The following is a 50,580-nucleotide window of genomic DNA, read 5'->3' as shown; positions in this document are numbered from 1 at the left end:
TGTTAAATCTAAATCTAACTGTTAAATCTAAATGTTAAATCTAAATCTAAATGTTAAATCTAAATGTTAAATCTAAATCTAAATGTTAAATCTAAATGTTGAATCTAAATGTTAAATCTAAATCTAAATGTTGAATCTAAATATTAAATCTAAATGTTAAATCTAAATCTAAATGTTAAATCTAAATGTTGAATCTAAATCTAAATGTTAAATCTAAATGGTAAATCTAAATGTTGAATCTAAATCTAAATGTTAAATCTAAATCTATATGTTAAATCCAAATTTTATGTTAAATCTAAAAATTAAATCTAAATCTAAATCTAAATGTTGAATCTAAATATTAAAAATAAATCTAAATTTAAATGTTAAATTTAAATCTAAATGTTAAATCTAAATCTAAATGTTAAATCTAAATCTAAATGTTAAATCTAAATCCAAATTTTAAATCTAAATCTATATGTAAAATCTAAATGCTGAATCTAAATGTTAAATCTGAATCTAAATTATAAATCTAAATGTTAAATCTAAATGTTAAATCTAAATATTAAATCTAAATGCTGAATCTAAATGTTAAATCTAAATGTTAAATATAAACATTAAATATAAATCTAAATGTTAAATCTAAATATTAAATCTAAATATAAATCTAAATGTTAAATCTATATATTAAATCTAAATCTAAATGCTGAATCAAAATGTTAAATCTAAATCTAAATGCTGAATCAAAATGTTAAATCTAAATCTAAATGTTGAATCTAAATGTTAAATCTAAATCTATATATTGAATCTAAATATTAAATCTAAATTCTAAATCTAAATGTTAATCTAAATGTTGAATCTAAATCTAAATGTTAAATCTAAATATTAAATCTAAATATAAATCTAAATGTTAAATCTAAATATTAAATCTAAATCTAAATGCTGAATCAAAATGTTAAATATAAATCTAAATGTTGAATCTAAATGTTAAATCTAAATCTAAATGTTGAATCTAAATGTTAAATCTAAATCTATATATTGAATCTAAATATTAAATCTAAATTCTAAATCTAAATGTTAATCTAAATGTTGAATCTAAATCTAAATGTTAAATCTAAATGTTGAATCTAAATCTAAATGTTAAATCTTAATGTTGAATCTAAATGTTAAAACTAAATCTAAATGTTGAATCTAAATATTAAATCTAAATTCTAAATCTAAATGTTAAATCTAAATCTAAATGTTACATCTAAATCGAAGTTTAAATCTAAATGTTGAATCTAAATCTAAATGTTAAATCTAAATGCTAAATATAAATGTTGAATCTAAATATTAAATCTAAATTCTAAAACTAAATGTTAAATCTAAATCTAAATGTTAAATCTAAATCTAAATGTTAAAAATGAATCTAAATCTAAATGTTACATCTAAATGTTAAATCCAAATTTTATGTTAAATCTAAAAATTAAATCTAAATCTAAATGTTAAATCTGAATCTAAATGTTAAATCTGAATCTAAATGTTAAATCTAAATCTAAATGTTAAATCTAAATATTAAATCTAAATGTTAAATCTAAATCTAAATGTTGAATCTAAATGTTAAATCTAAATGTTAAATCTATATATATTCAATCTAAATCTAAATGTTGAATCTAAATGTTAAATCTAAATGTTGAATCTAAATCTAAATGTTAAATCTAAATGCTAAATCTAAATGTTGAATCTAAATCTAAATGTTGAATCTAAATATAAATGTTAAATCCAAATTTAATTTTATGTTAAATCTAAAAATTAAATCTAAATCTAAATGTTGAATCTAAATGTTAAATCTAAATCTAAATGTTAAATCTAAATATTAAAAATAAATCTAAATTTAAATGTTAAATCTAAATCTAAATGTTAAATCTAAATGTTAAATCTAAATCTAAATGTTGAATCTAAATGTTAAATCTAAATCTAAATGTTAAATCTAAATCTAAATGTTAAATCTAAATCCAAATTTTAAATCTAAATCTATATGTTAAATCTAAATGCTGAATCTAAATGTTAAATCTAAATCTAAATTTTAAATCTAAATATTAAATCTAAATCTATATGTTAAATCTAAATGCTGAATCTAAATGTTAAATCTAAATGTTAAATCTAAATATTAAATCTAAATGTTAAATCTAAATCTAAATGTTAAATCTACATTTTAAATCTAAATGTTAAATCTAAATGTTAAATCTAAATGCTAAATATAAATGTTGAATCTAAATCTAAATGTTAAATCTAAATGTTGAATCTAAATCTAAATGTTAAATCTAAATGTTAAATCCAAATTTTATGTTAAATCTAAAAATTAAATCTAAATGGTAAATCTAAATATTAAAAATAAATATAAATCTAAATATTAAAAATAAATATAAATCTAAATGTTGAATCTAAATGTTAAATCTAAATATTAAATCTAAATTTAAATGTTGAATCTAAATGTTAAATCTAAATATTAAATCTAAATCTAAAGGTTAAATCTAAATATTAAATCTAAATTTAAATGTTGAATCTAAATGTTAAATCTAAATCTAAATGTTGAATCTAAATGTTGAATCTAAATGTTAAATCTAAATCTAAATGTTGAATCTAAATGTTAAATTTAAATGTTAAATCTAAATCTAAATGTTGAATCTAAATGTTAAATCTAAATGTTAAATCTATATATATTCAATCTAAATCTAAATGTTGAATCTAAATGTTAAATCTAAATCTAAATGTTGAATCTAAATATTAAATCTAAATTCTAAATCTAAATGTTAAATCTAAATGTTACATCTAAATCTAAATGTTAAATCTAAATGTTGAATCTAAATCTAAATGTTAAATCTAAATGCTAAATATAAATGTTGAATCTAAATATTAAATCTAAATTCTAAAACTAAATGTTAAATCTAAATCTAAATGTTAAATCTAAATGTTAAAAATGAATCTAAATCTAAATGTTAAATCTAAATGTTAAATCCAAATTTTATGTTAAATCTAAAAATTAAATCTAAATGTTGAATCTAAATCTAAATGTTAAATCTAAATCTAAATGTTAAATCTAAATCTAAATGTTAAATCTAAATGTTAAATCTAAATCTAAATGTTAAATCTAAATGTTAAATCTAAATCTAACTGTTAAATCTAAATGTTAAATCTAAATCTAAATGTTAAATCTAAATGTTAAATCTGAATATATATAGATTTAACATTTAGATTTAATATTTAGATTCAACATTTAGATTTAGATTGAATATATATAGATTTAACATTTAGATTTAACATTTAGATTCAACATTTAATCTAAATCTAAATGTTGAATCTAAATGTTAAATCTAAATCTAAATGTTGAATCTAAATGTTAAATCTAAATCTAACTGTTAAATCTAAATGTTAAATCTACATCTAAATGTTAAATCTAAATGTTAAATCTAAATCTAAATGTTGAATCTAAATGTTAAATCTAAATGTTAAATCTATATATATTCAATCTAAATCTAAATGTTGAATCTAAATGTTAAATCTAAATCTAAATGTTGAATCTAAATATTAAATCTAAATGTTAAATCTAAATCTAAATGTTAAATCTAAATGTTGAATCTAAATCTAAATGTTAAATCTAAATGGTAAATCTAAATGTTGAATCTAAATCTAAATGTTAAATCTAAATATATATGTTAAATCCAAATTTTATGTTAAATCTAAAAATTAAATCTAAATCTAAATCTAAATGTTGAATCTAAATATTAAAAATAAATCTAAATTTAAATGTTAAATTTAAATCTAAATGTTAAATCTAAATCTAAATGTTGAATCTAAATGTTAAATCAAAATCTAAATGTTAAATCTAAATCTAAATGTTAAATCTAAATGTTAAATCTAAATCCAAATTTTAAATCTAAATCTATATGTAAAATCTAAATGCTGAATCTAAATGTTAAATCTGAATCTAAATTATAAATCTAAATGTTAAATCTAAATATTAAATCTAAATCTATATGTTAAATCTAAATGCTGAATCTAAATGTTAAATCTAAATGTTAAATCTAAATATTAAATCTAAATCTAAATGTTAAATCTAAATATTAAATCTAAATATAAATCTAAATGTTAAATCTAAATATTAAATCTAAATCTAAATGCTGAATCAAAATGTTAAATCTAAATCTAAATGCTGAATCAAAATGTTAAATCTAAATCTAAATGTTGAATCTAAATGTTAAATCTAAATCTATATATTGAATCTAAATATTAAATCTAAATTCTAAATCTAAATGTTAATCTAAATGTTCAATCTAAATCTAAATGTTAAATCTAAATATTAAATCTAAATATAAATCTAAATGTTAAATCTAAATATTAAATCTAAATCTAAATGCTGAATCAAAATGTTAAATCTAAATCTAAATGTTAAATCTAAATGTTGAATCTAAATCTAAATGTTAAATCTAAATGTTAAATCCAAATTTTATGTTAAATCTAAAAACTAAATCTAAATCTAAATCTAAATGTTAAATCTAAATTTAAAATCTACATATTAAAAATAAATCTAAATCTAAATGTTAAATCTAAATGTTACATCTAAATATTGAAAATAAATCTAAATCTAAATGTTAAATCTAAATGTTAAATCTAAATCTAAATGTTAAATCTAAATGTTAAATCTAAATCTAAATGTTAAATCTAAATGTTGAATCTAAATGTTAAATCTAAATCTAAATGTTGAATCTAAATATTAAATCTAAATGTTAAATCTAAATCTAAATGTTAAATCTAAATGTTGAATCTAAATCTAAATGTTAAATCTAAATGGTAAATCTAAATGTTGAATCTAAATCTAAATGTTAAATCTAAATCTATATGTTAAATCCAAATTTTATGTTAAATCTAAAAATTAAATCTAAATCTAAATGTTGAATCTAAATATTAAAAATAAATCTAAATTTAAATGTTAAATTTAAATCTAAATGTTGAATATAAATGTTAAATCTAAATCTAAATGTTAAATCTAAATCTAAATGTTAAATCTAAATCCAAATATTAAATCTAAATCTATATGTTAAATCTAAATGCTGAATCTAAATGTTAAATCTAAATGTTAAATCTAAATATTAAATCTAAATGTTAAATCTAAATCTAAATGTTAAATCTACATTTTAAATCTAAATGTTAAATCTAAATGTTAAATCTAAATGTTAAATCTAAATGCTAAATATAAATGTTGAATCTAAATCTAAATGTTAAATCTAAATGTTGAATCTAAATCTAAATGTTAAATCTAAATGTTAAATCCAAATTTTATGTTAAATCTAAAAATTAAATCTAAATGGTAAATCTAAATATTAAAAATAAATATAAATCTAAATATTAAAAATAAATATAAATCTAAATGTTGAATCTAAATGTTAAATCTAAATATTAAATCTAAATTTAAATGTTGAATCTAAATGTTAAATCTAAATATTAAATCTAAATCTAAAGGTTAAATCTAAATATTAAATCTAAATTTAAATGTTGAATCTAAATGTTAAATCTAAATCTAAATGTTGAATCTAAATGTTGAATCTAAATGTTAAATCTAAATCTAAATGTTGAATCTAAATGTTAAATTTAAATGTTAAATCTAAATCTAAATGTTGAATCTAAATGTTAAATCTAAATGTTAAATCTATATATATTCAATCTAAATCTAAATGTTGAATCTAAATGTTAAATCTAAATCTAAATGTTGAATCTAAATATTAAATCTAAATTCTAAATCTAAATGTTAAATCTAAATGTTACATCTAAATCTAAATGTTAAATCTAAATGTTGAATCTAAATCTAAATGTTAAATCTAAATGCTAAATATAAATGTTGAATCTAAATATTAAATCTAAATTCTAAAACTAAATGTTAAATCTAAATCTAAATGTTAAATCTAAATGTTAAAAATGAATCTAAATCTAAATGTTAAATCTAAATGTTAAATCCAAATTTTATGTTAAATCTAAAAATTAAATCTAAATGTTGAATCTAAATCTAAATGTTAAATCTAAATCTAAATGTTAAATCTAAATCTAAATGTTAAATCTAAATGTTAAATCTAAATCTAAATGTTAAATCTAAATGTTAAATCTAAATCTAACTGTTAAATCTAAATGTTAAATCTAAATCTAAATGTTAAATCTAAATGTTAAATCTGAATATATATAGATTTAACATTTAGATTTAACATTTAGATTCAACATTTAGATTTAGATTGAATATATATAGATTTAACATTTAGATTTAACATTTAGATTCAACATTTAATCTAAATCTAAATGTTGAATCTAAATGTTAAATCTAAATCTAAATGTTGAATCTAAATGTTAAATCTAAATCTAACTGTTAAATCTAAATGTTAAATCTACATCTAAATGTTAAATCTAAATGTTAAATCTAAATCTAAATGTTGAATCTAAATGTTAAATCTAAATGTTAAATCTATATATATTCAATCTAAATCTAAATGTTGAATCTAAATGTTAAATCTAAATCTAAATGTTGAATCTAAATATTAAATCTAAATGTTAAATCTAAATCTAAATGTTAAATCTAAATGTTGAATCTAAATCTAAATGTTAAATCTAAATGGTAAATCTAAATGTTGAATCTAAATCTAAATGTTAAATCTAAATATATATGTTAAATCCAAATTTTATGTTAAATCTAAAAATTAAATCTAAATCTAAATCTAAATGTTGAATCTAAATATTAAAAATAAATCTAAATTTAAATGTTAAATTTAAATCTAAATGTTAAATCTAAATCTAAATGTTGAATCTAAATGTTAAATCAAAATCTAAATGTTAAATCTAAATCTAAATGTTAAATCTAAATGTTAAATCTAAATCCAAATTTTAAATCTAAATCTATATGTAAAATCTAAATGCTGAATCTAAATGTTAAATCTGAATCTAAATTATAAATCTAAATGTTAAATCTAAATATTAAATCTAAATCTATATGTTAAATCTAAATGCTGAATCTAAATGTTAAATCTAAATGTTAAATCTAAATATTAAATCTAAATCTAAATGTTAAATCTAAATATTAAATCTAAATATAAATCTAAATGTTAAATCTAAATATTAAATCTAAATCTAAATGCTGAATCAAAATGTTAAATCTAAATCTAAATGCTGAATCAAAATGTTAAATCTAAATCTAAATGTTGAATCTAAATGTTAAATCTAAATCTATATATTGAATCTAAATATTAAATCTAAATTCTAAATCTAAATGTTAATCTAAATGTTCAATCTAAATCTAAATGTTAAATCTAAATATTAAATCTAAATATAAATCTAAATATTAAATCTAAATATAAATCTAAATGTTAAATCTAAATATTAAATCTAAATCTAAATGCTGAATCAAAATGTTAAATCTAAATCTAAATGTTAAATCTAAATGTTGAATCTAAATCTAAATGTTAAATCTAAATGTTAAATCCAAATTTTATGTTAAATCTAAAAACTAAATCTAAATCTAAATCTAAATGTTAAATCTAAATTTAAAATCTACATATTAAAAATAAATCTAAATCTAAATGTTAAATCTAAATGTTACATCTAAATATTGAAAATAAATCTAAATCTAAATGTTAAATCTAAATCTAAATGTTAAATCTAAATGTTAAATCTAAATCTAAATGTTAAATCTAAATGTTAAATCTAAATCTAAATGTTAAATCTAAATCTAAATGTTGAATCTAAAACTAAATGCTAAATCTAAATGTTGAATCTAAATCTAAATGTTAAATCTAAATCTAAATGTTGAATCTAAATCTAAATGCTAAATCTAAATGTTGAATCTAAATCTAAATGTTAAATCTAAATCTAAATGTTAAATCCAAATTTTATGTTAAATCTAAAAATTAAATCTAAATCTAAATGTTAAATCTAAATTTTAAATCTAAATATTAAAAATAAATCTAAATGTAAATGTTAAATCTAAATCTAAATGTTAAATCTAAATCTAAATGTTAAATCTAAATGTTAAATCTAAATCTAAATCTAAATATTAAATCTAAATGCTAAATCTAAATGTTAAATCTAGATCTAAATGTTGAATCTAAATATAAATGTTGAATCTAAATGTTAAATCTAAATATAAATGTTAAATCTAAATGTTAAATCTAAATGTTAAATCTAAATCTAAATGTTGAATCTAAATGTTAAATCTAAATCTAATTGTTAAATCTAAATATTACATCTAAATCTAAATGTTAAATCTAAATATTAAATCTAAATCTAAATGTTAAATCTAAATGTTAAATCTAAATCTAACTGTTAAATCTAAATGTTAAATCTAAATCTAAATGTTAAATCTAAATGTTAAATCTAAATGTTAAATCTAAATCTAAATGTTAAATCTAAATGTTGAATCTAAATGTTAAATCTAAATCTAAATGTTGAATCTAAATATTAAATCTAAATGTTAAATCTAAATCTAAATGTTAAATCTAAATGTTGAATCTAAATCTAAATGTTAAATCTAAATGGTAAATCTAAATGTTGAATCTAAATCTAAATGTTAAATCTAAATCTATATGTTAAATCCAAATTTTATGTTAAATCTAAAAATTAAATCTAAATCTAAATGTTGAATCTAAATATTAAAAATAAATCTAAATTTAAATGTTAAATTTAAATCTAAATGTTGAATCTAAATGTTAAATCTAAATCTAAATGTTAAATCTAAATCTAAATGTTAAATCTAAATGTTAAATCTAAATCCAAATTTTAAATCTATATCTATATGTAAAATCTAAATGCTGAATCTAAATGTTAAATCTGAATCTAAATTATAAATCTAAATGTTAAATCTAAATGTTAAATCTAAATATTAAATCTAAATGCTGAATCTAAATGTTAAATCTAAATGTTAAATATAAATATTAAAAATAAATCTAAATTTAAATGTTAAATCTAAATCTAAATGTTAAATCTAAATCTAAATGTTAAATCTAAATGTTAAATATAAATATAAATATTAAATCTAAATGCTAAATCTAAATGTTAAATCTAGATCTAAATGTTGAATCTAAATATAAATGTTGAATCTAAATGTTAAATATAAATATAAATGTTAAATCTAAATGTTAAATCTAAATGTTAAATCTAAATCTAAATGTTGAATCTAAATGTTAAATCTAAATCTAATTGTTAAATCTAAATATTACATCTAAATCTAAATGTTAAATCTAAATATTAAATCTAAATCTAAATGTTAAATCTAAATGTTAAATCTAAATCTAACTGTTAAATCTAAATGTTAAATCTAAATCTAAATGTTAAATCTAAATGTTAAATCTAAATGTTAAATATTTAGATTCAACATTTAGATTTAGATTTAACATTTAGATTCAACATTTAGATTAAATCTAAATGTTAAATCTAAATCTAAATGTTAAATCTAAATGTTGAATCTAAATCTAAATGTTAAATCTAAATGGTAAATCTAAATGTTGAATCTAAATTTAAATGTTAAATCTAAATCTATATGTTAAATCCAAATTTTATGTTAAATCTAAAAATTAAATCTAAATCTAAATCTAAATGTTGAATCTAAATATTAAAAATAAATCTAAATTTAAATGTTAAATTTAAATCTAAATGTTAAATCTAAATCTAAATGTTGAATCTAAATGTTAAATCTAAATCTAAATGTTAAATCTAAATGTTAAATCTAAATCCAAATTTTAAATCTAAATCTATATGTAAAATCTAAATGCTGAATCTAAATGTTAAATCTGAATCTAAATTATAAATCTAAATGTTAAATCTAAATGTTAAATCTAAATATTAAATCTAAATGCTGAATCTAAATGTTAAATCTAAATGTTAAATATAAACATTAAATATAAATCTAAATGTTAAATCTAAATATTAAATCTAAATATAAATCAAAATGTTAAATCTAAATATTAAATCTAAATCTAAATGCTGAATCAAAATGTTAAATCTAAATCTAAATGCTGAATCAAAATGTTAAATCTAAATCTAAATGTTGAATCTAAATGTTAAATCTAAATCTATATATTGAATCTAAATATTAAATCTAAATTCTAAATCTAAATGTTAATCTAAATGTTGAATCTAAATCTAAATGTTAAATCTAAATATTAAATCTAAATATAAATCTAAATGTTAAATCTAAATATTAAATCTAAATCTAAATGCTGAATCAAAATGTTAAATATAAATCTAAATGTTGAATCTAAATGTTAAATCTAAATCTAAATGTTGAATCTAAATGTTAAATCTAAATCTATATATTGAATCTAAATATTAAATCTAAATTCTAAATCTAAATGTTAATCTAAATGTTGAATCTAAATGTTGAATCTAAATCTAAATGTTAAATCTAAATGTTAAATCCAAATTTTATGTTAAATCTAAAAACTAAATCTAAATCTAAATGTTAAATCTAAATGTAAAATCTACATATTAAAAATAAATCTAAATCTAAATGTTAAATCTAAATATAAATGTTACATCTAAATATTGAAAATAAATCTAAATCTAAATGTTAAATCTAAATCTAAATGTTAAATCTAAATGTTAAATCTAAATCTAAATGTTAAATCTAAATCTAAATGTTAAATCTAAATCTAAATGTTGAATCTAAATCTAAATGCTAAATCTAAATGTTGAATCTAAATCTAAATGTTAAATCTAAATCTAAATGTTAAATCCAAATTTTATGTTAAATCTAAAAATTAAATCTAAATCTAAATGTTGAATCTAAATGTTAAATCTAAATCTAAATTTTAAATCTAAATATTAAAAATAAATCTAAATTTAAATGTTAAATCTAAATCTAAATGTTAAATCTAAATCTAAATGTTAAATCTAAATGTTAAATCTAAATCTAAATGTTAAATCTAAATGCTAAATCTAAATGTTAAATCTAGATCTAAATGTTGAATCTAAATATAAATGTTGAATCTAAATGTTAAATCTAAATATAAATGTTAAATCTAAATGTTAAATCTAAATGTTAAATCTAAATCTAAATGTTGAATCTAAATGTTAAATCTAAATCTAATTGTTAAATCTAAATATTACATCTAAATCAAAAATGTTAAATCTAAATATTAAATCTAAATCTAAATGTTGAATCTAAATGTTAAATCTAAATATTAAATCTAAATCTAAATATAAATGTTTGGAACTAATGCCGAAACATATACACCACACAAAAAAAACAAAAAAAACAAACAGCCAGCTAGGTTACATGAGTATGAAAGTATACCGAGCTTTTATTTTGGCACTTCCGGTTAGCAGAATTTTGAATTTGCATATTATTTAAATATTTAGTTTCACCCAACATATTTAGATTCAACATTTAATAATAATAATAATAATTCATTACATTTATATAGCGCCTTTCTGGACACTCAAAGCGCTTTACATAGAAGGGGGGAATCTCCTCAACCACCACCAATGTGCAGCATCCACCTGGATGATGCGACGGCAGCCATATTGCGCCAGAACGCCCACCACACACCAGATTTAGATTTAGATTTAGATTCAACATTTCGATTTAGATGTAATGATGTAAATGTGACAAAATGTTGTTGTTATTTTCTTTACAAACGGCGCCCCATAGTACTGATCATTCTTTCCGAAGCGAAGCAGTTCTTGTTGCACAGATGCACATGTACTTTCTTGCCAACTTGGAAATGAAAGAAAACCTGGATTGGTTGTCTCGCTGCCACATTAGAGGTTCTGCAGAGTTATCGAGTGCCTCTTTCTGTTGGTACCATGACAGTTCAGCATCAGCTTGCTCTCTTTTTGGTAAGCCATGTGTAGAAGGTTGAGCTCTTCTTTTCTGCAGCAGATCACAGTCTCTTCTTTTGTGGAGGAGGTGCAGAAGGTGTTGTAGACACATCATAATTATCTGTCTGACACTGTACAAAGTACCGTGTGCAGTCTTATAAGCCTTAAAAGTTACTTTTGATAGTTTAATCTTATGTTGGTGTATATATACTGTAACGACCTGTGTCTTTAATGAGGTTTATCCCCATCAGTGGACGATTACTCCGCCCTTCTATCTGATTACATCGGTGTCACCTGTTGCCAACTTCCCTTTTCACCTTTAAGAGAAGCTAGACTGATGGCAGATGGCGGCCGACTTTACTAGATTACTTTTGTTTATCTTTCTTTTGCATGCATCACAACCTACAGCACATTACATTTTCATTCATTCATCTAGCATGACATTACTGACAACTGACTACTACATTACACAGTTCTGTATCGGTTTCCTTTAGGTTAATAAACCAATTACTTGAAAACTTTCGTTTTTTCGTGTGTCCCAATTTTGTTGTGTCCCGTGGCTCAAAAGGGACGCAACAAAATTGGGACACACGAAAAAGCGAAAGTTTTCAAGTATTTTATTAGTTGTTGGTTTAAACATGGATGAGGTAATGGCTGTTATGATATTTTCTTTTCAATGACATTCCTTGTTTTATTGCTGGATTTATGGAAAAAACATCAACCAATATTGCATATCCATAATTATTATAATGGATATAATTAAAGAATACTATTACTTACACATAACGTAAATTAGTAAAATTAATTAATTAAAATAACGTAAAAAAAATTTTTTTACGATTACGATTTTTACGCCCATTTTGAATTTTACTCAAATACAAATACAAATACTTTTCCTCCCTCAACAAATACAAATACAGATACAAATAGCGGCTGCTTTGCACACCCCTAATATATATATATACACACACACAAGAACAACATGCAGTTTATTAGACATTTATAAATTCTTTTGCACTGATTAAGCAGAGTGGATTTATAAATGTCTAATAAACTGCATGTTGTTCTTGTAGTGTCTGACACAGAGAGGAGAAAATATGCTCAAGTCAGCAGGAGCAATCTAAATACAATTAAAGATTTGTGCTAAATTGTGCGGTAATCATACTTGGGTGTATCTGCACTTTTTCAGAAAGACCAACACTGGGAAGTGTAATGTGTATATACTACAGTAATGGTATTGTCACGGGGTGACGATCAAGTGGAACTGCCCCGCTCTAGTTTTGTTCCTAGAGGTAGCGAGTTCGATGGAACACCGGAACAGTTCCGGTTTCTTCCGGTGTAAACAACCCGACGGAGCTTGCTGATTAGGGAAACGAGTGACAGCTGGGCGAGAAGCAGAGATTGAGCCATGAGGGGGATTATAAAAGGATCCGGTTGATGGGCAGATGGGCGTGCTCTTTTTGTGAAACGTGACAGCGAAGTCTGCGCTTTGTGCTGGAGGTTGGGGCAAGAGGACTTTTGGACGAACTCAGGTTGGAGGCAATACGTTGCGGTTGAGCTACTGGTTGTATCGGACGATCAGAGGACAGATCGGGAAAGAACTCCCTACTAGGAAGAAAATGCTATGATGTGGTAAAACCGTCCGGTGAGTCCTGTTCCGAACTGTTTAATGCCAGTGGAGACTCTAACGCCAGCCATATACACCGGTTGGATGCACAGTTTGCCAGCGGAGCGGAGCGAGTCGACTGGGGGCTACGATAAGAGACCTTATTCACTGTGAGTTGATGTGAGTTGCAGTGCTTATTGTGAAAGTGAACACGTGTGATCATTTGAAGTGACTGAATCATGCACTAGTGTGGAAATTGAAGTTTTACGTCTGCCTGTTCTCAGTCGTCTCTTCGTAGGCTCTGAAGGCCGAACTGGAATGTGCTAACTGTTGTGTATTGAGTATACGCTGTGTAGGAATGCAACTTCGTCCTGTCCAAGTGGAAGAGGATTTATGAGAAACTGCTCACTGCCGTTGAATGCTGACAGCGCTGTACTGCGGTAAGAAGATTCAGCTGTTGGATGTTTAGTCTGTTATTCATCACGTCTGCTCTGTGAATGTAGAAAACTGCCTGTTGCTATGGAATGCTGTTGTTGCTGCCCTGTGGAGTGAAAGCCCAGCTGTTGAGGACCGAAACCCGTATACACTTCTTGGGTTCTGTGAACATAGAGACATTGTCTTCTGCCCGCGAACACTGCCATCGTTGCTCTGCGAGCACCTGTCCTCGGCCATCGAATGCTGTCATCGCTGCTCTGTGGTAAGAAGATTCAGTTGCTGGATGTTCAGTTTGTTATTCATCATGTTTGCTTTGTGAACATAGGGAAACTGCCCGTGGCTATTAAATGCTGTTATTGCTGTCCTGTGGAGAGAAAGCCCAGCTGTTGACGATCGGAACCTGTATACACTCCTGGGGTTCTGTGAATACCGAGAGACTGTCCTCTGCCCTTGAATACTGCCCTCGTTGCTTTGGGAGGAATTGTTCTCTGCCATCGAATGCTGTTGGCGCTGTTCTGTGGTGAGAGGATTCGGATGCTGGATGTTCAGTCTGTTGTTCGTCACATTTGTTTTGTGAACCCAGAGAAAACTGCCCGTTGCTATTAAATGCTGTTGTTGCCGTCCTGTGGAGAGGGAGCCCAATTGTGGACGACTGAAGCTGATACACACTTTGGGGCTGTGTGAACACAGGGAGTCTGCTCGCTGCCCTCGAGATTCCGCCCCCGCTGTCCGGTGGTAAGAAGATACAGTGGCTGAATGTTAAGTCTTCGATTCACTATCACCATTCTGTGCACATAGAGAACCTATCACCCCCAGCCGAAGAGGAGCTGCTGTGCAGACCCCCGCCCGCGCCTGAGCCACTACTGCCCTTTCACTACTCACCTCCAGCCGAAGAGGAGTTGCTGTGCAAACCCCCGCCAGTGCCTGAGCCATTACTTACCTTTCATTGCTTACCTTCCATTACTTAACTCCAGCCGAAGAGGAGTTGCTGTGCAAACCCCCGCCAGTGCCTGAGCCATTACTTACCTTTCATTGCTTACCTTCCATTACTTACCTCCAGCCGAAGAGGAACTGCTGTGCAGACCCCCGTCCGTGCCTGAGCCATTACTTACCTTTCATGCTTACCTTCCATTACTTACCTCCAGCCGAAGAGGAGCTGCTGTGCAGACCCCCGTCTGTGCCTGAGCCATTACTTACCTTTCATGCTTGCCTTCCATTACTTACCTCCAGCCGAAGAGGAGCTGCTGTGCAGACCCCCGCCAGTGCCTGAGCCATTACTTACCTTCCACTACTCACCTCCAGCCGAAGAGGAGTTGATGTGCAAACCTCCGCCAGTGCCTGAGCCATTACTTACCTTTCATTGCTTACCTTCCACTACTCACCTCCAGCCGAAGAGGAGCTGCTGTGCAGACCCCCGCCAGTGCCTGAGCCATTATTTACCTTCCACTACTCACCTCCAGCCGAAGAGGAGTTGCTGTGCAAACCCCCGCCAGTGCCTGAGCCATTACTTACCTTTCATTGCTTACCTTCCATTACTTGCCTCCAGCCGAAGAGGAACCACTGTGCGAAGCTCCAACAGCGATAGCTTCATCACGTACTTCTGGTCGAGAGGGACTGAAGAGTGAACTACCCACGCCACCTGCTGGATAGAAAAGGAGATTTGACTTGTTTTAAGTAAATAAAAATAAACGTTTTGATCATTACTTTGTCTGTCTCTTGGTGTCTCTGGGTAACTCCTCGAGGTGGTACGTTGCTGAAGGGGAGGGAAGTCCACCCCGACCTGTGACAGTATTTTAAGTGACAATTTACAGGAGATCTGGAGACATCAGCATAATAAATGAGGTGAAAACAGGAACTATTGTCATGAAATAAAGAGTGTTTTCAGCAGATCTGTTAATATTGATGAGCCTCAGACTATCAACACTCATTCAACAAGCCATTCAGGATCATCAGCAGATCATCTCACTTTATTCTGAGTGTTTGCTGTTAGAAACACATTATTTGAGTCAGGATACATGATAAAAGCCAGTAAAACTGCTATATTGAAAGACAATGCTGTTATTTTTCACAATATAACATGGATAAAACATCAATAATAAAACAAAATAACTTGTAATTTATAATTATATAAAATAATAATTTATATAAAATATAAATGAATAACCTCTCTTTATTACATTAAGGTTATGAACCGCAAAATTTAAAGCTTTAAAAATTTAAAATTTAAAATAAAAATAAATAAATAAACCTTCTCTTTAATCCTCCCTTGTTTGGCTTATGCTACTCTGAGCACTGCCAGAACTTTGTATTTTGAGCACTTCTTGCGTTATTTTTGCCTCTTCACGATGACTCGCTTGCTTTAGTCCTCAGTTGTAAGTCGCTTTGGATAAAAGTGTCTGCTAAATGACTAAATGTAAATGTAAATGTAAAGCACCTTCTCTTAAAGGTAGGTCAGAATTGTCTAAAAAAACTTTTATACGAATTTGTTTAAACTGTCTTTATATACCAATACATAATTACATAAGCACTGTGAAATAGAGAGTATAAAAAACTGAGTGACTAGTGTATTTAATCTTCAATAAACACAGCTCATTAATTCCATTCACTCCCACCTAAACACGGGAGCGCGACTGCGCGCACGTGGGCAGAGCCAGTAATAGCGGCGGTAGTCATGGCGACGGAGAGTGACAGTCGCGCAAGCCAATCACTTATTTCGTCCCGGTAGGAATTAATGAGCTGTGTTTTTTGAAGATTAAATACACTAGAGTCACTCAGTTTTTATACTCTCTTTTTCAAAGTACTTACATTTTAATTATGTATTGGTATATAAAGACAGTTTAAGCCAATTTGAAAAAAAGTTCTTTAGACAATTCTTACCTACCCTACCTTTAAGTGTTGAGCACCTGCAACAGAAAATCTCTGGAGCCGCCACTGGTTGGGTGTAATGCAATACTAACTTAATGAATTACTGTAATTTAATTACTTTTTGTTTTAAAAGTAAAATAAGGAATCACTCTTAAAAAAATGGTAAAGTAATCTTATTACACTGTTGAAGATGTAATTAGCAGCTTTTAGTAGAATAAAGTAAAAATTACGAGTAAATGCGCTAGTCGAACTGCCTCATGGATCTAATAGCAGCTTTTTTATCTGGGGTTTCAACAAAAGGATATTCTACAGGTGCTAATCTACTAACATGGCTTTACTATTTGTCTTAAAACGCTACAGAATATACCGAGCTGGACTTTACAGGACAGAACACTTTTCATACTGGATGGAGGTGATCCTCCTCTGCTTATTCTGAGTATTTTGTGCTTCACTTGAAAAAGTTCCTTTCACCTTTAGTAACTGGAGTCACTTCAGTTCTAAAATAATAATAATGGGAGCCTACTAGGAAAGCTGAAGCTGCGTGGCCCTGATTGGCTGCGGAGGTGTCCCGTGCGCGCGTGACCCCGTGCGCTGGTGGCCGATGACGTCAGCGCTCGCTCGCGCAGTCTACTCTCTTCCCTCATTGAGTTTCAGCGTCGAGTCCTCTGAGGCGAGGAGAGCAGTTCACGGTATTTCTCATCTTTACACAACCAGCAAACACACTTTAAACAGTTTGATTAAGCGACAGACTCATTTCTGTATTGTTTTCATCGATCACGGCGATACTTGAGCGTCTTTTCTGGCGTCTTCTCACTGAAATAAACATGTAGTGCAGCAGCAGCGAGCATGAGGAGAACATGTGGAGTTCATTCAGTCCTGAGCGAGTGTGTGTTCGTTTGTGTGATTGTTTCCATGTTTGGACTGAAAACTGTTCCTGAATGTCAAGTCAAGAGGTAAAGTTTGAGATCTGTGAGGGGAATTGATGGGAAACGATCTCAAGTGTTATACTGATATAAGTTACTTTACATTGAGCCTATATAATGAGCAGTGTTGGGGAAGCTACTCTGAAACTGTAGTTTGACAAGCTACTCGTAAGTTAAAGTAGTTAAACTACAGTCAAGCTACCCTTTTGGAAAAGTAGTTAGCTACACTACAAGTTACTATCAAAAAGTAGCTAGCTACATTGAAACTACTTTTGATTTTTTTTAACAACGTATATTATAAATAACTGAAAGTGTCTGAGGAATGTTTTAAGTAAAATATTTAGTGTTTAAAACAATGCAATACAATTATGATTTCAAAGAGTATTGTGTACACACGACACTCAAATATCTCTGTTTGTTAAAAGTGAAAAATTGCAACAAATATGAACTTGGACAAATAAGGCCATGGGTAATTAACATTAGTTGTTTCTCCATCCTCCAAATCTGCCGCCACGTCTTGCTCCATCATGGATAATATGTTAAAAAAAATCGGGGAGTCGGCCCGATTTTCTCCAGCGTATAGGCTATCCCCTATTGCCAAATCATACACAACCACGTCACAGGCTAGATCGATGGGGGCTGTAGTGGCAGCAACCACACAGCGTGCGCATTATACACTGTCACACACACACACACACTCTCTCTCTCTCCCTCTCTCTCTCTCTCTCTCTCTCCCTCTCGTTTTTTATGTTGAACGGAATGGCTACTGTTATCTGCTTTTCAACAAATCATTTGCACACACATTTCTGTAACTTTTCTATCTGAAGCTATTGCCTGCAGCATTGAAAGCTCCGGTCTCTGTGTTTAGCGCGAATGCTCACGTGATTGCCGCCGGCCCGGGATAAAAGTTGTGCAGGACAGTCGTGCAGTGTACCAGCTGCTTTGACGCGATTATCAGTTTAACTGACTCGTAATGTGTGCACGACCTCCCGAGTGTCCGAACTCGCACCGTGTACGCCCGCCTTAGCCGCAAGATGCGTGATTAAACAACAGGTGGCGGTAATGGCTAAACATTAGTTTGTAATCTAACAAGAAGAAGAATATCCTGGCATCGCGCTGATTCGCGCAGGCTCGACAAAACTCAATGTAGCTTTTGCTCGCGCTACACCGCTACTTGCTGCAAAAAGTAGTTAGCTACTGGAAAAGCTACACTGTTTAAAAAGCAACTGAGTTACTGCCAAGCTACTGAAAAATGTAGTTAAGCTAGTAGCGTCGCTACTTGTAGTTAACTACTCCCCAACACTGATAATGAGCAACGTGAGACATATAAATCAACTCTTAAATGTTAATATTAATAAATGAATAGCGTTTTACTCTTGGAACAATATTGCTTTGTGATGCTATTTATTTTAAAACGTTTTATGATCGTTATCAGTTTCAGCGCCCATAAAATTTTAATGATTTAAGTACTTTGTGATTGTTATAAAATCTAACTATATTTACATTCAAATGTAGCCTACATATTATGCTGCTGTGATTATTTATCTGTAGTGGTTTATGAAGATAAATATCATATTAGTGATTGATGTTTTATCAATGTCATATTTTTTCTTTTTTTTTTAAGTAGAGCAGTTTTACAGGCTTTTATCATGTATCCTGACTCAAATAATGTGTTTCTAACAGCAAACACTCAGAATAAAGTGAGATGATCTGCTGATGATCCTGAATGGCTTGTTGAATGAGTGATAGTCTGAGGCTCATCAATATTAATAGATCTGCTGAAAACACTCTTTATTTCATGACAATAGTTCCTGTTTTCACCTCATTTATTATGCAGATGTCTTCAGATCTCCTGTAAATTGTCACTTAAAGCTAATTTCATTGGTGTCAGCAGACTGAGGGGATTTGTTGGTTACTACCCAAAGTATATTTCTGTTTATGCTTTCAACTGTTTTTCTTACTATTATATACATTATTATATTTTGTTGTCCATGAGCAAAAAACAAACAAACTCAGTAACTTATATATTTTAGATTTGGAAAGATCAGCTCCTCCCACATCAATCACATCATCAGTGAAGCTCCTCCCTCTGTAATTCATCATCAGTGAAGCTCCTCCCACTGCAATTCCCCAATAAATGCTGTAAATCCCCATCAGCTACAAGTGAAGACGAGCATGAAAGCATCAGGAAGAGCTGAAATCTGCAGAGACTGAGTTTATTAAAGAGGACAGTGAGAACACGAGTGATCCAGAACCCTGCAGAATGAAACACACTGAAGATCCTGAAGAACAAAGAGGTTGGTGTTTATTCTTCATTCGTTCATGATGCTGGAGAACATTCATGTTAGAAACATTCAAGCACTTCATCACATTTAGATAAACAGTTCAACTATGACATGGTACAGAATGTTCTGGGTTTTCTTCAACAAATGGTCAGTAAAGGGAGATTTGAGACATTTTTATATTGATTGTCAATATCAGATCAAGGCTAAATACTATTTAACATTTGTTTGAACATAACACAATAGCGTCTCTACTGTAGGCCAACCTAATATTTATCCAAAGGAATCGATATTGAATCAAGATCAGAATCAAATCACAAGTGAAATTTGTGTCAAGCAATAATAAAAACAGTAGCATACAGTCAGCGTACCATGCAAACATTGTGTTGTCACTAAACTTAATACAATTCTGTTTAGTCAGCATCTGACAATCACAATACACTTATAATTGTGATGCACGTTTTTTTTTTTTTTTTTTTTTTACATCCCCACCAATCCCAATCCGCCCATTTTATGTTACGTTATGTTATGTTACATTTTCACTGTTTACAAAGGTTGCTTGTTGTTTCTGATTGCACTTTATATAATTAAATAAAACTAAAACTGGTTTTGAACAATTTATTTGTCATCTGCAGATTGATTTTAAATAGGGGGGGGAAAAATCTATTTAAATCGTAAATCGGATTTTTTGTGAAAAAAGGTAGGTTCGACTCACTGGAGTATAGGAAATTTATAACAGAAACTGAAAAAAGAAAGCAACTCAGACTCAAATGTAAATGTTAACTACTAAGAAATTAAATGTATTGTTATTACGGAAAAAAATGAATTGAATCTTTTGACAAATAAAATGATATAAATAAACAGCAATAATAAACAGTAGTTCAGTTCACAATTGACACCTCAGTTTAATTTGGACATTTAGATTTCAAAAATCAAGATTTAAAACCAGATTTCACAATTCAAAAAACAGTGTCCAGATTAACAAAAGAAAAACAACTTCGGGAATCAGATTCAATGTTCAGCTGTCACTGAATATTTTTAGTTCAGTTCCGGTTCAATAGGAAAAATCCAACGATTGATCCAGGGAAAATCCAGAAGAGCAAAAAAAACAATATAGCACAGTTCAGGGTGAGTATATTTTGTCCTACCAGCTCAGCAAAACAATAGATGTTTTAATTTTCCAGGTACGCTCAAGTAGATGGTTGGCTCGCCATGTCCAAACCACAGACAGAACATCCACAGCAGGGACAGATCAGGACTCAATAGGCAACGATCTCGATGAATTCAGAAACAGAAGAAAAACCTGGCCTTGCAGAAACAAGGCCAAAAATAATCATTATTCAGCTGTTCACTAAACTTTAGATTAAATAAATTGTCTCGTTTATCACACAATTTCCTATGCACTTAACATACATGCTAATCAACCATATGTTCACTTTTAGTACATTGAAACCTATGTGCAAAGCTAGCGTCCCATGTAACATATGTTATTTATGAAGACAACTACTTAAACAAATATACATCATAATATGAACCGTTAAACATTATTTACACAGTTATCATGAAAATATAGATTAAATCACCGTCTTTAGATGCATGTCACATTACATTTCTGTGATAACAAATGATAACTTTCCATATTTCAAAACCACTTGATATACAGGTCCTTCTAAAAAAATTAGCATATTGTGATAAAGTTCATTATTGTCCATAATGTAATGATACAAATTAAACTTTCATATATTTTAGATTCATTACACACCAACTGAAATATTTCAGGTCTTTTATTGTTTTAATACTGATGATTTTGGCATACAGCTCATGAAAACCCTAAATTCCTATCTCAAAAAAATTGCATATTTCATCCGACCAATAAAAGAAAAGGGTTTTTCATACAAAAAAAGTCAACCTTCAAATAATGATGTTCAGTTATGCACTCAATACTTGGTCACAGGCCCGGATTGGCTAATCGGGAGCACCGGGAGAATTCCCGGTGGGCCGGTCTGTTTTATTGGCTAGGAGGGCCGGTGTTGTCATGGCACTGGGTTGAATGTTTTCCCTTTATAGGCTCCAGTCACAGCGCAGCCCCACTATTTTTTTATTATTATTTTCTCGCAGCCCCACAAAAAATAAAGTCAGTTGTTAGAGATGTGCGAACAAAAAAAATAGAGATGTATAAACATGGATAATAGGCGCAAAGGCGGCGCTGAAAAGGCCAGAATAATAAAAAATCTCTAGAAACTCAAGCGGCCAAATAGGCTAGCCTACGAGTCAGAGCCGTAGCCTACCCACCATTGAGTTCTCCGATTTTTCTGAGTGTATAACGTTGTGAAATAATTGCCTAATATTAACTCTAATTTAGAGCCGCAATGATTCGCATATCGCGACGATAACCGACCTCATCATCTGAGCTGCTTCAGCACTCAAACACCGCTCGTCGGCAATGGCAAAATGTTTGAGATGACCGATCAAAGCAAGTGGGATTTATGTTGACAGAAGCGTGAGCGAATCCCAACGCGACGCTTCACGAGATAAGATGCAAGTGGCTAAACTAAACAGCTGTTTTACAATAGAAATTTTAAACAACTGACATAAATAATCAGTTTGCAAAGACTGTCAATCAAAGCTCAGCTTCGGGAAGGGGAGATTTACAGGTAGCCTAAAGATAAAAAGACTGAGAGAAGAATGAGAGAAGGAGATGGAGATGGGAGAGGAGAGCAGGTAGAGGAATAGCCTATTGCATACTGTGCCCAGAATGAGAATAACTATTAAAATTAATTCCTATTTAACACAGATATAGCCTACATAGCCTATGTTCTTTGACAATGACAGTGGAATCATAATATGCCCCCGAACCCCCTAGCCAGATCACTTTTGGGACCTTTGTATTTATAAAACCCTGTGTACGGCTATTGCACTGAATAGAAAATTATATTTTTGAAAAATACAATGAATTACAAGGCTGTACAAAACAGTGCACTATTGCAGACTTATATACTGAGGGTTTAATTACATTATTTTAATATAGTCAGTCGGGAACTAAAGTGGGCCGGTCTAAAGGCATGAAACTCCAGGGCTGAAAATGAGTCCCACTCCGGCCCTGCTTGGTCAGTAATCCTTTAGCAGAAATGACTGCTTCAATGCGGCGTGGCATGGAGGCGATCAGCCGGTGGCACTGCTGAGGTGTTCTGGAGGCCCAGGATGCTTCGATAGCGGCCTTAAGCTCATCCAGAGTGTTGGGTCTTGCGTCTCTCAACTTTCTCTTCATAATATCCCACAGATACTCTATGGGGTTCAGGTCAGGAGAGTTGGCAGGCCAATTGAGCACAGTAATACCATGGTCAGTAAACCATTTACCAGTGGTTTTGGCACTGTGAGCAGGTGCCAGGTCGTGCTGAAAAATGAAATCTTCATCTCCATAAAGCTTTTCAGCAGATGGAAGCATGAAGTGCTCAAATCTCCTGATAGCTCCTGCATTGACCCTGCCCTTGATTAAAACACAGGGGACCAACACCAGCAGCTGACATGGCACCCCAGACCATCACTGACTGTGGGTACTTGACACTGGACTTCAGGCATTTGGGCATTTCCTTCTCCCCAGTCTTCCTCCAGACTCTGGCACCTTGATTTCCGAATGACATGCACAATTTGCTTTCATCCGAAAAAAGTACTTTGGACCACTGAGCAACAGTCCAGTGCTGCTTCTCTTCGCTGTTTCTGGTTCAAAAGTGGCTTGACCTGGGGAATGCGGCACCTGTAGCCCATGTCCTGCACACGCCTGTGCACGGTGGCTCTGGATGCTTCTACTCCACTGCTTCCGCAGGTCCCCCAAGCTCTGGAATCGGTCCTTCTCCACAATCTTCCTCAGGGTCCGGTCACCTCTTCTCGTTGTGCAGCGTTTTTTGCCACACTTTTTCCTTCCCACAGACTCCCCACTGAGGTGCCTTGATACAACACTCTGGGAACAGCCTATTCGTTCAGAAATTTCTTTCGGTCTTACCCTCTTGCTTGAGGGTGTCAATGATGGCCTTCTGGAGAGCAGTCAGGTCGGCAGTCTTACCCATGATTGCGGTTTTGAGTAATGAACCGGGCTGGGAGTTTTTAAAAGCCTCAGGAATCTTTTGCAGGTGTTTAGAGTTAATTAGTTGATTCAGATGATTAGGTTAATAGCTCGTGTAGAGAACCTTTTCATGATATGCTAATTTTGATAGGAATTGATAGGAATTTTGGGTTTTCATGAGCTGTATGCCAAAATCATCAGTATTAAAACAAAAGACCTGAAATATTTCAGTTGGTGTGCAATGAATCTAAAATGTATGAAAGTTTAATTTTTATCATTACATTATGGACAATAATGAGCTTTATCACAATGTGCTAATTTTTTGAGAAGGACCTGTATAGCCTATAATAGCAAAAATGGTACTCACCAAGGAAAAAGTAAGTGAAAGAGAAAAATAAAATAGTTTTCTGTTGGTTTGGCCTTAATCTAGATGGTTTCAGTCTTCTTTTAATGTGCGTTTCTAACTTTTCCCATTCGTCTCGATCTCTTCTTCTGTCGGCTTCCACTACATTTAAAGTGTGACTTCTAAGGATAATTTTCACTAAAATCTATTTTTAGATTATTTCGATTGTCTTTCAGGAGTTATGAACACGATGCACTGTCTAGCGGCAATCTGCGCCTTTTTCTCATTAGTCACACTCTCTGCTGCTCTCGTTTGGTTTCTTCGCGCTGTAAAAACGAACTCACTTCCCGGAGGCGGGACTAACCTCCAACCTCATCCAATCAAATCTTTCTTTGGCCAATTTCTTTTTCTAGATTTACTTTTGTAATATAATATAAAACTTAAATTACTTTATATGTGTTCTTTTGTTATTAATACTAAACAGATATTAATAGTCAAGTCAAGAATATTTGTATAGCGCTTTTCACAATACAGATGGTATCAAAGCAGCTTCACAGTATTAATTAAAATAATAATAAAACGTCCATGTTTGGTAATGCTAATCAATAGTATTATTCATTGATTAATTAAATTGAATATCCCCAATAATGAAAATAAAATAATTATAATTACTTTTAATTTAGTCAGTGACCTGGGTTACATACAGTTTGTGTAAAATGGACTGAGATTATTTTATTGTCTTCCCATCATGGGTCAGAAAGAGCCCAGATGATGTCACTTCCTGAGTGTCACAGTTTTAAGAAATGCTCTGTTTTTGAAAAGAGGAAAATCATGTCAGGAGTAACCGTGTTGAGTGAAACATGTAGGACTAACATGTTCATTTAAAACTAGTTAAAGCCACAGCCACTCTACACTTTGAGCATGTGAAGTTTTCTACAGACACTGCAATGATCGTGAAATGACGTCACATTCTGTGGCAGCTTTTTCACAAACATAAATTGAACGTATAATAATAATAATAAAAATAAACAATGCCACTTGAATGCTTAATGCTTGTTATTTCTCACAGGGTTGTTCACTTGAGCTTGTGTTTCTGGTGTCCCACTTTCACATGCGCATGAATGGAAGTCTATGAAGGAAAAGTCTAGTGTGAACGGCCATTAATAATTAAAACGTTTTTAGTAAAATAAATATCAATCTCAAAGTTGCTGTCAAAACATGGCAGTATGGTATATTTTAATGTTAATATGTTAGATAATTGTGTCATTAATCAAATATATTTAATAGTTCTTGCTAAAGAAACATGGGATCTGTGCCTATAATGTTTTAAAAATAATAATTGGAAGATACATTTCCCTCATTCATGGAAAGTTTCAAGGACATATAATCAAATTATAAAAAGGCATCAAATGATCATAGTTTATTATAACAGTTGTCTACTTTCTACCATTACATCAGGGCTCACTTTCATGTCCTTTCACATTATATTTCTCTCTTTGAAGATAATTATTTTGATGTACTAAAAATTAAATGTAAACATTTTTCTTTGATTTTAGACCTGATGGAAGTGGAGGAGGAGAGTGAAGAACTGAGAGAAGTGAAGGAGGAGAGTGAAGAACTGAGAGAAGTGAAGGAGGAGAGTGAAGAACTGAGAGAAGTGGAGGAGGAGAGTGAAGAACTGAGAGAAGTGAAGGAGGAGAGTGAAGAACTGAGAGAAGTGGAGGAGGAGAGTGAAGAACTGAGAGAAGTGAAGGAGGAGAGTGAAGAACTGAGAGAAGTGGAGGAGGAGAGTGAAGAACTGAGAGAAGTGAAGGAGGAGAGTGAAGAACTGAGAGAAGTGAAGGAGGAGAGTGAAGAACTGAGTGAAGTGAAGAAGGAGAGTGAAGAACTGAGAGAAATGGAGGAGAAGAGTGAAGAACTGAGTGAAGTGAAGGAGGAGAGTGAAGAACTGAGAGAAGTGAAGGAGGAGAGTGAAGAACTGAGAGAAGTGAAGGAGGAGAGTGAAGAACTGAGTGAAGTGAAGGAGGAGAGTGAAGAACTGAGAGAAGTGAAGGAGGAGAGTGAAGAACTGAGTGAAGTGGAGGAGGAACATCATGTCCAACCTGGAGAAAAACCTTTGAGTCGCTCAAAGACTAAACAGACTAAAAATAAATGTTTAAAGAAAAGAAGAGCCAAGAAATCTTTCACCTGCACTCAGTGTGGAAACAGTTTCACAACCAAACGATGTCTTAATCTTCACATGAGGATCCACACCGGAGAGAAGCCGTTCACATGTGATCAATGCGGGAAGAGTTTCAGTCGATCATCAAACCTTAATCTTCACATGAGGATGCACACCGGAGAAAAGCCGTTCTCATGTGATCAGTGTGGGAAGAGTTTCAGTCGATCATCATCCCTTAATCTTCACATCAGGATCCACACTGGAGAGAAGCCGCACACGTGTGATCAGTGTGGAAACAATTTCTCAAGCAAACAAAGACTTAATATTCACACGAGGATCCACACTGGAGAGAAACCGTTCACATGTGATCAGTGCGGGAAGAGATTCAGTCAATTATCACACATTAATGTTCACATGAGGATCCACACCGGAGAGACGCCGTTCTCATGTGATCAATGCGGCAAAACATTTCTCTGTGCATCAGCCCTGAAGACACACCTGACCGTTCATACGAAGGAGAAGCCGCATTCATGTTCTGTGTGTGGAAAGAGTTTTTCACTGCTGCCATATTTACATACACATGAGAAAACTCACACTGGTGTGAGAGAGTACATGTGCTTTGAGTGTGAGAAGACTTTTACTACAGCGGCCATTTTAAAACAGCACCAGAGAATTCACACTGGAGAAAAACCTTACAAGTGTTCACACTGTGACAAGAGATTCAGTCAGTCATCATCTCTGAAATCACATGAGATGATCCACACTGGAGAGAAACCTTACAAGTGTTCACACTGTGACAAGAGATTCAGTCACTCATCATCCCTGAAAGCACATGAGAGGATCCACACTGGAGAGAAACCTTACAAGTGTTCACGCTGTGACAAGAGATTCAGTCAATCATCATCTCTGAAATCACATGAGAGGATCCACACTGGAGGAAAATCGTACAAGTGTTCACACTGTGACAAGAGATTCAGTCAGTTATCATCTCTGAAAAGACATGAGAGGATTCACACTGGAGGAAAATCGTACAAGTGTTCACACTGTGACAAGAGATTCAGTCAGTCATCACATCTGAAAAGACATGAGAGGATCCACACTGGAGAGAAGCCGCACACGTGTGATCAGTGCGGGAAGAGATTCTCTATTAAAAGGAACCTGAAGCGACACATGAAGATCCATACAGTGGAGAAACCACATACGAACTACAACCTGGTTAAGAACTACAGGAAACTATGATCTCTGTAATTGCAAACAAAGGTTTCTGTAACAAATATTAAGTTCTTAATGATGCATCAAATACTTGTGTCATGCAATAAAATGCAAATTGATTATTTAAAAATAATACAATGTGATTTTCTAGATTTTTGATTCTAAAAAATTTGATTTTTGATTTTAGATTCCGTCTCTCACGGTTGAAGTGTACCTATGATAAAAATTACAGACCTCTACATGCTATGTAAGTAGGAAAGCCTGCAAAATCCCCACTGTATTTGCTTGAATGTAAACCGGAGATTGTGATCAATAAACCACAGCTTTTTGTTATGACTGCATCTCCGTGCATGCTTTATGGACCTCTGTATCGGGAGAGACTCCTCCGCTAACCTCAAAGGGCTAAATACATTTTTAAAGAAGATAAGCCTCAACAATTATTGAAGAAAACTCACACTAGAGATCGATCGATGTTCAGCTCAAGTCCCATCCGCGAAAGTTCCTCAACTTTGAAAAAGTAATACCTCGCCAACAGGGACTTTCAGACAGGGAAATATTTACCCGGAACTTCATTTAGACCCTGTTTCCTGCGGTGTAAACACATCGAGTACCAGCCCAAAGTTCCTAGTTCCTGGGGAAAGTTCCTGCGGTGGAAAGGGTCAGATTGAATGTTTGAGTAAACGCATGTAAACAAACAGACAAACAGAGGTTTGGATTGTGCGTTTAAATGCTAAAAGAGCTGCTAGTATTTGTGGCCTGTATTAAATGATGGTTGAGGAGATTGAGACAGCCGCTGTGGCCGAAAAGCTTTTAAATTCACGTATTGCAACGCTTAGAGGCAAATTAGGAGTATGCACAAGGAAAATAAAGGAAATTAAAGTTCCGCTTGCTGAAGGTGGAAACGTTGAAGAGGTAGATTATTGCATTATTCACGACTTCAAATGTGTACATAAAGCAGTGCAAGAGCTCTTAGCCGAAGAAGAAAAGGAAAATTATCATGTAGATTGGTTTGAACCTAGAAGTATAAATTTCGATTACTTTATTAAAGAAGTTGAAATATACACTCACCTAAAGGATTATTAGGAACACCTGTTCAATTTCTCATTAATGCGATTACCTAATCAACCAATCACATGGCAGTTGCTTCAATGCATTTAGGGGTGTGGTCCTGGTCAAGACAAACTCCTGAACTCCAAACTGAATGTCAGAATGGGAAAGATGGTGATTTAAGCAATTTTGAGCGTGGCATGGTTGTTGGTGCCAGACGGGTCGGTCTGAGTATTCTGAGTATCTGCTCAGTTACTGGGATTTTCATGCACAACCATTTCTAGGGTTTACAAAGAATGGTGTGAAAAGGGAAAAACTTCCAGTATGCGGCAGTCCTGTGGGCGGAAATGCCTTGTTGATGCTAGAGGTCAGAGGAGAATGGGCCGACTGATTCAGGCTGATAGAAGAGCAACTTTGACTGAAATAACCACTCGTTACAACCGAGGTATGCAGCAAAGCATTTGTGAAGCCACAACACGCACAACCTTGAGGCGAATGGGCTACAACAGCAGAAGACCCCACCGGCTACCACTCATCTCCACTACAAATAGGAAAAAGAGGCTACATTCAGATGGTAGAGTCAGAATTTGGCGTAAACAGAAAGAGAACATGGATCCATCATGCCTTGTTACCACTGTGCAGGCTGGTGTTGTAATGGTGTGGGGGATGTTTTCTTGGCACACTTTAGGCCCCTTAGTGTCAATTGGGCATCGTTTAAATGCCACGGCCTACCTGAGCATTGTTTCTGACCATGTCAATCCCTTTATGACCACCATATACCCATCCTCTGATGGCTACTTCCAGCAGGATAATGCACCATGTCACAAAGCTCGAATCATTTCAAATTGGTTTCTTGAACATGACAATGAGTTCACTGTACTAAAATGGCCCCCACAGTCACCAGATCTCAACCCAATAGAGCATCTTTGGGATGTGGTGGAACGGCAGCTTCGTCCTCTGGATGTGCATCCCACAAATCTCCATCAACTGCAAGATGCTATCCTATCAATATGGGCCAACATTTCTAAAGAATGCTTTCAGCACCTTGTTGAATCAATGCCACGTAGAATTAAGGCAGTTCTGAAGGCGATAGGGGGTCAAACACAGTATTAGTATGGTGTTCCTAATAATCCTTTAGGTGAGTGTAGAAAAAATAACAACAAAGTCAGCCAATAGCAGTGGAATCAAAAGACAGTATTTCAAACATTTCTAGTGTGTCTGTAAAGTCTACATCATCTAAGGCAGGGATGGGCAAGTCTGGTCCTGGAGGGCCACTGTCCTGCAGTTTAGCTTTAGCCCTGATTAAAACTCACCTGCCTGTATCTATCTAGTAATCCTAAAAACATTGATTGCCTTGTTCAGGTGTGTTTAATTAGGGTTGGAGCTAAACTTGAATGCCTTTATTGTCATTGTACTTTAAAATACAACGAAATTAGGATCGCTCTCCATTGGGCGTGTACAATAAATACATACAATAAATAAACCTTATATATAAAACAGAATAAAAACAGAATAAAAAAAATAGAATTAAAACCGTAATCGCAGTGCAAAAGTTGACAGTGAGTGACTGAGTTTGTCTAACAACATTTGTTCATGGAAACAATTGCATTTGGAAAGAAGCTATTTTTAAATCTGGTGGTTCTTGTTTGTATAGACCTATAACGCCTACCCGAAGGCATCAATTGAAACAGATATTGACCTGGATGAGTATTGTCCTTGATGATGTTCTTAGTTCTTGAGAGAGTACGACTGAGTGCAATGTCTGACAGGGAGGGGAGGGGGCAGCCAATTATGTTTTCTGCTATCTTGATAATTCTCTGCAGAGCCTTTTTTTCCGCAGAAGAACATCCAACAAACCACACCGAAATGCAATATGAAAGAATGCTGTTATATGAAGAAGCAATATGAAGAAGAGTCGCTGCTGTGCCTTTTTTACAACTGTTGTGGTGTTAGTTGTCCATGAGAAGTGATCTGTAATATGGATACCCAGGAATTTAAAAGAGTGAACTCTCTCCACGCATTCGCCATTTATGAGGAGGGGTTGATGGTGTGTGTTACATTTTCTATAGTCTATTATAAGTTCTTTTGTTTTTAGAATGTTTAGAATGAGGTTATTGGCAGAGCACCACTCAGAAAGATTCTGTACTTCTTGCCTGTAGGCGGACTCATCCCCGCCCGTTATAAGTCCTACCACAGTAGTGTCGTCTGCAAACTTTATGATGGAATTGGTGGGAAACGTTGGTAGACAGTCAAAGGTATACAATGAATATAGGAGAGGGCTCAGCACACAGCCCTGTGGTGAGCCGGTGCTAAGCGTAATGGTGGAGGAGATATGGGGACCAATTCGGACAGTCTGTGGACGATTTGACAAAAAGTCTTTTATCCAGCTGCAGATAGGTGGTGAAAGGCTGAGAGTCAAAAGTTTATTTATCAGGATGTCTGGGATAATTGTGTTAAAGGCGGAGCTGTAATCCACGAAGAGCATCCTGACATAGCAGTTTCTCTGTTCGAGATGGCTCAGGGCAGTATGGAGAGTAATGGATAAAGCATCATCAGTGGATCTATTAGACTTGTATGCAAACTGATGATTATCCAAAGAGGAAGGTAGACTGGCTTGCACATGTCTGAGTACCAGTCTCTCAAAGCACTTCATTATGAGAGGGGTGAGGGCCACGGGTCTGTAGTCTGCCATGCTGTTTGGTGCTGATTTCTTGGGAATAGGGATGATAGTTGCTGATTTCAAAGAGGAGGGAACAATGGCCTGGGCGAGAGATAAGTTAAAAATGGTGGTAAAAACAGCAGAGAGTTCATTACAACATGCCCTGAGTACCTTCCCAGGTACCCCATCAGGGCCAGCCGCCTTCCTGGGGTTCACTGCTTTAAGAACCTGTCTCACTTCATGCTGTTGGACCGCGAGAACAGGCATGTCAGTGACCACAGACGGGGTTGAATTGAGAGAGCGCTTGATCTCAAAGCGGGCAAAAAAGTTGTTAAGTTCTTCTGCCAGTTGGGCGCCATTTGTTGTTATTACTGTTTTATTTCTGCCCTGATAGTTAGTGAGATGTTGTAACCCCTGCCACACTCGTCTCGGGTCATTATCCGAGACATAGTTCTCAATTTTCTCTTTGTAGGCCCGTTTAGCGGTCCTAATTCCCCTCTTCAGATCAGTCCTAGCAATGGAATACAGGGCTATATCCCCTAACCTGAAGGCCCAGTCCCGTGCTTTGAGGAGTTTGTATACTTCTGAAGTCATCCATGGCTTCTGGTTAGAAAATACCCTAATGCGTTTATTTACAGTCACATTGTCAATGCAGGTTTTTATATAAAAAAGCACTGTTTCTGTGTACTCATGAAGATCCCCTTGTTCAAAAAGGGACCATTCAGTGCTTGAGAAGCAGTCTTGGAGTTGTGACAGCGCCCCCTCTGGCCATGTTGTAATGATTTTAATACATGGCTTTGTTGTCCTTCTAAGAGAGATGTAAACAGGGAGGAGGAACAGAGAGAGGTGATCTGAGAGCCCCAGGTGAGGGAGGGGCACTGCCCTATAGGCATGCTTTAGGTTACAGTAAACGTGGTCAAGAGTGTTATTTCCCCTGGTGGCGCAATTCACATATTGAGTGAATTTGGGGAGCACTGACTTTAAGCATGCCTGATTAAAATCACCCGCAATCACATGGACTCCGTCCGGGTAAGATTTCTGCAGATTACTGATGGTTTGGTAAAGGTGAGCCAAAGACGAGCTAACATTTGCATCCGGTGGAATATAGACGGCTGTCACAGTTACCACAGTTAGCTCTCTCGGTAGGTAGAAGGGTCTGCATAACACTGACAGAGACTCCAGATCACGAGAACAGTGACTGTCTATAACGCGGCTCTGCTCGCACCAGTTATCATTCACATATACACACAGCCCCCCTCCTCTTTTCTTACCGGTATCTTTGGATCTGTCCTGTCTGTGTAGCGTCCTGTCATTCAACTCGACGGCAGTATCGGGGATCAGAGTGGTAAGCCAGGTTTCGGTGATTATCATTACGTTGCTGTTCCGTATTGAATTATTTGCGGCTAAAAGTAGCTCCAGATCGCCGATCTTATGAACAACAGACCTGGCATTTGAGAGGAAGAGGCTGGGGATCGATGGTCTGTGTGGGTCTTTCCGTAATCTGACACTAAGACCCGCTCTGCAGCCACGCTTCTGTTTCCTCTCCCGCCGGCGTCTGCGTCGTTTTCCTGGAATAACAATCCACGGAGAGCCCGGCTCTCTGGCTATGGAATCGGGAATGCTGAAAGTCTGATGGAAAGATGACATAATTTCCCCAGTGTGGGCAACGCCAATATTTATTAAGTCCTGACGACTGTAGGAGTTTGTTGACTGATACATATCTATCCGTAGCAGCGACCAAATAAATAAAATTAAACACCAACTTGGAGAGCAAGGAGCCGCTGCACTCGCGTGCGCCGCCATTACCATTATGTAAATGTTTTACATCCGGTAAACTCTGCAGGACAGTGGCCCTCCAGGACCGAAGTTGCCCATCCCTGATCTAAGGCCTCTTCTGCAGCTAAAATAGCTGCCACTGAAAAGGCTGCTTTAGAAGCATGTGCCAAAACTCTGCCTGATATACAAGCGTTGCAGATGGAAGAAGCCATTATAAAATCAAAGATTGAAAGAGCAGAGCTGCAAACACAAATGGCAGCAGCAGATGCAAAGATCAAAGTGCTGACAAATAATGCTGAGTCACAAGGTGATGTTATGAATGACTATTATGATGCAAACATGGAAGATAATGTTGAACCCACCTTTACTGATACCTCTGCAATAGAATTCGCTCCTGTGACAACAATACCTAAAACTCCACTCCAGAGAGCAGTTTGTCACGTGCAAAGAAGCTCTCGAGTAGCAGCAGCCACAAGTCCATCAAGTCCACAGTCGGAGGTCAGTAATGGCTCTGACAAAGGCTTAAGCTTAATGGTTCAAAGGCAAAAGGAAATGACTGATCTTATGATTATGCAGCAAAATCTTTCTCTGTTGCCTAAGAGAGAAGTACCTGTTTTTGATGGAGATCCACTGCCCTATCAGTCTTTCTTTCATGATTTTAAATATCTGATTGAAGACAAGACTAGCAGCAGTCAGGATAGACTCTACTTTCTTGAACAGTTCACTGCTGGCCAAGCCAGAGATCTTGTTCGTAGCTGTCTGCACATGGACGCTTCCAGAGGATATACTGAAGCTCAGCAACTTTTAAAGTGACATTTCGGCAATTAAATTATTGCAAATGCTTACGTAGAAAAGGCATTGAATTGGACAGCCATAAAAGCTGATGATGGAAAATCTCTTCATGCCTAGGCTCTATACCTTAGGGAATGTTGCAATGTAATGCAAGATCTAGAATACAGGTGCTGGTCATAATTAGAATATCATGAAAAAGTTTATTTAATTCAGTAATTCCATTCAAAAAGTGAAACTTGTATTATATTCATTCATTCATTACACACAGACGATGCTACATTTCAAATGTTTATTTATTTTAATTTTGATGATTTTAACTGACAACTAATGAAAATCCCAAATTCAGTATCTCAGAAAATGAGAATATTACTTAAGACCAATAAAAATAAAAAAAGGATTTTTAGAAATGCTGGCCAACTGAAAAGTATGAGTATGTACAGCACTCAATACTTAGTTGGGGCTCCTTTTGCCTGAATTACTGCAGCAATGCGGCGTGGCATGGGGTAGATCGGTCTGTGGCACTGCTCAGGTGTTAGAAGAGCCCAGGTTGCTCTGATAGTGGCCTTCAGCTCTTCTGCATTGTTGGGTCTGGCGTATCGCATCTTCCTCTTCACAATACCCCATAGATTTTCTATAGGGTTAACCCCCTGGGGTCGGCAATCACGCCGGCGTGATCTGCTCGCTTTTTTTCTTATCAGTGCAAAAGAGATTAAAAATACTCTGTTGGTTTTGATCTTACATTTAAGTGTTTTACATCATTCGATCCAGTTAAGTTTCTATTTTTTTGTGTATACTCACAATAAAAACAAAGTGTTGTGTCTTTCGCCAAATAAAGAAAAATAAACATGATGCGAGTTCTGCCTTCTCTCTATCAGGGAAGTCCATTCTGAAACGCGTCCGAAAATGAACTAACTCAGCGAATACTTGTCACTCAGGAACGAGAGATTTGTCTTTATGAAGCTAGAATTCTCTTCTTTTAAATAAAGTAATTTTTATAAAAAAAACACTTAGTTTATGTAATCCGTTTGAAACCAAGGAGAGGCACAGTTTTTCGTTCTCCCTTCATAATTTTTAATGAGCTGAGGCCGCTATTCACATGGTAATAGTTTAGGTGATCTATATTCACATGGTAATAGTTTAGGTGATCTACGCATCGCACACGCCCTCCGATCAATGCCATGAAAACGCAGTTTCTTCGTCAGATTAACGGATGGTTCATCGCGTTTTGAGGATGGCACGCTTCTCCGGTAAAGTGGTCCTCCAGATGATTATGGACAGCGAGGAAGAAATCACCTTTTCCTCAGAGAAAGATCGCATCAGACGGAACGGCTGCATTCTCAAGAGTGAATTGATCCCACAGAAGATACAAGTTCGAGTAAGTTGTTTAGTGTTATATAATTCTTTTTCTGATTATATAGAACTCATATGAATTTTCAGACTATATTTTGCTTAGTTTTGGTTAGCTTTTGACATCTTACAGGAAAGATTGCCTTACAATATCCCCAACATTCGTATATGGTCATGCAAACTGTTTCAATGTGATATTACTCTCTAAACATATTTGTATTATATTTCACTCCGTTTTGATTAGCTTATGACACTGATTATCATGCAAAAAATACTGACTTTTGCGTAATGTAGCTTATTTGCGAATGCTTAGGTGTAAATATGATTTCGTGCAAATAGATTTCAGCCTCCGGTAAAATGTGATAGGCCTACTGTCTAAATACTAGACATTATATTTTTATATATAAATGTTCGGTTTTGGTTAGCCTATGACGCTTATCTTGCTAAAATATTGCCACAGATGATTGTGAATACAGGTGTAAATGTTTGAAATGCTCTAAATGCATGCGGTCTATATGGCCATCAACACTCGTGGTGACGCGATCTATGGCCCATAAATAGATATTTCTCCGTCCTATGGCCCATTAACAGATATATAGACTATATGCATTGTGCGTCCATACCCATTAATTGCCCATCTTTGGATAATGTATGCTAACAGTTGTTTTTATTTTTTTAGGAATGTGTCTGCATCACGATCTCCTTCTCCAGCAGAGGGACACGCAGGTGTCGTTCAGTTCTCAATCGAGAATGTTAGTAAGTGCACAGACGTAATATTTTACTGATGAAATGTAATTGTGTTTACATCGTCATAATATACAAGTAGGGCCTACCTATTCTTGTGTGAAATTACAAAAACTGTTGTCTTTTTTTTAATCCATGGCCATTAGTGATTGATGATGATAATAATACAGTTTCTTTGATTGTGTTATCAACAGATGTGACAATGAACATGTCCAAGCACCGGTCCCGAAGAGAGCAGAGGCAAACAAGCAACAGGTCCAAGTCCACCCTGTCATGGTAAACCGAGACTGATGTTGATATGGTTGCACAGACTGCGTGATTCCTGCCCGCACGGGAAACTGGACTGCAACTGAGCTCTGTTGACTCACATACGCCCATGAGTCTGTTTGTAACAGTATACACTACCTTTCTTTCTTTTTTTGAAAGGATGTGTCAAGTTATATTGTTAGGAAAGATTTCTATTTTGAATAAATGCTGTTCTTTTTAATCAGTGAATCATGAAAAAAGTATCACGGGTTATAAAAAAATATTAAGCAGCACAACGGTTTCCAACATTGATAATCCCTGATTATCAAATCATGATATTAGAATGATTTCTGAAGGATCATGTGACACTGAAGACTGGAGTAAGGATGCTGAAAATTCAGCTTTGATCAAAGAAATAAATTATATTTTAAAGTATATTAAAATAGAAAATCATTATTTTTAAATTGTAATAATATTTCACAATATTACTGTTGTTTCTGTATTTTTGATCAAATAAATGCAGCCTTCTTCCAAAAATATTAAAAATGGTAATGTGTCCAAACGTTTGACTGGTACTATATGTTTATATATGTACGGTAGCACTGTGGTCTTGTGAGGCACAACATTTAGTTCCTCCACATAGAGGAATTACAATAAAAACAGATTGAAAAACAAAACCTTTGAATCTCTTCTCATTCTCAGATTCTCCTCTCTGCCTCACAGCACCGTGATGGGGCATTAGCCATTGATGGGGGAGTGTCTATTGTCTCCCCTCATTCATATTCATGGCCATCAACACCCCTACGCATAAAGCAGTGCTGGCACAAAAACTGACTTACAAAGTTTAAATCGTTATATTGTTGTTTTGTGAAAGAGTGATCAGAATGATTTTCGCATCATTTTGTAGTAAACATTCTAGCCTACAAGAATGGTAATTCAAAAGTCTTTGCCGGCTGACGGCGAACTGACGCTGGAATGGCTGTTAACCGCGTTCAGAAATCATTGCAATCCGGCACCGAATGAAACTGTGGAAAGATACAAATTTTTCTCCAGAAATCAGAACTCAGGCGAAACGTTTGACAAGTATGTTACTGATTTGAAAGTGCTGGCTGACACGCAATTTTGGAACGGCTAGAGACTCTCTGCTTAGAGACAGAATAGTATGCGGCATCATGAACTCGCACGTGAGAGAACGCCTATTAAGAGAGACGGACCTGACACTTGATACATGTGTGAGGATATGTAAAGCATCAGAACTGTCAAAAGAGAATGTGATGACTATTGAGGGTCAGAAATCGGAAGTACACGCAGTTCAGAGAGTTAGACAGGCCCAGAGTGCCAAACAAACACAACCAGCTAAGTGCAAATCTGTGGAAAACAGCATGAGTGGAAAAAACAGAGTTGCCCAGCATATGGAAAGCAGTGCAGAAAATGTGGCAAGCTAAACCATTTTGCATCCACATGCAAAACAAAAGAGACCATGCGAAAAGGAATACACAGTGTTGGAGAAATGGGAGAAGAACAGTATCAAGAAATCCTAAGCCTTAGTTCACAAAAGGAGGACAAACATGAATAACAACTGTTTGCAATCTGGAGTTCATTATAGTGGCGGAAAGCTCATCAGTGCCCCTGCTAGGAAACAAGGCTGTGCAAGCAATGGATCTGGTAAGAATACAGCATGAAAACATTATGGCAATTGAGGATATTGTTACCACAGAAAGATGCAGAGGGAGGGAGATGGATGTCTGGAAGGGAAATACAACCTCTAGGTGGATCCTGAAGTTAAACCAGTGAGGCTTCCAAAGCGGAGAGTTCCGGTGGCACTAATGAAACATCTAAAAGATGAACTGGGAAGCCTGGTAGAGAGAGGCATCATAGCTCAGGTGGAAAAGAGCACGGATTGGATAAGCAGCATGGTGGTGGTGAAAAAACCAAGTGGAAAATTAAGAATTTGTATTGACCCTAGACCACTAAACAGATCACTTAAGCGTCAACACTTCCCTCTGCCTACCATAGACGACGTTCTCCCGGATCTGACTAAGGCGAGAGTTTTTACAGTGTGTGATGTAAAGGACGGATTCTGGCATGTAAGGCTTTCAGAAGAGTCAAGTTTTCTTACTACTTTCGCTACTCCGTTTGGCAGGTATAGATGGATCAGAATGCCCATGGGGATCAGCCAGGCTCCAGAAGTTTTCCAGCACAGGTTGACTCAGGCGTTGGAGGGGCTCCCAGGAATCCGGATAATAGCGGATGACATCCTCATCTGTGGGGAAGGTGATAATGATGAGACAGCGGAGAAAGATCATAACGAAAAACTAAGACAACTACTGGAGCGATGTAGAGACAGAAACTTGAAACTGAACTTCAACAAACTCAAGCTGAAACAGAAAGAGGTGCCATACATCGGACACAGGCTGACTTCGGAAGGTCTAAAGATTGATCCAGAGAAGGTGAGAGCCATAGTGGAGATGCCCAGACCGTCAGATGTGAAGGGGCTGCAGAGATTATTAGGTATGGTGAACTATCTGTCCAAATTTTGTGCACACTTGTCAGATAGCTGCGACACATTAAGACAACTGACACACAGAGATGTGGTTTGGGAATGGACTGAGATACAGGAAGAAGCATTCAATAAATTGAAACAAATGATTGCCTCTGCACCTGTTTTGAAATACTATAATCCAAAAGAAGACCTGGTTCTTCAGTGTGACTCCTCAGAGACAGGGCTGGGTGCAGCACTTCTACAGGCAGGACAACCAGTTGCTTTTTGCAGCAGAGCACTTACACCCACAGAAAAGGGGTATGCTCAAATAGAGAAAGAATGCCTGGCAATCCTGTTTGGGATGGAGAAATTCCACCAGTACTCCTATGGCCGGAACGTTGAAGTCCATTCTGACCACAAACCCCTAGAAACTATCACAAGAAAGCCACTTCTAGACGCACCTAAGAGATTGCAGAGAATGCTTTTGAAGCTTCAGCGGTATGATATTAATGTTGTCTATGTTCCAGGTTGACTAATGTACCTAGCAGACACCCTCAGCAGAGCGTACTTACCAGAGTGTGCAGCAGAAGGATCCGTAGAGACAGAAATTGAGACTATTAACATGCTACAGTACCTGTCTATATCAGAAGGAAGTCTACAGAAGATACAGACAGAAACAGCTAGGGATGGGACATTTCAGATATTACAGCAAGTGATAGTTCAAGGATGGCCAGAAGAGAAAACTAAGCTGAAAGAAGAGGTGAGACCATTTTTTTCAGTAAGAGAAGAGCTTAGTGTGCAACATGGTCTGATTTTCAGAGGAGAGAGAGCTGTAATACCAGCAGAGCTGAGAACAGAAATCATGGAGAGAATTCATGCATCACACTTAGGCATAGAAAGCTGTTTACGCTGAGCAAGAGACTGTGTATATTGGCCTGGGATGAGTGCCGCCTTAAGAACATTCATAGGAAACTGTGCGGTCTGCAGAGCGGTGGACGCACGGCAGCAGAAAGAGACAATGTGCCCACATGACATTCCCATGAGACCATGGTCAAAAGTGGGAACAGATTTGTTTTCATTTAACAACAGAGCATATCTTGTCACAGTGGATTACTTTTCCAACTTCTGGGAAGTAGACTGTCTCACAGACACCAGGTCAAGTACAGTGATACACAAGTTAAAGGCCCATTTTGCACGACACGGGATCCCAGACACTGTGATCTCTGATAACGGACCACAGTACAGCTCACAAGAATTCAAGAGGTTCAGCACAGCTTGGGAATTTAACATCATCTCCAGCATATCCACAAAGCAACGGCAAAGCGGAGTCTGAGGTAAAGACAGCCAAACAGCTAATGGAAAAAGCAAAGAGAGCAAAGACTGATCCATATCTAGCTATTCTAGAACACAGGAACACACCATCTCAGGGGTTCCATGCCAGTCCTGCACAAAGACTCATGAGCAGAAGGACTAAAACATTACTGCCGACACATGACAGCCTCCTGCAGCCAGGTGTTGTAAAAACAGAACATGCCGTAAAAGACAACCAACGCAAACAAGCATTCTACTACAACAGAGGAGCAAAAGATCTTCGACCACTCTGGCAAGGAGAACACGTAAGAGTTCAGCTGGACACGAAACGCAGATCTGATTGGACAACAGAAAAAGTGTTAAGAATTGCAAATAACAGATCATACACAGTCAAGCTGGAAAATGGAACTGTTGTAAGGAGAAATTGGAAAGATCTCAGGATTGTGCCTGGAGGACCAAAGAGAGCAGACACACAAAACATACACATAACACATTATAGACTTATATAATTAGGCTGCATAGTTTAGAACAGCCGGGACCGGGAACACTTCCCGTAATCCTGATGTACTTGGTACATCATAAGAAGGACGGCGTCTACGCTAATATTAGTCTCTCTGTCTATCCCGAGGTTTACTGCTGTCCACCGGAACCAGGCCGTCTCCAGATCTGATGAAGGACCAGCGCCAGGACACGACGACGCCGCTGACCTGAAGTGTCAACCAGTCTCTCCTCCTCTCCACTCCGACTTCAACCAACCGGAACTGGACAAATACTCTGATTCATTCTGAACTTCATACACTGTTCACTCATTGGCCAGAGGAGAACTGGCCCCCGACTGAGCCTGGGTTCTCCCAAGGTTTTTTTCTCCCTTCTGTCACCTGATGGAGTTTTGGTTCCTTGCCGCTGTTGCCTTACCTTCTGGCTTGCTTAGTTGGGGACATTTAATATTCAACAATATTATAGATCTGCCTTAAAGGTGGATGATGATGAAATTATTTTTTTTATTATTTTCATGTTATCACTGTGAAGCTGCTTTGATACAATCTGTATTGTAAAAAGCGCTATATAAATAAAGATGACTTGACTTGACTTGACAAAACATGAGTGTCAGGATTGAACAGTCTAATCAGAAGATCCAATTGGATGAGAAACATTCACAGACAGTACCAGAGACACACACACGCACACAACATTCAGATAACAGCAACAGTGTTGTGACAACCAGATTTGGCAGAATAGTCAAGACACCAACACACTTGAATGATTTTGTTTAAACCTGTTTAAATGTTATTGTGACACAGAAGAGTTACTTTGAGTATATGGTGTTATGTTGTTGTTCTTGGTCACAAGTTTATTGCATACAGTGACCACAGTGTTATATAAAAATAAATAAAAAGGGAAAGATGTTACAATATGTTATATATTGTCAGAAGGATGTGACAGACCATGTATGGTTGAATTGTGAGTCCTGTGTATATGACGTCACTGAGATGCGCGAGCACTTGAAGTGAAAGCACTGAGCAACATGCGGTTGTGAGAAGAGTGATTGACAGAGAGAACCAAGCATATAACAACCAATAAATACAAAAACGGAAGTTCAAATGTAAAAATACGCACAAACTATAGTAACATTGTTACAAATTGTAAACCATATATAAAATAAATGTAAAATAAAACCGGTAAAATATTTACATTTTGTTTGACCTGATGTTGACAATATGAAACCTCCCTTTACTGACCATTTGTTGAAGAAAAACCCAGAACATTCTGTACCATTTCATAGTTGAACTGTTTATCTAAATGTGATGAAGTGCTTGAATGTTTCTAACATGAATGTTCTTCAGCATCATGAATGAATGAAGAATAAACACCAACCTCTTTGTTCTTCAGGATCTTCAGTGTGTTTCATTCTGCAGGGTTCTGGATCACTCGTGTTCTCACTGTCCTCTTTAATAAACTCAGTCTCTGCAGATTTCAGCTCTTCCTGATGCTTTCATGCTCGTCTTCACTTGTAGCTGATGGGGATTTACAGCATTTATTGGAGAATTGCAGTGGGAGGAGCTTCACTGATGATGAATTACAGAGGGAGGAGCTTCACTGATGATGTGATTGATGTGGGAGGAGCTGATCTTTCCAAATCTACTGAGTTACTGAGTTTGTTTGTTTTTTGCTCATGGACAACAGCATATAATAATGTATATATAATAGTAAAAAAAAAAACAGTTGAAAGCATAAACAGAAATATACTTTGGGTAGTAACCAACAAATCCCCTCAGTCTGCTGACACCAATGAAATGAGCTTTAAGTGACAATTTACAGGAGATCTGAAGACATCAGCATAATAAATGAGGTGAAAACAGGAACTATTGTCATGAAATAAAGAGTGTTTTCAGCAGATCTGTTAATATTGATGAGCCTCAGACTATCAACACTCATTCAACAAGCCATTCAGGATCATCAGCAGATCATCTCACTTTATTCTGAGTGTTTGCTGTTAGAAACACATTATTTGAGTCAGGATAGATGATAAAAGCCTGTGAAACTGCTATATTATTTTTCACAAAAATAACATGGATAAATCATCCATAATAAAACAAAATAATAAAATAACTTATAATTTATAATTATATAAAATAATAATTTATATAAAATATAAATAACCTCTCTTTATGAACCTCTTCAGGCAAATAACTACAACACCTTAATATGTGAATCTAAATATAGTTTGACTTTATAATAATTAATTGCAATAAAGAAATTCAATCATTAACATGTTACATGATTGTATGTACAGAAACTAAAAATTATCAAAAAAAAATGCTTCCAGTGTCAAACTTCAGTTCAAACATTAATATTTATCTATATTCCCATCCGTATAGATTTGAAATTTCCCAAGTTCATTTATGGGATGAATATAGTATCAAAAATATAGTATATTAACTAAGGGTGTCACGATTTCGAATGGAAATGGAATCGTCGATGCTGCCACGCCCCCATGTCACGTTCGGTCGGCTTGTCAAGCAGAAAAAAACCGCGTGTTGAAATGCTGCGAGTCAACCTCCTCTGGGGGTTGCACACCCGACGAGAAGCGCCGCGTCTATGACAACTCGAGGTATCGCACACACCGGACAAGAAGCGCCGTCTTTGACAACTCGAGGTATCGCACACCGGACGAGAAGCGCCGCGGCGTGTCTATGACAACTCGAGGTATCATACACCGGACGCGCACTTTCATGTGGCCTGCAATATTATGTTTAAGGACATTATGGAATTAAGATCATGTCTATGTAATGAGGCTACTGTACAACGTTGCTTAGTCTGCACTTTATCTCTATCTCAGAGAGCGTCCGTTAACTGAATGTATACTGAAAATCCGATAACATCAGCAATTTTCATTCAACCAGCTGATTTCTGTAAATTAATGTAAAACATGTATATTGCAGCAAAGTCATAACGACGATTTGAGACAAATAAATGTATATAAAATGTATTAATTTATAATAAATGTAATATACAACTATGTGAATGGCGCTCTCTGGCGCGGCAGGATTCATTTTGAACAAGGTCCTGAGCCGTTGCTGGGCGCTGCGGACAGACGGCGAATGGCGCCGCCGGTGTGTGTGTGTGTGTGTGTGTGTACACTCAGAGAATAAAGTGTTAGAATTTTAAAGACGTGGCTCTGCGCGACGCATAGATTTATCTGTTAAACAGCAAACACTCAGAATAAAGTGAGATGATCTGCTGATGATCCTGAATGGCTTGTTGAATGAGTGTTGATAGTCTGAGGCTCATCAATATTAACAGATCTGCTGAAAACACTCTTTATTTCATGACAATAGTTCCTGTTTTCACCTCATTTATTATGCAGATGTCTCCAGATCTCCTGTAAATTGTCACTTAAAGCTCATTTCATTGGTGTCAGCAGACTGAGGGGATTTGTTGGCTACTATATATATGTTTATTTCTGTGTTTATGGTTTCTGTGTTTATTAACTGATTTCTCACCATTTTTTATATTTGGAAGAATTTACATTATTTACATTCTTTTCTTTATTTCTAGATACCTGTATTTTAATGAAGAAGCAGAATAATGTTAGGATTAGCATTAAATTAATAAATTAATTGGCATCAGTTACTGTAAGATGAATAGATAGACAGACATAAATGCTTAGAAGTGTAATTTATTATAAAAATGATCAGTAATTGATGTTTTTGATTTTAGGCAGATCAGCTCCACCCACACTGGAATTCATCAGTGAAGCTCCTCCCACTACAGTCACATCATCAGTGAAGCTCCTCCCACTGTCATCACATCATCAGTGAAGCTCCTCCCACAGCAATTCTCCAATAAATGCTGTAAATCCCCGTCAGCTACAAGTGAAGACGAGCATGAAAGCATCAGGAAGAGCTGAAATCTGCAGAGACTGAGTTTATTAAAGAGGACAGTGAGAACACGAGTGATCCAGAACCCTGCAGAATGAAACACACTGAAGATCCTGAAGAACAGAGAGGTTGGTGTTTATTCTTCATTCATTCATGATGCTGAAGAAAATTCATGTTAGAAACATTCAAGCACTTCCGTAATAGTAATCTTGTGGGGTTGACTCATTTAAAGCAATGTAATCGTTTGGTTTTAGCCAGGTTTCTGTCAAACACAGCACATCTAGGTTATAATCTGTAATCATATCATTAACTATTAGCGCTTTTGAAGTAAGAGATCGAATATTCAGCAACCCAAGCTTTATCATTTGCTCATTTGTATTATATCTGTTTTTTTAATTGTTGAACATCAATTCAATTTTTAACCTTAGATGGGTTTGAAAGTTTTTTGGATTTCCAAGTTCGGGGAACAGACAGTCTCTATATGATGATATCTAGGTGAAAGAGTCTCTATATGATGATATCTAGGGGAAAGAGGCTCTATATGATGATATCTAGGTGAAAGAGTCTCTATATGATGATATCTAGGTGAAAGAGTCTCTATATGATGATATCTAGGTGAAAGAGGCTCTATATGATGATATCTAGGTGAAAGAGGCTCTATATGATGATATCTAGGTGAAAGAGGCTCTATATGATGATATCTAGGTGAAAGAGGCTCTATATGATGATATCTAGGTGAAAGAGGCTCTATGTGATGATATCTAGATGAAAGAGTCTCTATATGATGATATCTAGGGGAAAGAGACTCTATATGATGATATCTAGGTGAAAGAGACTCTATATGATGATATCTAGGTGAAAGAGTCTCTATATGATGATATCTAGGTGAAAGAGGCTCTATATGATGATATCTAGGTGAAAGAGTCTCTATATGATGATATCTAGATGAAAGAGTCTCTATATGATGATATCTAGGTGAAAGAGGCTCTATATGATGATATCTAGGGGAAAGAGACTCTATATGATGATATCTAGGTGAAAGAGGCTCTATGTGATGGGATTTATCTGACCTTGGTGACGTGAGGCCGCTAGCAGACGGTCGGTTAAGCCAGTCCGTCTGCTTCCTGACCTGAGGCCCAGATTGTCACATTTTTTTTTATATTTTATTTCACCTTTATTTAACCAGGTTAATCGGTTGAGAACAAGTTCTCATTTGCAACCGCGACCTGGCCAAGATAAGGCAGAAGGTGCAAGGCAACAAAGTTACACACAGCATACAAACATTCAAATACACAATCATACATATAGAAGACATTTAAAAATTAATAAGAAGTTAAAAGTAGATTGTTTAAAAATGTAAAGTGGCAGTGCGAGAGGAATATCAATAGAATAATAGTATAATCCAGACTTAATAGTAATGTGCAAATAGTTTTAGTTGAATTCAATTGAATATGTGCAAAATACGTTGAGGCTTTGTTGACTGTGCTAAAACATTAACAAGCAAAGAGCGTCAACATGTACAATGATCTGTCAGTAAGTTGGAGAGTAGTGTTTTAAAAGTAGTGACAGGAACAAGGGATTCGAGTTTGAGAGATTTTTGTAAAGTGTTCCAATCATTTGCAGCTGAAAATTTGAAAGAAAAACGGCCAAATGAGGTGCGAGTTTTTGTAGCAACTAAAGAAATATATCTACTCGAACGCAAGTTAAGTGTAGGTACAGATATGGTTATTAAAGTGCTTAGATAAGATGGTGTTTTACCTAGTAAGGACTTGTAGATTAACTGGAGCCAATGATTTAGGCGTCTGGTGTGTAACGAAGGCCATCCAACTATTGAGTAAAGAGTGCAGTGGTGGGTGTTGTATGGGGCTTTAGTAACAAAACGAATGGCACTGTGATAAACAACATCCAATTTCTTGAGTAGAGAATTGGATGCAGTTCTATAGACAACATCACTGAAGTCAAGTATTGGGATGACGGTCATTTTCACAAGGGCCTGTTTTGCAGAGATAGTAAATGAGGCTCTATTTCGAAATAAAAAGCCGATCCTGGACTTGATCTTAGACTGTAGATGGTTTATGTGGATCTGAAAAGAGAGTGAGGGGTCTAGCCAGACCCCTAAATATTTGTATTTCTCCACATTTTCCAGCTTAGACCCATCCAGGGTGGTGATGTTTATTGGGCAAGAAGGTGCAGAACGTGACCGGTTGAAAATCATGCATTTTGTTTTACCAGAATTTAAAGACAATTGGAGGCCTCGAAAGGAAAGTTGAAGGTCATCAAAACTCTTTTGGAGTTTTTCTAAAACGTTTTCCAATGTAGGGCCTGATGTGTACAAAATGGTGTCGTCTGCGTAGAGATGGATAAGAGAGTTGCCTACAGCACGAGCGACATCATTAATGTAAACAGAAAATAATATTGGTCCAAGAATCGAGCCCTGGGGTACCCCGATAGAGACAGCCAGGGGCTCTGACAGCAGGCCCTCAGACTTAACACACTGAAATCTGTCAGAGAAATAATTTGAAAACCAGGAAAGGCATTTGTTTGAAAGACCCAGGCCCTTGAGTCTGCCAATAAGAATACTGTGATTGACAGAATCGAAAGCTTTGGCCAAGTCAATAAAGACAGCAGCACAATATTGTTTTTGGTCAATAGCTGTTATAACATCATTTAGGACCTTAAGTGTTGCTGAGGAGCACCCATGACCAGCTCTGAAGCCAGATTGCATATCAGAGAGGCAATGGTAGAACTCAAGATGACCTATTATCTGTTTATTGACTTGGCTTTCAAAGACTTTTGAGAGGCAGGGCAAGACGGAGATGGGTCTATAACAGTTTGGGTCTGTAGTATCCCCCCCTTTGAATAGGGGGATAACTGCAGCAGCTTTCCAGTCTTTAGGTATCTCTGATGAAACAAATGAGAGATTGAAAAGGCTGGTAATGGGAGAGGCAATAATTGCAGCTGACATTTTCAGAAAGAAGGGGTCCAGATTGTCAAGTCCAGCTGATTTATATGGGTCTAGATTCTGTAGTTCTCTCAAGACATCTTCAGATTGAATTTCTGCAAATGAGAATTGCGGAGGGCTAGAGCCAGATGCTAAGGTAGATACGGTGTTGTTGTCCCGGGAGCAAGTAGCTGGATGGAAAACATGGCCTGCCGTAGCAAAGTGCTTGTTGAATCCCTCTATTATAGTGGACTTATTGGTAGTGACAATATCTCCTAACTTTAAAGCCGTGGGCAGTTGGGCGGAGGTGTTCTTGTTCTCCATTGATTTGACTGTGTCCCAGAACTTTTTAGAATTGGTACTGCAAGAAGCAAATTTATGTTTATAAAAACTAGCCTTAGCTTCCCTTACTGCCTGTGTATAACGGTTTCTGGTTTTCTTAAAAAGCTGCAAATCATGAGGGTTATTTGAGGCTAATGCAGTTCGCCACAGAATGTTTTTGTACTTGCTGAGGGCGGTCAATTCCGGAGTGAACCAAGGACTGTGCCTATTTTTTGTTCTGAACTTTTTAAAGGGAGCATGCTTGTTCAGGATAGAAATGAAAGCATCCTTAAAGAAGAACCAGGCGTCTTCCACATATGGTATCAGGTCAATGTCCTTCCAGGATACCTGGGCAAGATCTAATAGAAAGGCCTGTTCACTGAAGTGCTTTAGAGAGCGTTTAGTGATGATGAGGGAAGGCCTTTTAACTGCAGACCCGTTACGAACACATGCAATGAGGCAGTGATCACTGAGATCCTGACTAAAGACCGCTGGTGTATATTTTGAAGGCATATTAGTGAGCGCTATATCGATCAAAGTGCCTTTGTTTGCAGATTTTAAATTGTATCTAGTAGGTTCGTTAATCATTTGTATAAGGTTTAGTGCATCCAGCTTAGACTGTAAATTTGTTGAGACATTTAACATGTCCAAATTTAAATCTCCTAATAGTAAAAACTCGGAGGATAAGTGTGGGGCAATCAATTCACATAGCATGTCTATAGCACAACTGGGGGCTGAAGGAGGTCTATAACAAGCAGCTACTGTTAGTGATTTGTCCTTGGAAAAATGGATTTTTAAAATTAAAATCTCAAACATTTTGGGGGCGGACCTAGATAGAACAATGGAGCATTGTAGATTATCTCTGCAATAGATTCCAACTCCGCCCCCTTTTGCAGATCTGTCTTGACGGAAGATATTATAGTTTGGAATAGATATTTCTGAATTTTTTATTGATTTCTTAAGCCAAGATTCAGACACAGCTAGGATGTCAGGGTTAGCCGAGTGTGTCAGAGCAGTGACTAAGTCAATTTTAGGGAGGAGACTTCTAATATTAATATGCATGAAACCAAGACTTTTACGATTACAAAAGTCATCAAATGAAAATATATGAGGTGTTAAGTTTCCAAAAGAGGTTACAGGGCCAGGATTTAGCTGAACGTCTCCGGAGGAAAATAGAAGAAGAAGGATAAGAGCCCGGCTGATGACTGTGAAAACTGGCCGTTTAGTGCACTTGGAAATGTAAAATAAAGGGATGGGATTATGAGCATAATAGAATGTATACAGAGCTTTATGAACACACAATGATATCACAGCCTGGATATGAAATGGAGGTGAACCTAAACATTGTGTAACAATAAAGACAATTATATCTCTAGAGGAACCAGGTAAATCAGATGAGGTTATAGAGAAGAGGGGAATTGAAAGAACAGAGGATCCTGATACATGATGAATGGGTGATTTACAATGGAATGATGCAACAATAAATAACAAAAGCAACAATAAACGAGACATACTGATAGTCGAAAAGACAACCGAACCAGCGCGATCACCGACCAAGCGTCGCGCATGCGCACAGGGTCCCGCGTCAACAAGCTACAATCGTGTTTCTCCCGACACAGCACTGTTCTAGTGAAGCGATTGCACTGCAATGTGTAATCCAGTGAGTCACAAGAGTCCCGCAGAGTATATATGATCCGAGTCACAGAGATGCAGAGAAACAGCGAGGACCCGAGAGCCGGGTAAGGGGGCAGGGTTAGCCACCAAAGCTAGCCTGCCGATGTAACTGTTAGTACTTCTGTACAGCCACAAATCCGCTAACCAGCTGCCTATGATAGGAGCGATGTCCAGGGCTGAAGCAAGCAGGTCCAAGAATCCGGAAAATTACTCACGATAAGCTCATCATGCTGAAAAACCCGCCATAGTCGGGGCACATCCGAGGAATATGTCAGCGATGTGGTTGGTTTAAGCGTCAGCAACAGCAGGTGTCCTGGAGCTGGATCCCCTCCTCGGCTCAGCGAAAAGTAAGACGCGCACAAGGCTAACGTTACATAATATTGGTCTTGGATAGAAGCATATGACCGGAGAGTTATGCGTCTGAATTTTTGTGTCTGGATATAATAATAAACTTTAAAATCGAAACCGAAACAATAAAACAAAAACTATACACGGGACAGACTGAATACACGCCTCGCACATTACGCCATCTTGGATTGTTATTGGAAACATGATAAACCGTTACACTATGAAATGGTACAGAATGTATACCAGAATGGGTTTTCTTCAGTACTTTAATGTCCTTTTACTTCATTTTTCTCTCTTTGAATAATTTTGATGTACTGAAAAATAATATTTGTTTCTTTTCTGTCAGACCCGATGGAAGAGAGCGAGGAGAGTGAAGAACTGAGAGAAGTGGAGGAGGAGAGTGAAGAACTGATAGAAGTGGAGGAGGAGAGTGAAGAACTGAGAGAAGTGGAGGAGGAACATCATGTCCAACCTGGAGGAAAACCTTTGAGTTGCTCAAAGACTACAAATATTTTTTTAAAGAAAAGAAGAGCCAAGAAATCTTTCACCTGCACTCAGTGTGGAAACAGTTTCACAACCAAACAAAGTCTTGAGATTCACATAAGAGTTCACACTGGAGAGAAGCCGTTCTCATGTGATCAATGCGGGAAGAGATTCAGTCAATCATCATCCCTTAATGTTCACATGATGATCCACTCCGGAGAGAAGCCGTTCACATGTGATCAGTGTGGCAAAACATTTCGTATTGCATCAGACCTGCAGAGACACCTGACAGTTCATATGAAGGAGAAGCCGCATTCATGTTCTGTGTG

General features: G+C 35.0%; 2 protein-coding genes across 4 annotated transcripts in view; both read left to right on the top strand.

The window, feature by feature from the left end:
- The first annotated feature begins 17,326 nt into the window (after nucleotides 1-17,326).
- LOC307006126 (uncharacterized protein) lies at nucleotides 17,327-28,030 on the top strand. 3 transcript variants are annotated; one of them, XM_079626772.1, is made up of 4 exons: nucleotides 17,329-17,406; nucleotides 19,674-19,937; nucleotides 25,882-27,746; nucleotides 27,886-27,945. In XM_079626772.1, exons 2-3 carry the CDS (start codon nucleotides 19,904-19,906, stop codon nucleotides 27,723-27,725), a joined length of 1,878 nt encoding a protein of 625 aa, XP_079482898.1. In that variant the 5' UTR covers nucleotides 17,329-17,406; nucleotides 19,674-19,903; the 3' UTR covers nucleotides 27,726-27,746; nucleotides 27,886-27,945. The 3 variants fall into 3 exon arrangements, with proteins under 3 accessions (XP_079482896.1, XP_079482898.1, XP_079482897.1); XM_079626770.1 differs by having other exon boundaries at nucleotides 17,327-17,406; nucleotides 25,882-28,030; XM_079626771.1 differs by lacking the exon at nucleotides 17,329-17,406 and adding an exon at nucleotides 17,523-17,670 and having other exon boundaries at nucleotides 25,882-28,011.
- Nucleotides 28,031-50,119: 22,089 nt separating this feature from the next.
- Nucleotides 50,120-50,580, top strand: part of LOC306999490 (uncharacterized protein) — a gene marked incomplete at its 5' end in the record, with an annotated part of 2,459 nt that continues 1,998 nt past the window's right edge. The window contains one exon of the mRNA XM_079614193.1: nucleotides 50,120-50,580. This exon is cut by the window's right edge and continues 930 nt beyond it. Coding sequence (XP_079470319.1) covers nucleotides 50,120-50,580 — 461 coding nt within the window.

The sequence above is a fragment of the Phoxinus phoxinus genome (assembly GCF_949152265.1).
Source record: "Phoxinus phoxinus genome assembly, chromosome: 1".
NCBI classification, from domain to species: Eukaryota; Metazoa; Chordata; class Actinopteri; order Cypriniformes; family Leuciscidae; genus Phoxinus; species Phoxinus phoxinus.
The sequence above is the reverse complement of the archived record's forward strand: the minus strand, read 5'-3'. Positions and strand labels throughout refer to the sequence as shown.

What these genes read in the sequence shown, in the direction of transcription:
- LOC307006126 (XM_079626770.1), top strand. Translation starts at nt 19,904, where the DNA reads ATGAAACACACTGAAGATCCTGAAGAACAAAGAG. An exon ending in AGATCCTGAAGAACAAAGAG is followed by an intron (nt 19,938 to 25,881) that starts GTTGGTGTTTAT and finishes CTTTGATTTTAG; the next exon opens with ACCTGATGGAAGTGGAGGAG.